The 72,089-nt window shown below is 44.3% G+C and overlaps 1 pseudogene; it reads right to left on the minus strand.

Annotated features, from left to right (window-relative positions):
* Positions 1-14,475: 14,475 nt before the first annotated feature.
* LOC109251793 (THAP domain-containing protein 2-like) lies at positions 14,476-44,250 on the minus strand (annotated as a pseudogene).
* Positions 44,251-72,089: the final 27,839 nt, after the last annotated feature.

Genomic DNA, 72,089 nt, shown 5'->3' on the forward strand with positions numbered 1-72,089 from the left:
CTCAGGAGGGCTTCCCAGAGGAAGCAACATTTGACAATAATTATTCTTCCAATCCATGAGCACGGAATGTGTTTCCATTTCTTTGTATCTTCTTCAATTTCCTTCACAAGCTTTCTATAGTTTTCAGCATACAGATCTTTAGCTAAGTCTGCCCCTCCCGCCCCTGTGCACCCTGCGGATCCACCCCGTCTAATACACCCTTGGCCAGATCCCATCAAAGCAGCACCACAAGCCTGGCAGTGTGCAAGCAGCCCAGACAGGGGCCACACCACTCCACAGGAAGGAATATTTGAGCTGTGACCTGAAGGATGAGTGGAAATGAGTCAGGAAGATCAGTGGAATGGGGTCTTTGGGGGTGGGGTATCAGACCTTTTCAGGCTGACTGAATGACATGCATGGAGTTGTCTTTACATGGTGTTAATGTGTTTGATTACAGTCAAGCTAAGAACTACTTGATAGAAGGGTGAGGGAAAAGAGCACTGCAGAGCAAAAGTAAGATGCCTTCTGCCTTCTGAAAGTCAGGGGGAAATGGGGATGACCAGAGGAGTAAAGGGAATTCATCTCACACATGTGATTACTGCAGGGCATCTAATGCTCCAAGAGGTCCTCTCCATGTGTTTGCAAAGTGGTCTCCGTGTGGTTCCTTCAGCACTGCCCATCTGCACCTTGCCCAGGAATCAGGCAGCCATAGTGGGTGCACATCAGCAAAGGAATCCTTACCCTGTGGGACAGTGCAGGAGACATCGGGGCAAATAGACACACTATTTTTTAACCAGGCCTCCCACAGCCCAAATCCTGGTCCATTTCCCTCTATGATGAGCTAGGCTGGACAGAGCCACCTTCACCCACTCCCTGAAAGCCTCCTGCCACCGGAGCCAGCTCTCAGCAGCCAGCTTCCTGCTGTCTTTTCCTTGGTCCCCATGTGGTCCCCTCAACTCCCCAAGGTCCAAGGTAATGCTAGAAGCAAAATGTGCATCCCCACATCTATTCCAGAAAGGGGAAGGAAAAAAAAGAAAAGAACCCAATTCCAAACATTATTCCACCTGTCTTCTAGATCATCATTCCTGCATCCTTCTCACCAGCGGCCCCAATTCTCCATCCTCAGTCTTAAGGTTCCTAGAAAGAACATCTGATGGATGGAGCACCTCGTGGATTGACCACATCCTGCCTTGCTCCAGGCCAGAGCACAGCCCCATCACCTCTAGAGTTGGTCATCTCCAGAGTGGCCCCTCCTCACTGCATCCTTTGCATGGCCTTGCTGCCCACTGGATTGTTCTTTGAGGAGGCTGGGGAAGGAGACAGGAAGGAGTAGGGCAGAACACCCACCATATTATGCCCTTCTGCTTAGCCTTTTAAAAATTCTGCCTTCATTTTCTTGAAGCCTAGCAGGGTGCAGATAAAAAAATCACTGTGCAGGACACCTGGTGTCACTGCCAGCTATCGTTCTTTCTCTGAAGCATTTTCTTCTTTCCTAGAAGCTTGCTTGCTTTCTTCTGGGAACTATTGCTTTCCCAGCCCCTCCTCCAACCACAGGAGTTGTGCGCTTCTTCAATGTGACCCTAGCCACAGGTGATTGGTCCAGCGGTGGTCACCTGACCGGAACTGGGCCAATCAGAGCCCTTCAAAGGTGGTTTCTGCCCTGAGAAAAGCAACTCACTCTTCCCAGGTAGCCAGAACTGAGGACGCGATAACTCAGGGCTGCTAGTAGCCACAACCTGATTAGCAAAAAAATGTCATTTGACAGTGAAAAATAAAAATGAAGAAAACATAAAGAGAAGTAGAAGGCAAGAGTCAGAGAGAGGAAAATGTCTGGTTTCTTCATGGTAATCCAACTCCCAATGCTGGTTGATCTTTGCAGGCATCTCCACCCTTCAATTCTCCTAGATGCTTCAGTTATCCTTTTAGTAACTGTCTCCCAACGTCTTTTTCCCCTCTTCAGGCTGCCCAGAACCAGTTTCTGTTATTTTCAACCAAAGGAGAACTAGCTAATTACAACCAGTGTTCATAGGCCCAGCTCTGAACGACCCTGACTTGCCCATTCACAACTGTTTCTATTGCTTTCCTCTCCCTAATGAACCTCACTCATCTCTCTGTCCCTCATGCCTCGTCCCTTTCATTATGGGATCTGACCGCTCACGCCTGCCTCTGGCTATTTAGTTCCAGTCTCCTGACTTCTCCATTACCAGTAGTACTTTGACAAATAGTTATACCAATAAGCACACTCTCCTTTGACAGGCCCCCTTGACTTCTCCTGGTTAATGGCATCTTGAGGCAGGCCACCCAGGACACATCCGCCACCGGGGACAGACTCTGATTCTGCTTTTCTTCAGATGCACTTAGTCTTAACCTCGCTGGCCCCATCAGGCTTTCAGAAGTCCTCCCTTGCCATCTGATTGTAGGCAATTACATGCAATCAACACTCCCCTGGGTCCTGTGCATTCACACACCAGGACCTGAACTCACAGGGCAGGCAGAAAATGAACAGGGATCATAGCTCATTCTGTAGTAATTCACCTGCAGACACCAAAGTGGGGGAGAAGATGTGGCCTTTATCTCCTGGACCTGGAGACTGGCAACCTCCCCCACTGAGAAGGTCTGCCAGATTACAGATGGCTTCGGCACTGCAGTCGGAAATCCACATGGAGAATTCTAATCTTTCTAATTTGGCCAAGTGCCTGAAAGGAGTTGTTTTCTTGCTGTAGCCACAGAGGCTGGGAATCCCAGGCTCTGAGTTACAACTCAAGCTTACAATTATTAATAAACTCTCACCTAAAATTCAGTTTCATGTCAACCATTGAAATTACCCTTGCTCGTGTAATAGGGTTTACCAGGTTCAGGCTCTTGAAGGGAAAAGAAATAATTCATAAGATTAAGCCTCAAATGCTTGTCCTTCTCAACAGCGACATCCTTGGGAAGAAAAGTGGCCTATGGACTGTTCCTTTGCAGCATGTCTATGACACAAGGGGGTTTGTTTTCTTAGAGTCCTCTTGTCCTGTCTTTCTCTCTTCTATAATACAAATGGTCTCCTGATCCCTCTTCAAGTCAGGGAAAGTGCCTAAGAAAATACTACATCACATACTTCACATGAAAATACATAAGGCAAGTGCGCCTGGGTGGCTCAGTCGGTTAAGCATCCGACTTCGGCTCAGGTCATGATCTCATAGCTTGTGAGTTTGAGCCCCACATTGAGCTCTAAGAGTTCTGCATGGGTCTCTATGCTGACAGCTCAGAATCTGGAGCCTGCTTTGGATTCTGTGTCTCTCTTTCTTTGCCCTTCCCACACCCCCCACTCGCGTATTCTCTCTCTCTCAAAATAAATAAACATTAAAAAAGGTTTTTTTCAAGTACATAAGGCAGCATTCAGTCCACAGGAAGAATGGATCCAAACAGGGGATTTAGAAGGTCAAAGTGAGTGTTCTGTAAACGTCAAAACAAACAGCATATATATGGTGCTACATGGTTTGCAACATACTTTCTCATACAGTAGTATTGTTTGAACAACAACCCCAAATGATGGAAAGAGTCCTCTGATTTCCTATTTTCAGGGGGTCAATGCCAAGAGAGAGCCAATGCTTGCCCTGGGGGTCACTGCTGATATGTAACATAGCCCAGACTTAACATCCTATCTTCTGATTGTATGCATGAAGCTCTATCCACATTATCATGCCTCACGGAGGTAATCCACTGCAATTTTAATTTAAAAGAAGAGTGGCAAGCTTTTTTTCTGTAAAGGGCCATATACTAAATATGTTATTATACCTGTAGGCCATGCAGCCTCTGTCATAATTATCCAATGCTGATCATTAGTGCAAAAGCAGCCATAGATATGGAGACAATGGGTGTAGCCAAGTACCAATAAAACTTTATTTACAAAAACAGATGGCAAGCCATATGCAGCCTGCATGCTATAATCTGCCCACCTCTGGTTTAAAAGTATCAGGACCAGGGGGCCCTGGGTGGCTCAGTTGGTTAGGTCATGATCTCATGGTTTATGGGTCAAGCCCCATGTGGGGCTCTGTGTTGACAGTGTGGATCCTGCTTGGGATTCTCTCTCTCCCTCTCTTTCTGCCCCTCTCCTATCAGGACCAAATCTTTATGTGAAAGGTAGAACTAAGGTCGAAGTCAGCAACTCCAGCCCACCTAACTGATGCTGATATGCAGGCCATTTCCATTTCCCAGTGGCACACAATTTGCTGCCACCCTACCTTCCTCATCATATGGTCAACACATTCCCATCCCTACCCTAACACCTACCCACTCCCCAGAGGACTGGAAGTTCCAGTCAGGGAGCCTGGGAGAAACACTCATGAAAACAGTGGCTATTAGCTTGGGCATTAAGGGTAGGAAAGATAGGCTTTTTGAATTCCATATTTTCCAATAGACCATGAATTCAGTTCTTGCCTCCACCTCTGTGTCCCTGTCCCATTCACTCCTTACTCTCTCTCATCACCTCCTGACCTCTCTCCACTTCTCAGTCTCTCCAGTGCCCCAACTCACATCTTCCCTGGCATCATTTCTATTTCTGACTTTAAAAAAAGAAAAAGCTTATACTGTTTGGCTCCCTAATGCCCAACAGCACCTTCAAAACAAGGAGAGGCTTAGCTGACAGGTCGCACACCCAGCCTTTTAAAAGACTAAAGAACTTCCAGCTGTAGAGGAGTGAAGAAGTCGACACATCGTCTCTGCAAAAAACAAACTATAAAACTCGGCAAAATTGTCAAAAACAACCATTTTCAAGTCTCTGGAAATTGGCCAAAGACAAACAACACATTTGGAAACTTTGAAACTTCAGGTATGAACAGCAGGAGTCTAGGGCATGCTTGCTGGCCATAAAAACTGTCAGCTTCCCTGCCAGAGGGCACTGACTTGATGGAGAGTGGAAGGGAGAGTCTGTGCCAGCTATGAATGGGGAAACTACAGCTCTCCTAGCCTCAGGTGGCGATCCCAGGCAAGGTGAACTGCAGACCTGAGGACTAGCCGGAAGTTTAACAGAGAGATCTTGGAAATAAGAGACTACAGGGGTCTTGATAAGCTCTCCACACATCCGTACGTGACCTGGCTATTCAAACACCAGGGACCTGCGAGTGCCTGGTGGAAAGTAAAAACCATGGCAAAGCTGAAAATTGCATGACCTTTAAATGCACTCCCCAGCCCTCAAACAGATCCACCTACAAAAGGTGGAGGCCCTATTGGCTAGAGGAGTTTGAGAACAAACTCTGCCCATTCTTGGATGACCGCTAAGCTAGGTGGAAACAAAGACCATAGGATGGCAAGCTAAAATAAAATGAGAAATCTTTAAGAAACTGAGCAGAGACATAAGCAGCTGCACAGCAAATGGCAAAAAATTCCACAGTTTAAGTCCAGGCAAATGGGCACAGATTACCAAAACTGATTCAAAAAGGAATGCAAAATGTGAATAGGACTCTAACAAGCAAAGGAATTGAATTAATAATTAAAAATCTTCCACACGCATAAAAAGCTCAGCCCCAGATGGCTTCACTGTTGAATTCTTTCACATTTTTAAATAGGGAATAATACCAAACCTCCATAAACTCATTCAGGGGATAGAGGAGTGGCAAACACTTCCCAACTCACTAGATAACATTAGTACTACCCTACTACCAAAGACAGACAAAGGCATCACAAAAAAGAAGATCGACAGATCAATATTCCTTATAAACATACATGCAAAATGTCTTAAATATTAACAAACTGAATTAACATATTAAAAAGATTATATATATTATGACCAAGTGGGATTTGTCCCAGGAATGCAAGATTGGCTTTAACATATGAAAATCAATTCATGTAATATGCCATGTGAGTAGAATAAAGACCAAAAAACACATAATCACAATAGGTGCAAAAATCATTTCACAAAATCTAGCATTCATTCATGATCAAACTTTTTCAACAAAGTAAGAATAGTAAGGAACTTCTTCACTGGATAAAGGATACCTATGAAAACCCTACAGTTTACATAATATTTAATAATGAAAGACTGAATGTTTCCACTTGAAGATTAGGAAGGAAGCAAGCATATTGACTCTCATTACTCCTCTTCAGCATTATGTTGAAGGTTCTAACCAGTGTAATAAGGCAAGAAAAGTAAATTAACAGCACACAGACAGGAAAAGAAAAAGTAAAACTTTCTATTCTGATACAGCATGATCCTATATGTAGAAAAATATGAAATCTATCAAATCTATCAAAAAATCTATGAAATCTATCAAAAAAAAAAAAAACCCACGGCTAGAACTAATGAACAAATTTTGCAAAGGTGCAGGATACATGGTAATTTTTCAAAATCAGGTGCATATCTATATGATAGCAATGAAAAATCCAAAACTATAACTATGAAAATAATCTTATTCACAATGGCATCAGAAAGGGTAAAATACTTAAAAATAAATTTAACAAAAGAAATGCAAACCCTGATCACTGAAAACTAAAATGCTGAGAGAAAATTTTAAATACCTAAGTAAATAGAGAGAGAGTCCAAGTTCATGGATTAGAGGACTCAGTATTCTCTCCAAATTGACCTACAGATTCAACTCAAACCAGTAAAGTTATCAAAGTTCTTTTTTAGGAAATTGACAAGCTGGTTATAAAATTTATATAGAAATGCAAAAGATGTCAAATGAACAGAACTATTTTGTGAAAGTACAGATTTGGAGGATTTAACTACCCAATTTCAAATCTTACTATAAATCTACAGAAATTAAGGAAGTTTGATACTATGCCATACTAAGAATAGACTTAGAGATCAATGGAGCAGAAATGAAAGTCCCAAAATAAATTCTTTTATTGATGGTAAATTAATTTTTGACAAAGGTGCCAAGTCAATTCAGTGGAGCAAGGATGGTCTTTTCAACGAATGATGCTGGGACCATAGGATATTAATATACAAAAAATAACAAATTTGTACCCTTACATCATATCATACACACAAAAAGTAGCTCAAAATGGATGCACTATAAAGCTTTTTATAGGAGAAAATCTTTATGACTTTGTATTAGGCAAAGACTTCATAGATACAACACCAAAAGTATAGTCCATAAAAGAAACAATTTGACAAATTAGATTTCATCTAAATAAGCATTCTTAAAAAGGCACTATTAAGAAAATGAACAAAATAAGCCACAGAATAGGAGAGAATATTTGTAAGTAATATAAATATTACAAGTAACATAAATATTGGCAAGTGATATAAAGGAGTTATATTAAGAATATGTAAAGAACTGTTACAACTCCATTATAAAAGGCAAACAATTCATTCTTTTAAATGGGCAGAAGAAGGGCTCCTGGCTGCCTCAGTCAGTGGAGCATTTAACTCCTGATCTCAGGGTTGTGAGTTCGAGTCCCATATTGAGCATAGAGATTGCTTTTAAAAAAGTAGGGGCACCTGGGTAGCTCATCAGTTAAACATCTAACTCTTGATTTCAGCTCAGGTCATGATCTCACAGTTCATGGGTTTGAGCCTCACATCAGGCTCTGTGCTAACAGTGATGAGACTTCTTGGGATTCTCTCTCTCTCTCCCTCTCTCGGCCCCTCCACCACCTCAAAATAAATACATAAAGTAAATGGGCAGAAGACTTGGATAGACACTATACCAAAGAAACAACATGAATATTAATAAGCTCATGAAAAGGTACTGCATGCCATAGCCATTAGGGAAAGGCAAATTGAAACCACAATAAGATACCACTACATACCTGGTAAAATAATTCTAATCAAAAATACCAACAATAGTTGATCTCAGTGACTATGTAAAGAAACTGGAGCCCTCATTCATTGCTGGTGGAAATATAAAGTACAGCCACTTTAAAAAACAATTTGGCAAGGGCACCTGGGTGGCTCAGTCAGTTGAGAGTCTGACTTAGGCTCAGGTCATGATCTCACGGTTTGTGGGTTCGAGCCCCGTGTCTTCGTGCTATCAGCACAGAGCTTGGAGCCTGCTTTGGATTCTGTGTCTCCCTCTCTCTCTGCCCCTCCCTTGTTCACACCGTGTCTCTCTCTGTCTTTCAAAAATGAATAAATGTCAAAAAAAATTTTAAAAAAACAATTTGGCAATTCTACGAAAGGTTAAAGATACAGTTACCATGTGATCCAGCAATTAGGTATCTACCCAAGAGAAATGAAAACATGAAGACTTGTATCCAAATGTTTAGAGTGGCCTTACTCATCATAGCTAAAATGTGGAAGCAATCCAGTTGTTTATTAACTGTTGAATGGGTCAACAAAATGTGATACACATGCAATAGAGTATTATCCAGCAATAAAACAGAGCAAACTGCTAAGACATGCTGTGTAAAAGAAGAACCTCAAAATCATGATGCTAAGTGAAAGAAGCCATATCCAAGACTGCATCTTATATGATTCTGTTTGTATGGGATTTCCAGAAAAGGCAGATTTATAGAGGCAGAGGTAGATCAGCATTTGCTTAGGGCCAGGAATGGGAATGTGGACTGGCAGTAAAAGGGCACAAAAGAAATCTAAAGCTGGTTCATGATGATGGTTGCACAACTCAAAAGTCATTGACTTGCATTTCTACAAGGCGTGAGTTTTATGGTATGTAAATTATACCTGGAAATATCTAATTAAAAATGAAAGGACTAAAACCCATTAGAATCCAATTGCCCTGCTTTGTATCTTCTTTCCCCAGTTGTGTATAGCCTCATTTCTTGTCTTCAAGAAATGTCTCCACATGCCCGTGTCTCAAGTTCGTTGTCTTCTTCACTGGAAGGAGCAGTAATGCTTCCTCCACTACTCCTAAGTAGATCCTGAGGCCACCCAGGATCTTGTAACCTCTTGAACCCTCTCATCACTCTGTAGCATTCCCTCCTGAAAATTTTTGAAAACATCCAAAGGACTTAAATTCTCCTGTGCTCCTCTGGCTCTTTATTCTAGACACTTATGGAGCTGAGGAAGAGGGAAGTAATTTATACTAGAGCACTTAAAGCAACTTTACATGGAACATTAGATTTTCTTAACATCCTCTTAAGCCATTTCAGGGAATATTCACAGGTCCTTCACCTTATCTTGTTTCAACTCCCTACCCTCTCTTCTTCTTTCTGTCCTTCTCTCCACTCCTTCTTCAATACCCCCAAATATATATATTCCTCTTTCTCATAAAGATCAGTTTATCTGCCTTCTGTGAGGTCTTATCATCTTTCATGCCAAGTGACTTATCATAGCATTGCCTCAAACCATGTTATCAGCCAGATTTCTAAATTGAAAGTTACAAAAAAAAAAAAAGATTCCAGATGATTTAAATAGAGAAGACCTTTGTTGAAAGATATTGGGGTGCTCAAAGAATTGCCAGGAAGACTGTAGATTAGAATAATCCTCGGAAAATAAGCAGGAACACAGGTAGACTGTGCAATATAGCCCACACCCTAGAATGAGACCAGTGAAAAACACTGCTTCTGCCACCATGGAACCCAAAACACTGAAGTTCGCACAAATGAGTCAGCCACCCCGTCCGTAGAAACAGGATGCCACTGCACCCCTCACTACTGCTTCCAGAATTCGCTGCCATCATTGTTTCTTGGCCACAAAGTCTGGAGTGAATGTTTGTGATTGGCTGAACTCAAGTCACGTGCCTGCCTTCTAGCCACAGAGGAGACAGGGAAGATGAGTAATTGGCCTTTTCGGCTGTTACAGTGAAAGATAGTCTCTTCTTCTCACTAAAATTCATACCACAGAGAAGTCTCCAAACATAGGAAGGGAACTCAGATGCTCAAGAGCCCCAAAATAGCAAAAACAGCCTTTATGACTAATTTGAACAATTAGAAATGTGCTTAACAAAATGATTCAGAAATCCTGAACGCACTGATTTTCTTAGCAGAGTAGTTCTGTCCTACTGTGTGAAGACCCAAGCTAATGAAGGAGAAAAGTTGGGGGTTTGTCCTGAGTAGGAATGAAGGACATTCCCTAATTCTTTGCATTGTTATATACATCTTGGCCCTCCCAACCATGGGTCCCCTCTGTGTAAAGGCCTTGTTTTGTCACGAGCTGGCACAATTATTGAACAGCCTGTACCTCCCTCCACACTGTTAAGCAATTACGGTTCTGTAAACAAATGCATACCTTGTCCTGCCAGCTGCCATTTAAAGGAATCTTGAAGCCAAACCCATCTTTAAAGGGAAGAATCCTGATTGTGATGGAAATATACATTGTGATGGAAATATCACAATTACCATGAAATTTTGCATATTGGATGTTAAGGTAGAATTCACCTAACAATATTGAGCCACCATTATAAATATACATTTCTCATGACATTTTCTGGAACTGTCCCTGAGAGCTCCTGGTTAGAATAAAGTAAAAATGTCAAATGCAAGGAGCCCTCTACTTTGAGCCAAGTTTTATTTTATTATTCAGATCATTCTTGGCTGCCTAATAAAAGCCCATAGTAAGTTTACTCTCGTGACTTCTACGTGTTCTCTGGATAATCTCTTTAAATGTCTAAAAGGCAGGGGAATATGAAGTTGGGGATCCATGTTAGAACCAGTACCCAGTGTCCTCCCAGGCAGAATTGGAATAAGGAGGTCTTAGGGACCAAAGGGGTCCAGTAGATATGTTACCTTTGTCCTACATACTTATGTAAATTAAGGGGCACCTGGGTGGTTCAGTGGGTTAAGCTTCCAACTTCCACTCAGGTCATGATCTTGCGGTTTGTGAGTTGGAGTCCCACCTCGGGCTCTGTGCTGACAGCTCAGAGCCTGGAGCCTGCTTCCGAATTTCATGTCTTTCTCTCCCTCTCTGTTCGTCCCCCACTGGCTCTCTGCCTCTCTCTCTCTCAAAAATAAAGAAACGTTTAAAAAATTTTAAAAAACTGATATGTAAATTAAAGCGCAAACCTTTTGGGGGAGCCTGGGTGGCTCAGTCAATTAAGCGTCCACTCTTGGTTTCAGCTCAGGTCATGATCTCACAGTTTCATGGGATCGAGCCCGCATCAGGCTCTGCACTGATAGGGCAGAGCCTGCTCGGGGTACTCCGTCTCCCTCTCTCCCTGCACCTCCCCCCACTCCTGCTGTCTCTGTCTCTCTCAAAATAAATAAATACACTTTAAAACAAAACCAAAAAAAAACCCCATCCTTTTTATTTAAAATAAAACTAATACAAAAAAACACACAAAATAAATTTATAGCTTGAAGAAAATATTACAATATTGTGATAAGACCCTCATAACCATCACGCAGGTGAAGAAATAGCACTTCACCAGTGACCCCAGCAGTCCCTTCCACGTGTCTCTTTCCAGTCACCAACCTCTCCCCTCCACCCCAAAGGAATTATACTCTGACTTTTATAGCAAACCATCCTTTATGTTTTCCCTATAGTTTTATCCCCCAAGTGACCAGAGTGACCAGAGTCACTAGTGACCAGAGTCTAGTCTTGCCTGTTTAAGGCACTACAGGTTGCTCTCCAACCCTTCATGGTTCACACAATGTATCCTGTCTAGGGTTTGCCCACTGCTCACTCGTGAGACAGTTCAACCCGCTCCACTGTCCCCTGCATTTCCTGCAAAAGGGTAACTGGGTCCAGAGGCCCAACCACACTCAGGTTTGACCCCTTTGGCCAGACCACAAGTGGTACGTCAGGAGGCAACGGATGTCTTTTTTCCTTTCATGATGCTTCCAGCCACTGGTACTCAATGCTTAAAGTTCATCATTTGTTAGAGTTTACAATGACATTCTAATGTAATCACTTCTTTTCCATTTATTATTTCAAAGACTTCTATAAAGAGACACTTTCCCTATAAGAAAAGCAGAATAAATGCTTGATCCATTCTCTTTCTTTTTTTGTTAATGTTCATTCACTTATTTTTGAAAGAGAAGGGGATGGTAGAGGGCAGAGAGAGAATCCCAAGTAGGCTCCAAGCTGTTGGCACAGACCCCAACACAGGGCTCAAACCCTCAAACCATGAGATCTTGATCTGAGCTGAAACCAAGGGTTGGACACTTAATAGACTGAGCCACCCAGGAGCCCCCGTTCTCTTTCTTCACCCGATTTCAAGATAATGAACTGTTCCCTATTATCTTCCCAAGCTGACCAATTATATATATATATATATAAACAACTCCCACTGACCAAAGATGAGTCTATCTGAACCTCAGTAAGCATATTGAAATGGATTAAAACCTATCATATATATTTAAATATTTGTGTTCATAATCATGCTTACACATTTATAAATAAATAAATAAATTTATAAATAAATTTAAATGTCTAAAAGGCAGGGGAATATGAAGTTGGGGATCCATGTTAGAACCAGTACCCAGTGTCCTCCCAGGCAGAATTGGAATAAGGAGGTCTTAGGGACCAAAGGGGTCCAGTAGATATGTTACCTTTGTCCTATATACTTATGTAAATTAAGGGGCACCTTAAAAATTTATAAATAAAGTGTATATATTTGCATCTGTATCTCCTTTCTGCCAAACTGAGCCTCCTGGTTTCTTGAGGATGCAGGACATAATAAGGTTAGAATGATTAATTGTGATTCAATGATTAATTGTGATTCATTGTTTGCTTTACCTCATATTACCCACTCAACAGTCTTGGAAAAACAATACAAATGCTACTGTCCAAATATGATTACTGAAAACAATTAGAAAAAACATATGCATTGTCCCCCTCCTTGTCTCCTGAACTTGTGTAATTGTGTTGTACCTGTATTTTCAAATCATATAGCCTTGCAGACTATACCCTCTGCCTTTTGGCCCTCCTTCAAACCTACTTTTATATTAGCGTATCATATATATCAATGTCTCTTTGATTGTTTTGCTTATGTGAAGCTTATTATCTAGTAAATCCCTCGGAAAGTGCTCTTAGGAATAAAATTCCTTAGTTCTTACATGCAGATAATAGTTACCTGTGCCCTTTGTACACAAAAGCCAGTTTTTCTGGATATAAAACTCCTGAATTATATTTGCTTTCCTTAGGTACCATAAAAACGTCACTTCATTTTCTTCTAACATAAAGCATTATTGTCAGAAAGTCTGATAACCTGATTTTTCTTTCCCTTATAAGCCATTTCCTGGCTTTTGGCTAGATGCCTGAATAATTTTCTTCTGCCTTTTTTTATTTTCTTCTTCACGTGAAGCGATTTTACCAAGACATCTTGCTGTCAATCATTCGGCCTCAGTTTTTCATGTACACTGTGTGCATGTGTTCTTTCAATGTGTAGGGTCAGATCTTTAATTATTGTTATTATTTTGGGAAAGTTTCCTTAAATTATCATTTCTAGTATTTGCTCTATCCCCCTTGCTTTGGTTTTCTTTTTCCGGGACCACAGTTGCCACATACAAAATATTCCAGGCATCTTTTAGTATTTTCATTTTCTCTCAAATTCCTTTTATCTTCTCTTTTTTTCCGCCTTCTTTTGAGTCTTATGAATTTCTTCCTATTTACTTTCTGTTATCTATAAGGCATTATTTATTATATCTATTCACTCTCACGTTCCCTCTACTTTGGGTCTTCCTTTCTGAAACAACTTTGTTCTTCCAATTCCTTTCTGTGATTTGTCAGGTAATCTCTGAGGTTATGATTATTATTATTCTCATTCATGTGGGTGATGATGTCATTTCCTTAATGTCTTTTAGCTCATTTTGAAGTAATAGGTTACAGTTTTGATTTATTTTGTAGGTACCTCTCTCTGGCACACTTTCACCGTCTATAAAGATGTTATTCTCTTCCTTAGTCTCTTTGTTCTAATAATAATTCTGTGTGGGTTTCACCCTTGACATTTTTATGTTTGCTTTTTATGTAAATGCAATGTTCCTGAACCTTGTGAAGGAGGCCCTCGTTCAGGGTAGCCTTCTAACTCCACAAGGCTCCCTCTTTGGTTGTGTTTGTGTAGTATTTAAAAACATGGCAGCTCGCCTTCTGAGCTGTCCTGGCTCTACGGCCCCACCCCATTTTTATATGGACTCTTTCTTTTTATACTATTATCGCCATTCCACTCAATTCTGATCCCATACCCAGCAGTTTCTCATCAGTATGAGCATTGGGGATCCCTGGCCAGTCAGTTTTGAACAGTCATAGAGTCTAGAATGCTCCATCCCTTCAGACCTTGTCACAGACCCCTTGCATTCGCCCACTAGTCGACTGGGCAGACCTTCTAGTTTCTTTTCTTTCTTTAACTCATATTTAATGTTAGTTAACTCCTACTTATCATAGAATGTACTCTCCCAACATTTGTACAAAAAAAATTTTAATGTAAATGAAACACGTTGTCATAGTCCTTTAAAAGCATTTTTTAATGTTTATTTATTTTTAAGAGAGAAAGAGAGAGAGAGAGAGAGAGAGAGAGAAACAGACAGACAGAATCTGAAGCAGACACCAGACTCTGAGCTGTCAGCACAGAGATTGACACGGGGCTCGAAGTCACTGACCTTGAGATCATGACCTGAGCCGAAGTCGGACGCTCAACCAACTGAGCCACACAGGTGCCCCTATGTAGGCTAATTTTAAATGAAGGTCCTCTTGGTCTGTTTTACAGAATTGGTAATGTTTGGTAATTATCTTATTGATCTTGTCCAGGAATCTCGAAATCTTCCAGAGGAAAACCACTTAAGGCAGTTGGTAAAATGCATTCTGCTATGTCCTGGGCTAATTCGTTCTTTGCTTCCAGAGTCTCCATCAAGCACGTGACTTTGATCCGTCTTCGTGTTGCTCTGCGTTCTTTTTGTAAGCAAGTTTTCGTCGTCTTTCTTAAGCTTGTTATTTCTTTTTCCAGTGTAATTATCCTTTTTTTTTTTTTTTTTTGCCTTCAAAAGATTTCTAAAAGCATAACTGCGTTCAAGTAGTACTTGCTGACTTCTAATGTTTGATCTTAAACAAGGAGGTCCTGTTGGAGCACAAGTGTTGTTTTCCTTCAAAAGACTCCTTGATTTGAGTTTCACAGACTTTCAGTGGGTACACCAATCAAAAACGGTTGGAACGGCATCCATTTTAAGTGGCCAAGTTTGTCCTGTTAAGTCTAAACAGGAGGCTTCAAAGTGCTTTGAACAAAGAAAGGTGTGTTTTCCTGGCACAAAATTGTTGCACCTAAGTGGGAGAACCCATTCTTTCCTTCTTTTAGGATCCAGGGGAAACTTGTGGAGGCTGATGTTAAGGTGCCTGTCATGGGGAGTAGCACAGCCGGCTGCTATACAATTGGCTGGCTTTCCTTTCCCCTCTGTTCCAAGGCACTGGCTGCCCCACTTCCTTTTGGCAAAGGCTGGGCAAGCGAGGCAGGGCAAGGGCCCACCGAGAGGAGTCGTGGGAGCCGGGTGGGAAGGACGTGAGTGTGTATTAGGGATGGTGGTGCCAACCTTCCCTGTCTCTTTATTAATATGGCAGACTTGAGCCAGCACAGCAGATAGTCCTGGAACTCCGGTGGGACACAAGTCACCTCCTCCCAGACCCTAAAAGGGAGTGGGATTACTGGACCTCTTTGGCAGCCATCCTTGCAGCAATTAAAAAGGTGTCTCTCCCCCTTCCTCCCCATCACTATGAAACTCTCCTGCCTCCATAGAACTTTCCAGTGAGTCTCAGTTGGCCATTTGCGTATTGTTCTTTTCTCAGGTCCAGCAAACACCTGACCACTCCTTCTGCTTCCTGCTACATAGATGCTGAGACCTTGCAGGGCTTAGGGTTGTTAATGATTTGTCCCCACCTGCTCGTGTGTTAGGCTTCTTGGGGGTACCTCATCACCTGCTTTGCTGTCAACGTCTGTAGCTTTGGAGGGTTTGGTCTCTAATGGCCCATCTTTCTGTGGGGGAATTGCTGAAATTCGAAAACCATGCTGCCTTCTTTTCTATGTACAGGTGTTTTTTGTTTGCTTTTATTTGAATTAACGGCCTACTATTTTCCATTAAAATCCATATTTGGGGTTTATCTTGAGAAATTCCTGTGCCTAGTTACACTGCACCTGCATTCCCATATGGAATGGGGAACAGCGGAACTAAGTAGCAGCATCCCCCATTAGGTGGGTGTGGGCTCTCCTGTTTGCTATGCCCCAGCACCCTCCATTGTTTCACTGACCAGGTGACCTATTTACACAATCTTCCTAGCTCTATATCCACAGAACATGCCTACACTGTGACTCCTGTTCTAGGGCCAATGACAGGAAGTAGGAAATACCCAGGACCCCCTTACCTTCTTACCCAGGGTTTTCCTTCCACGTGTGTTTCCTGGAATCCCCTCAGGCATTTGGGTTTCTCCCTTCCCAGGCCTCCCCTGTCCAGCTCCTGGTTCCAGGAAGAACACTTACAAATTCTAAGCTGCCTATGGACACAGCTCTTAAGAGAAGGCACTGAGTTCCATCTGAGAGTCAGAAAGGTTGATCACATGGAAGCCAATTTCAACAAGATGTAGGCAGGAGACAGGAGGAAAACACAGGCCAGTAGCCAGGGGTTTGGTGTATCAGGCAACAGAGGACAAAGCAGATCAAAGTGCTGGTTCTGCAGGTGGGGCTGAAACAAACATTTGGCCGGGGCAGTGAAGGGGAGGGTCATCCATGGTTGATGAAAAGCAAGAGTAGGATCTGGGAATGTAGCAGGGTGGGGTGATGGGAAATGGTGAATTCTGCCTGCTGGATGCCTTCTATATACAGCCTGGTACTCAGCCTAAAGAAGTGCTGCTTGCCAGCTGCCTTTGGGCTGCCCCCCTAAGCTGTAGGTGCCAGGAAAGCATTTAGACCTGCAAGGAGATGCTTGCAATTCCCTGAAGAGCCTCAAGCTCCCACACCTGTACGTTGTACCTGCCATTCCTCTTGTACTGACTTCCCACCATCTTTACCCAGGCAATAAAACACCTAAGATCTGACCTCCTCCAGAGACTTCTTGGGCCAAGTGAATTGCCTCCTCTGGGCTTCCACAGGTCCCTGAGAGTGGTACTCATCACATTCTATTATCTCTTCCCTTATTTGTTTCTGCCAAGCTAAGATCTCCTTAAAAAGAAGAAAAGGATCTTACTACGTTCTGTATCTCCTACACCTACCATGCTCCAGGTGCTCAAAAAATCTATCAGTACTTCTGAGCATCTGAGGTATCACAGGGATGCAGCTGGTACCAGTGCCCATTCTTAGGAGAATCACAGGAGAGTAACCCAGTCACCCCTGGTGTGCAGTGTTGAGATAGCTGGGTGAGCTCACAGCATCTGACTGTCTCATCAGCATCTTTCATCTCCTAGGGCTCCCTTTACAATCATTTTAATTACTTTATTGCAAGTTTCATCAGGCAAGTAACACGAAGGAGAGCAAAGAGACCATCGGGCCCCCTGACTTATTATTCAGAGACGGGAACAATGTCCCGTTAACCATGGAAACTTGAAGATGCACAAAGGTTTTCAGAGTCAGCTGTCATCATTGCTCATAAAGTTTTCAAAGAGCATATTCAGAGGCAGGAACAGGGTCTGGGCAGAAAACACAATGGCAGGTGGGAGGAATCAGGAGAGCTGTCCATCACTGGAACACTGAGCATCCTGTACACCTTCATCCTGAAGGTGTAGGACTGCATAGAGGGTTTATGGGTCAAAGCTGTGGTCTGTAGAAGGTGGATTTATCTGCCTGGTGCTGGACTTCTCTTCTCCCTTCAGCTAAATCCACTAATTTCCTTTCTATAAGCCTGTATCCTCAGGGAAATTTAGGTATCCTCTGGTCAGAAGCCGTGGACACTAAGGCAACCTGACCGTAAGTGCACAATGACCCAGGGCTGTAATCCACAAACTGGGCTTTTTCCTTCTCCCAGGATAGAACGCTCAACATAAACTGAGTTCTAGCTCTGGAAATTGAGGCAATACCATGCTTAAGCTTTCTTGGTTGACCTACCCACTACACTCATCAGTGGTTCTCAATCTTGGTTGTACATTAGAGTCATCTGAGGGCTTTTAGACACACCAATGCCTGGAATTTACCCTAGATCAAAAGAATCAGAATCTCTGGGGTTGGGGCTTGAGCATCAATATTTTTTAAAGCTCCCTAAGAACACCGATTGCCTAATGCTACACAGCAGATCACTTTATGACTTAAAGCAATAGATAGGCATCCTCTTATACCTTCTGTGTGTCAGGAATCTAGGAGTGGCTTAGTGGTTCTGGCTTAGGGTCCTTCATGAGGTTATAGTCAAGATATTAGATGGGGCTGGAGGGCCTGATTCCAAGATGGCTCTTCTACATGGCTATTGACTGGAGGCCTCAGTAACCTGCCACATGGATCTCTCTATAGGGTTGTTTGGTCATCCTTACCACAGGCAGCTGGCTTTCCCCAGAGCAAGGGATGTAAGAAGGTGGGAGCAAGACAGAAGCCACCATGTCTTTTGTCTTGGCCTGGCCTTGGAATTCACACTCCATTGTATCCACATACCCTCTTGGGTTACATTGAACAGGATAGTCCTATTTGTTGTGGGAGGGTCTACCTAGGGACATGTATACCAGGAGAGTAAGGCTTTTGCGGGGGGGGTGCGTTTTGGAAGCTGGCTATCATAGCAGGTGTCTCTAAAGTACAGCCAAGGTTGAGAATCATTGCTTCTGGTCCCACTGGGGCTGAGGCCCTGCCTCTGTCTTTCTTAGCTCAAAGCAAACACAAGAGACTTATTAGTGCTTATTCTCTTCACACAACAGCCAGAGTGGTTTTGGTCTTTTTAACTATAATGAATATTTTTGTACATAATTCTTTGTTCTGCTAGTAGATTATTCCCATGGGGGTAAATGCTATAACATGAAAATACTTGTTCAAATCTCTTTTTCCCCTGCAGGGAGGTCCAAGTATTTTGTGGTTTTGTTGGTTTTTTTCCATCTCTGATTGTTTATTTTATTTTTAGCATGTGAATCTAATCATCACACTCCTGTTCAGATTTGAGCAGTGACCTCCCAACAATCATGGGGTGAAGTCCGCAATCTTTCTCATGGTTGAAGGGCTCCTGTGTGATCGGCCTGTCTCTTGCCCTCCACCCCCAGCCTCATGTCATTCTGCTTTGCCCCTTGCTCACTGCAATCGGGCCACACAGGTTTAACTTCAGCTCCTAAAACATATTACTATGTTCTGCTCCTCAGGGCCTTTGCACAAGCTCTTCCTCCAAGTCTGACTCGGATAACTTGTACTTACCCTTCAGGTATCAGTTCCTAGGCCAACCCAGTGGGTTCTCCCATGGGACCCACACTACCTTTGCCTCAGAGAATTTATTGTGATGCATTATAATGCACTTATTTGTGTGACTACTTGTTTATTTCCACTAAACTGGGAGTGCCATGGGGGCAGAGATCATTTACTTTTCTCTGCTGTCTGCTCCCCAGTACCTAACACTGCACTTCGCATACAGTAGGTGCTCCCAAGGTGCTTGCTGAATGAATGTTTGTAAGTATAAAAGTCAAGGCCCAGAAACATTTAGAGACATGCCCAAGTCCACCCGGGATACCTGCCTGGGCTTGATGGCAGATATGCTAAATTCAGAATCCCTGCTTCGTATCTAGTGTCACTAGAATCCTCCACCCATGTCCCTTGAATCCCATCCCGTGGAGAATTATCTACACCACCTGCTCTAAAGCTGGAATCAAGGGCTCCCCGTCAATGGAAGAGCCAGGCTTCTGTGGCCATCAAGGGATGACTTCTCCACCCAAAAGTGACAGCTGTCTTTGGCTGGGCTCTTGTCTTGTGCTGGGGAGGGCTCTCATCAAGGTAACCCTGAGTCTCTCCGCCTCAGCTTTTCTCATTTTGAGCATCCATTCCTCTTGAAACAGCCCTGGGAGTTTCCATTTGGCCTTTGGGGATGCTGCCAGGCCTGTCCACATAGGTGAAGGGCACTGGCTACCATTATTTAATGATTCCCCCAAATCAACTGTTTGTTCCTGTGACCTGTGTTCCTATCACTCTCAGAGAATGTCTGGCAGAAGCGAGGGACAGCTCAATAATAGCCTTGAGAAGCCTTCACTGCCCCTCGGCCCTAGGCCAGCCTGTCTATGCTGGTGGCAGGTTGCAGGATAGTGGGGACAGATGAAGAAAAGTGAAGTCAGAGCCCTTATCCCTGACTAGCTCCCTCCAGCTCCCAAGTCCCTGTGCTACACCCTCTTACCCCCAAAACCACCATTGTGGTGCCATACCTGACCCTGTCTCCTAGGGGCAGGCTAGGGCCTAAGTCCTCTACCCACCAGAATATGCCCATCCTGGGAGTCATTCCATACCGTTTCTGCTGGTTGCAGAACCCAAATTCAGATCTCTGTGAATGCCCAGACAGAGGTTAATGGCAGACCTGTACATGACAGATCCACCAAAGAAACAGACAAATTTCCACTTGCATCTAATGGCACCTAAGCTCAGGCAAAAGTACCAACCACCCCCGTGGCATATACATGCGTATACACATGCACACATGTACTCACAGACTCAGGCTCACTCAGCCTGGGCTGCCTTAGCCCTGGCCACCTCTCCCTCACCCATGGCATTGCCAGATTAGTCCCAGGCACCTCACCAGGACACCATGAAGCTCAGGTTCCAATCCGGTGGTTCCCAGATGCACTGACCATGGGTCTATCTCTTCCTTGATAGGCTACTCATGATTCTTCCTCATCTCTTCTGTCTGATGAGCCTACCTGCCATTCATCTCTCAATGTCCAAATCCCACTCATCCTTCAAGGCACAAATTCAGCCTCCTCCATGAAGTCCCCCATTCCTGTAGCTGGAAGTCATACCTCCCTCTCTTCCGACTACCCATAGCATTTTAGCTCCACCTCCTCTATGACTCTTGAAACCAACTTTCTGCTTCCTAATCATGTTGTTTTTATGCACCTTTTAGCAACGCCTTTCCCTCAACTGTTTTATACATTTTAACTTGTTTCTACCTGCCTGCCTGTGCTCTCCAGAGACAATGTGTCATGATGGAAAGGTTGTTGGCTCTGGTGAGTGACAGAATGGAGTTGCTACCCTCCTTCCCCCTTCCCTCCCTTCCTTTCCTCCTTTTGTAAATATTTCTCCAGTTCTATCTGTGCCAGGTACCTTTGCAGCAGCACCACAGCAAGACAATACACAAAAGATATTGTCTGCAGCCTAATGGAGTTCTAGTCCCCAGCCCTTTCATTACTGGCTATGTGACCCGGGCAAGTTGTTTAATCTCAACAAGCCTCAGTTTCTTCATCTACAATATCAGTCTTTATAATAGTTATCTTCTGGGTGGAGTAATAATTAAATGGAGTAATATACATAAAATACCTAGCACTTAATGCATACTCCACAAGTATGTATATATTCCTCTTTGTTAGAGAGAACTCTCAAACGTCATAGAGATTCAAGAGTATGTGTTGAAAGAGAGGAAGGAGGGACCAAAAAAAGGGAGGGGAAGAGGGAAGTGATCACGAAAGTTCATCTGAGAACTGTCTCTGAATTGCCAGCACCCACCCTGCCCTCTACTTTCCCACCTGGATTGTAAAAGGGGATACTGATTGCAGCCTGGGAGAGACAGCTCTTCACAAGGACCCCGGTTTGCCCAGTCCTTTTCAGGTTATCCCTTATGCACATGCAGTCACGGAGCCAGGGCTAAGAGCCCTTCCATGGACTAATCACATATTAAAAATAAATAAATCCCTTCAGTGGTTTTCAGGGTGCCTAAAAGCTGTTGCCCCCCAGGCTCCCCACTGAACTTCTGCCTTCGTATTTATAACCCACTAGCTTCTCTCCTTCCTGGCTTCCCAGACAGTGGTGCAGACAAAAGGACCGTTTATAACAGCTTTTCTGACAGCTGGACATTATTTAATTAAAACTTCTGGCACCCACATAGTGTGCTGGAGGCTATTTAAAGTTCTCGGTGGCAGGAGGAGAAATGGGGAAACTTACAACCCTTGGGGGGCGGGGCTGAAGGGATCTCGGGTGGGCAGCAGCCAGAACAGACTCTCAGGTCCCTTACAGCACAGTGGCATCTCTCAGAGCCCTGACTTTGACATTGGAGTCTGTGGGAAAAGGCAGGCATGATATCAGCCCCCAAGGCATCTTGCTTGGGGTGGGGAGGGTGGATGTTTGGAGAACCAGCAGCACCAAACTGAGCGGAGTGTTAAGTTTTCTGGATCAGCTACTCCTATTTTTCAGAGCAAGAAACTGAGACACGGAGAGGAAAAAGGAACTTGTTCAAAGCCACATAGTAACTGGTGCAATTCTGGGGATATCATTTGAGTATCCCTGGGCCTCATTGCTGCCCTTAGGTATGAGTAACACCCGTCTTGCTTACTTTTCCACACAGCAGGCACATGGTCTTGAAGGGCTGAACTGCTGCACGTGTTATTCTAGGCGTAAGCAGAAATGCAACCGTGGATGCCAACGTTTGATCATCTGGTCAACCCCAGCAGAGGCAGTGGGTTTCCACTTAGCTGCTGTAGCTACAGTGTGCTGGACTGCAAATAGCTACAACTGGGATAAGGAGACAGATCTCCCCCATAATAGGGCAAGAGCTAAGAAAGTCTACCCTAAGGTGCTGTACCCTGGAGGAGGAGTATAAGGCCAAGTGTGGACACAAATTGTGATAACAGTGATCATGAGAATAGCCCCACTGATCGAAGGTTACCATCACCATCATTGCAATTACTATTAGCATATTTCCCCATCAACATTTCTATAAAATATATGATTTACAGGATTTTACAGATGAAAAAATGGAAGCTCAGAAAATTAGCTACATGATAAAGTTCCCCAACCACCAGTAAGACCAGGATTCAAACCCTGCTCTGTCTGATATAAGAGTGTATCATCTTTCTACCATATTGGTAGTTCTCAACAAGAGCCACACACTAGAAACTGACTCTTTACAACAGGCAAGGGCTTATGCCTTACTGTAGGTTAACGAAGCCTTGAGAATCTCTCAAATTCTAGACCTGGAATCAGTATTTTTGAAGGGAGTCGAAGGTGTAGCCACGGTTGAGAGCACCCTGTGAGACAGAAGCACCCTGAGAGCTCCTGCCAGTGTGATATCAGAAGTGTGACCCACTCCCACTGCCACATTCTTGGTTCTGCTAAAGTCCCAGACTACCATGGTGGGTCACTGCTTACGGACCAAGGCTAAGCACCACTCTGATGACCTCGGTTGACCCCAGTCCTTACTGTGGCTCCCCTGGTCGCTCTGATGGAGTCACCATTCTGTTTGTAATATCAGTTCCTGCCCCTGTCCCAAGAGATCATCACCCAGACCTACCAACTCTGACCACTCTGCTAATCTCAACAGCCCCCAGCAGCAGGCTGATACTACCCACTAGGATAAGTTCCTCAGGAAGCACACTCCAGGTTGGAGGTGGGCATGCAAGAAGTTTAATGGGGCATGCTCTGGAGAGCAGCATCCACGGAAGGCGAAGGAAGGTGGGTGGAGTGAATCCCTCAGTGCTGAAAGAGGATCTGGGGACATGCCACAACATCCACTCTGGCTCTTAGCAGTGGCATGGGGTTTCATGGGAGCTGAGGAAGGATCTTCCCCTCCAGAGAGAATGACGTTATTGGAGCCCAGCATGGAGCTGCCTTGAACAAGGCTTTCATTAACCTTGCTCTACAGTATCTTTACAACCCTCTTGCCCACCCCTCTGGGAGCTTCACTTAATTTCCCCTTAGGGGCTAAAAACAATTGGAGGGACTGGGTAGATTAGCACTCCCATCTGGTTTTCAGCAAAAGTCTTTGCATCTGGTTGGCCCACTGGACTCTGTCTCCATTGGTGGCGCTCTAGGGCGGGTTACAGGACGAGCTTTATTCCCCTTCTCTCTTCTTGGCTTTATCAGCATTTGGGAGTCAGTCACCAGCTCCAACAGTTGTCATTGTTTCAACCTCAGGAGCCAAGACAGGAGTTCCCTGCCCTCCTGAGCTCACAGTGAAGTAGGAGAGATAAACACAGAAACTTGAATGCAATGCATTAAAATGGCATTCACACAGAATGGATGCCAGACAGGGAAGGGAGTGATTGTCTCTCTCTGGAGGCAGGGCTGCCACGTAAAAAAGAATTAAGGAAGACACTGGAATGCTGGCACAAGATTTCAAAGAAGGAGTAGATGTCTGCCCAGCAAATGTGATGGGGAGAACATTCCAGGAGGGGTTCTGTGCAAAGGCTGAGGACCAAACTGCAGCACATTAGCTAGCAGTAGGTGCTCCTGGAGCACCGCCTGGGCAATTCAGGGGGGTAGACTGGGGGACTCAGGAGAGGAGACTGAAAAGATAAGCAAGGGAATAAAATGGATCTCCCTATACCCATGCAAAGGAATTTGGACCTCACCTTGAAAGTAATGAGTCCCCACTGAAGAGCTTTCAGGACGGGCTGTCCTGTCGTTTTAAAGTATGACATGATCAAGAGGAACCTCCGTCTTGTTTTTCCCTAATATATCTTCTCCTCCCTGGACCTGCCATAAACTCAAAAACAAACCTCACTTTTGCCTCCTATTGCTTCTGATTTCTGTCTGTCCAGAATGGGTGTAAGTAACTAAACCCAGCAGGCTCTACCAGCTCTTCCCCCCACTTCTTACATTATGGTTGTTGGGACTTCTTCGCTGAGTGACTGATTCACAGGCTCAGAGACTGGCACACTGGAAGGCTCCTGGGAAACCATCTCCTAACCCCCACTTCCTGACCCCTCTTAAAGGAGGAAGACTCTGACCCCTGCAGAGGGGAAATAACTTGCCCACATGCACATAGATCCTAAGGCCATGGATGGGACTTGCCCACTTTTTCTTTTCCGTACACCAGGTCAGCATATTACGTTCCTGTCCCAGGAAGAAAAGTCAGTCCCGAACAAAACTGTTCCATTGGGGATTTTGTCTTCCAAGCCTTCCCCCCAAAATCTCTTCTGGCTCTGACCCTTCTTCCCAGCAATAGTCTTTGCATATAACCCCCAGCACACAGACCCCTCCTGTTGACCAAAACACATGCCAGAACACTACCCACTTCTGATCTCTAGGAGAAATTTCTCTGCCTTTCGTTATACACTCTTGTTCCCTCAAAACAGCACAGTTCCACGCTCCATCTATTGTATTAGTGATTCCCAAGGAGAAGTAGAAATTTCACTAAACTAAAAGGTAGAAGATAATGTCCCAACTCTGCTACCTCCCCTGACATTGTGCAAACACCTTCATTTTCCCATGTGTGGCTAAGGTTCATTTAAAATTTTTCTCCAGCAATGCCTGCAAACTTATTTAAAAGGGCGGGAAGTGCCCGGGTGGCTCAGTCAGTTAAGGGTCCGACTCTTGATTTTGGCTCAGGTCATAATCGCACCATTTGTGGGTTTGAGCCCCATGTGGGACACTGACAAGATGGAGTCTGCTTGGGATTCTCTCTCTCTCCCTCCCTCTCTCTCTGCCCCTCCACCCCCCTCTCTCAAAATAAATGAATAAACTTAAAAAAAATTCCTCAGGGGCTCAGGTGGCTCAGTCAGTTAAGCCTCCAACTCTTGATTTTGGCTCAAATCATAATCTCTCCGTTTGTGGGATCAAGCCCCGAGTGGGACTCTGGAGGCTGCTTGGGATTCCCGCTCTCCCTCTCTCTCTGCCCCTCCCCCACTTGTGCACACATGTACACATGCTGTCTCTCTTTCTCTCTCAAAATAAACTTTAAAAATGTATACATAGATAGATAAATAAATAAATAAATAAAATAATTTCTTCGATGTCCTTTTTAGCTCTGATATACTTTTTGTGAGACAGAGAGAGATCGAGTATGGGTGGGGGAGGGGCAGAGAGAGACAGAGAGAGAATCCAAAGCAGGCCCCGGACTCTGAGCTGTCAGTACAGAGCCCCACACGGGGCTCACACCCACGGACTATGAGATCATGACCCCAGCCGAAGTCAGACGCTTAACAGGCTGAGCCACCCAGGTGCCCCTGATACTGTGGGATCCTAACGTCTCCAGTGACTTGTTGGCGCGAGCTCTGTCAAACTTAAAAAGAATGGATTATGTGTGTCTCTTCCTAACTTCCATATTGTATGGGTAGCTTGAAGGCAGCCATGGTGGGAAGAGTTACACCACGGAAATTGGCGAATGCTACAAATCCAGTCATTTTGGTGGGGAGGGGTAGGAGCTGGTTTATTGGTATTCCCACTAAATCTATTCTCTTATACCTCAATCAAAAGCAAGTGTCTGCATTCTCACAAAGACTCCTGAAAACAAATGATACCATAACCCCAAAGAAAGGATGTCTGATGGTAAAGCAAACAGACAAGCAGGCACAACATGGTCGTCCGTTTCCTGTTCTGTATCTTTTGCTCCTGCTGCTCTCTCGGCCGTGTCCCGTTCGTCCATCTTCAGGTCTCAAAATTTTACTACCAATACCTTACACACCAGCTCTACACAATCTTCTCCAGCTCCCTGGAGAAGATTAAATTTTCCCTCTGACTTGTACCATAAGTACGTCAACACATTTTGCTTCCCACCTGGACAGTACGTTCTCCGAAAGCATCGTTTCCACTTCCTCCCTGAATTGGGCTAGCGCAGTGTGCTGCAAACAATGTGTGTTCAATAAATATCTGGGGCAATGAGAGGCTCAGCATTTGGCAGATGTGCAGAAGGCATATGCTTCCTTTTTATTATACACTCTTTTTGTTGAGAATAGAGTACAAGCTTATGATAATGAATTTAAATGAATGCAAAATTGTATACAAAGAAAACCAAGCCTCCTTCCTTCTCCATTCTTTATTCCCTCACCACAATTCCCAACCCAAAGTAAAGCAGTATTACCATTCTTTTTTTTTTTTACAATTCTTTTTTTTTAATGTTTGTTTTTGAGAGAGTGAGACAGAGACAGAGCATGAGTGGGAGAGGGGAAGAGAGAGGGAGACACAGAATCTGAAGCAGCCTCCAGGCTGTGAGCTGTCAGCACAGAGCCCGACCCAGGGCTCGAACTCACAAACCATGAGATCGTGATCTGAGCCAAAGTCAGATGCTTAACCGACTGAGCCACCCAGGTGCCCCTCAGTATTACCATTCTTATATATACCCTTCCAGAAATAGTTTAAACATATACAAGCATATATGTCTGTGAATAGACCTTTGTAGTTTGCACAAATGGAAGCACACTGTTCTGTAAGGTTTCTTTCTTAATATGTCCCAAAGATAGTTTCATATCACCACAATTAGATCAGCTTCATTCTTTTTCAAGGCTCTGTGATAGTCTTTCATAAAGACAGATTATGTTGTGTAACTAGTCCCCCATTGATGTATAGGTAAGTTCCTTCTTTTCTTGCATATTGCCAAGAATTAATGTCCATGTTCATGTATCTTTACTTACCTGTACCAGTATATCTGTAGGAAAAAAAAACTAAAAATGGAATTTATGGATCAAAAAGTAGACATGTCTTTAATTTTGATAGATGTTGCTACATTTTCTTCCAATAAAGAATGTAGAGACTTGGATGCCATTATTTCTCTAGTGGTCTTCATCTGCTTTTTCATTCTTACTCATTGCTCACTTCCACCTTTTCTGGCATTAGAAACTGCTGTCATTATTTTAACGATCGTTCCACCAAGCACCCGAAGGAGACCGAGCCAACCACCTTTTGTGGTGCCATAGCATGAGGTTGGACAAATCATTCGTCCCTCAGATGAACAAAACCCCAGCCTCAGTGGACGTACTTCTTGACATTACTTCTTTTGAGCACACCCAGTTCAATCTCTCTGAGCTGCTTTTCATCATTACCCATAGACCAAGAGCCAAGATAGGGAGGAGACCCAGTACACATTTATCACCCATCTTTGCCCTTCCCCTGCAGGGCAAGGAGGAGAGAGACCGACAGATACAGCAATGCTACCCCATCCCCCTCTGGCAGGCAAGGCATAAGTGCCTCATGGCCATCTTTTTTACATTTTTATTTTCTAAGGTAGATATTCAGTTTAGGTCTGGATGTCACAGACCTTTCTGTATAAGAAAACCAAAGATTAACCTGAAGTTTGGTACTATCCATATGGTGTGAAGCCAGAGGCTTGGGAATTCCTGAGTTGTACCCTCCTGAGAGTCCCTCAACTAGGGAGTTACTGCAAAACAAGAATAACAAGATAAGCAAGGAAGCTGAGCAAGTCTGTAATTCCCTTGGCATAGGAGGGAATCCCTTGACATAGGATTTCTCGTTAGTCAAATGGTCCCCACAATACACACACACACACACACACACACACACACAGACATGCCAGTAACTTCTGATTCTAAGAGGGTGGAGTCAACAAAGTAGGCCTGACCTGGTTGTAAGCACAGAAGAGGCAGAACAGAGAAAGTATGGTTGAGTCTATCCTGAGTAGTCCAGCCCTGCCTGGCCTCCTTACTTCCTGGGGACCAGGCTGCAAAGGGGAGATGACACTTGCATTTATGGTATGAACTCTTCACCCACAGTGGCCTTACCCACAAGTCAAACAGGGCCCAATGAGCATCCTGAATCCTGAACTGCCAACCCTCTCTTCTTGGGGGTGAGTTAGGAAGGAAATGAGCAGAGGGGTGGAAATGTTGGAATAACCAGCCATGCGCGGGCTCCCTCCTCAAATGCCAGCATGGTAAAGGGATTTGAAAGTGTGTCCTTTGAGGTACCTGTCCTCAGTCTCACTAGACTTATTTCTCTGTGTATCCCCAGCACCCAGCATGAAAGAGCCCTCTGAGGAGACAGCCTGGAGGAAAGAAGTCTCAAAGAGAATGTGGTTACTTTCTTTCTGCTGAAGGCTGTTAAAAAAATTCAACCAGTAAATCTGAAGATCTAATTGACTTTGTTAAGTGATTCATGAATCAGATAGCATCCTACCTAGGAAGCAAAGGAGCGCTTCAGAGCTTCGCAAAATGGAAGGTTTTTATAAGAAGGGGGATGGGCAAGGAGCTATTAACAAAAGAAAAGAAAAGGTTGTTTAGGGCAAGGTCACCTTCCCTTACTGGGAAAGGCAGTGGGGGTCTTACCTTGCTGATTACCTCATCTTCCTTTGGGTGGGGGGAAATGGAGAAAGCCCGTGTCTGATTACCTCATTCATACTGATGAGAAAATTCAGATTGGCTGGCTGAAAACTCCCCTCCTAGAGTAGTTACAACTGCAGTTAAGTCTTGGTTTGCTGTCCTGGGGGCAAGTGACTCCACCTTGACCTGTGGTTTTCTTTTTACCAGAGCCATTAAGGAGAGGGAGTGGATGTGGTCTGTGTGCTTCCTAAACTAATCTTGATCCAGTGGGTAGAACTTGCAGAGAGAGACAGATGTCAATTCAGCATTAAAAAAAAAAAAATGCTTTCAACAGACAGATTATTCCAAACAGGGCATCATCTGCTTTGAGAAGTCGTGATTTCGCCATAGCCGTTAAGCATTCCAATATAAGGAGAAATGTTCTAGCGGGGATTCAAGGATTAGAGGTTTGGACTGGGTTTAGGATTTCACAACTCCTGGGAATTCAAGATTCCATGAAGTGTCCCTCCTGCCTAAGAAAATGGTGCTTTATTTCCCTCAAACACCCTGTTCCTTTGGCTCCCTGCTCTAGCCCAAGTGTGTTGTAGGACTATCTGAGGCAGCCACAGGAAATGCATACCTCCATAGAGATCTATCTCCATCCAATGAATACCCAGTCTCCAGAGGACTGGAATCTTCTTGTTTTCCATTCGTTCCTCCCTTTGGCAAAGCGAGGACCCGGGTTGAGCCATTAAGCTGCCTCCTCGTTTCGGAGCTCGTTCGCTGTCTAGCACAGGCAGGGAGGCCGCTGTGGCATATTGGTTAGCTCCCAAATAAATATTTTATTTCTGGCCTCAGCAGCGGTGGAGAAATGGGCCTTTCAGAGATGAGCGGGCGATGGGGCTTCCTATTGGCCACACCATCTATTTAGAAGAGAAGGGGGACCTGTCATTCACTCGGGTCATCAATCTTGAAGCCTGAAACCACTCCAAACCCAGGTCCCCTAGAGTCAGAATTTGACAAATGGCAAAATAAACTCAGCATGTGCAGATGAATGAGGGGGGCCCCCAGCTATTAAAAAGCCATCGCCATCTTCCTGCAACTGCACAGCTGCGCCGTCTTCAGCTGCCTGTGTGGGCAGGGCACCCGAGGGGGGCGCACAGACGGGCACCTGCAGTAATGAGCAGCTCGTCCCAGGCACCGAAGGCTGGCTGGCTTCCCAGCCCCCATCACCCCTGTGGGAGGCTGTCCTCCAGGAGTCACGAGACCCTCAAAATTAAAACAGAATAATCACACAGCAAAGATGAAGGCCCCTGGGAGAAGACAGAGATTGGTGATGCCAAGATCTAGTTATTCACTGGCAAGGACCCCGGAGTGCAAATGGAAAACAGAGTAAGTGAGAATGTCGACTGGTATGACAAATGGTCCAAGCTTGGTCCATTTGTGCAGTGAGGGGAGGACAATGAAGAAATTAATGAATTGTGCGTCTGTTAAGACTTCCAAGTCCTGCCTTGATTTTGGCCTCAGAAAATGGGTTTGTTGAGTCACCTCCAGAGCAATGACATCTCAAAACGCATGCGTGAGTCAGAGCAGGGGGCTGTGTTCCGCGGACTCTCAGCTGCTAGCAGCAAGTGCAAAGCAGAAGGCGTCGTGTCCAGGGACAAACGGTGTTGCTCCCTGCCATACACACTAAGTAGAGGCGGACTCACGTCACTATGGAAATGATTTTCCTTATGGAATTGATATGCCCCGACTCGAGAGACCCCCCAAAAACAAACCACCAGAGTCCAGAGTCAAAGCCAAGCAGCAAGGGTCGTTTATTGCAGGTTCGAACCCGGTCCTCCGCGCACTCGTTTCCGGTGACGCTAAGAGGCCCTGAGTAAGGATCTTACAGCTTCTTTTATAGACAGGCACAAACAAGTTAGGGATTTTTTTTAGAGGTTACAGAGCTGTTGTTGGTTGACATTTAAATTTTTTTTTTAATTTTTTTTTAACGTTTATTTATTTTTGAGACAGAGAGAGACAGCATGAATGGGGGAGGGCAGAGAGAGAGGGAGACACAGAATCGGAAGCAGGCTCCAGGCTCTGAGCCATCAGCCCAGAGCCCGACGTGGGGCTCGAACTCACGGACCCTGAGATCATGACCTGAGTTGAAGTCGGACGCTCAACCGACTGAGCCACCCAGGCGCCCCAGTTGACATTTAAATTTGAACACTCAGCAGAACTTGATTGGTTCCCGCGTTTATTTCAAACCACTCAGCAGAACTTGATTGGTTCCCGCCTTTATGTCAGACTACAACCAGGCACGCCCTGGCTGGTTTCGGGAAGGTGGGGGGGGGGGGGGAGGTCTTTTCTTTGCAGTTGTGAGTACACCTGGTAATTTTTCTCTTAGTCTCTCAGAATGCACCTCACCCCACAGGACCCACACAAGTTCCTTCAAATATCCTGGGAAGGAGAACAGGCTTCTCTTCTATCCTGGGCTTTCAGAAGTCCCAAAATGAGGCGCAGCGTTAGTGTCTTGGGGACAAAATGTGATCAGACTCTTTTCTCTTTCACCCACGTCCCTCTCTCTGCTCTATTATTCCTTACCTAAGTATCTCTCTCTGCCTCTCCCTCTTTCGGTCTCTTTTTTCTCAATCCCTGTCTCTGTATTTCCCTCCAGGATGTAGCTGCTATAGTTTCCACCACACTGGCTCCTGCAGGCATGAGGTCGGTGGGCAGGGAGGGGGACTTGGGCCCCCTTGAACTGAAGGACTTCTCTACCATCTGTCTCTGTCTCTGTCTCCCTCTCCCAGACGAATCCAAGGGCACTCAAATGAAAGTCCTGAAAGTCTGTCTTACTTCCTAATCCAAGCCCGCTCTGTTTTCGCTGAGTGCCAGAGAGGGTAAATGACTTGCCCAAAGTCAGAGAGTAAATCAGTGCAGGTAAGGGGAAGGTTGGGATTCTACTGGACCCCAAGTCCCCTGAGGGCGGTGTAAGGGGGAAAGGAGGGGGGGTAGTGGAGAGGGACCAGAGGACAGAAAGGAAGACTTTGAAATCTGTTTGATCTCAGGACATATCTGGGACATTCAAGACAGTGGGGACTATTGTGATAGTCATGGAACCAAATTAAAATGTAAAAGAGAAACGTGTTTGGCATCCTCAGTGTAAATGGACCTTGACAAGTCCTGGGAAGTCCCTGCCTTCAGATCCACCATGGCCTCAGAGGGGGAGACGTGAGGCCCAGAGCTAACAGAGGAAGGGAAGAGCTCCCCATGGCAGATTCTCCCTCCCCAGGGAGAGGCCTCCCAGTGCAGGGCGCCTACACTGCAACCTCTGAGGTGGGAGCAGGTAGGAACCATCATAGTGGACATCCTCCACACCTCCTCCCCTCCCCATGGGCACTGCTAGCAGGCCAGCCTAGAAACATCCCCTTCTCCCTCCTCCCCATCCAAACTGGCCCCACGTCCTCTCTGCTCTACCCACCAGATTCTCCCACAGCTGCTGCCTCCAGTCTCCTGGCTGCCACTGATGGCTTAAACCTCTCCAGTTCCCTCCTCCCCTCAGGCACAGCTCCCAACAAGCTCCCGTCCTTGCATCTTCCTGCCTCCAATGTATTAGTTCCACAAGCACGCGGAGTCTCAGGCAGGGGGTTGGAGAACCAAGCAGGGATGGGACTGGGTTAGGTGAGAAATGGCGGGTGAGCAGGGAGCTTGGACCGGAGTGGCAGCTGTAGAGGGAGAGATAAGTGGGCAGCTGGGAGAGATGCTTAAGAGGTATAATCGATGTATTCATGCCGCAATGAGGACCAAATTGGGGGCATTTACAAAAGCTTGTTGATTGATCTGTGGTTACTCATTGGTGCTAATGGTTTTAATCAAGGGAAGAGATCTCAATAAAAACAAATGATTACTCTTTATAATAGAAGTGTCAATGGGCACTTAATGAATGAATTTGGTAATTCCTCTTCCTGCTGAGACATTCAGTCTTGGGTGAGAATATTTAGGACCTTAACCCTGACTGCTTTTTGGGCTGTGCCCCACTTTGCTTGACCTTGGGAACCTTGGAAATGCACCCCCAGGGACACAGCAGAGTGCTCCCCAATCACCTGCTTCCTGTGTCCCCATTTCTGGAGAATCTGCCTATCGACCCTTGTCTCGCAGAAGCCAAGAGCCTTTCAGGCATAGGAACAGAAGCATTTCACCAGGAATGAGAAAGAATAAATAGCAGCCTGCCCGTAGCACCTTGCCTGATACTGAAGGCAGGACACTGGCCTCACCTCCACCGGCCCTTAGCTGACTCTCAGCACCCTTTCACACCCTGGTCCCTCTCAGAGCCCCAGTCTTTGACCTGCTACTGACCACAGAGAGCCCATTCTTCTCATCCAAATTCATGGTCCCTTTCATCTCTCTATGGACCTATCACAGGGCACCAACTTCTCTCTCCTCTCACTCCCAGAAGCAGCAAAGATGATCCAGGCAACCTTGCCCTAAGCCTGTACTAACCTAACCCATCCCCAAAGATATGGCCCATATCCAGCCCAGAGACCACAGGAAAAACAGAACTGTCGCCCCCTCTAACAGATATTTCATGGCTCTGACCTCTCCAAGACCAAGATTTTAATTCTGCCTCTGCCTCTGCCTCCCTGTCTGACCTTGGGGAAAATGGTCTGACCTCTCCGGGCCTGCAGTTCTGCAAAGGAAGATCAACGTTGAGTTCAAGGACTTTCGTGGTAGGGAAATGCCTAGCAAGGTGCCTGGCCCATAGGAGCTGGGAGAGATACTTTGCTCTGTTCAGTGAATTTTCCTCTCTCCCTTTCTCTCTGCAGTACCACAAACTGTGGGAAGGCAGATAAGGAACATCACCCATAACAGCCAGGTTATCAACGGCATTCCAAGAACCACAGAGGCTGTGGGGCCCCCACTGTCAGACATGTGGGCTAGGCAGCTGCACATTGAACCCTCCAGCCCCTGCCCCTTTGTTTTCAGCCCCGTAGATAGCAGTTTTCAGCAAGGAGAGCTGAAAAGTGGCCCAACCAAGGTTTGAGCTGAACAAATCAAAAGCACCAAGCAAGAGGAGCCCGTGCCTAATGCAGCTTAGAGTTACAAATGGTAACAATCTTACAATCCAAACTTGAAACAATAGGGTGGAAAATTGCTATCCTAATGAAGATTCTGAGGAGAATTGCAAGAGAATGGTGTGCACTAGCCCAGGCCAGGTTGGCCGTGCCAGAAAAGCAGCCTCGGTTCACTGCAGCATTGACTGAACTGTGGTCATCCATGCATCATTTATTCATTATTTCATTCTATCATTTGCTCACATATTGTTTCACCTATTCAAATTGCTATCCATGCTTCCATTTCTTACGCATTCATTGACTTATCCTCCGTTCATTTATTTGCTCTTTTGTTCTTTCATTTATTCACTCACACATCGGTTCAACAATATCTTATGAACATCTTTGTGCCAGACACAAGTGCCTGTAAGTATCCGCTCATATCCACTTCAATCCTAGACATCACTGCCTGGATACAAAGGAAACTTTTGCCCTTGCAGAGTTTTGGAAACCACCGTCAGCCCAAGAAGAGCTTGGAAGGGAAATGTGCTATGCTGGATGCCCTTCCCCTGCTCCTCAAAGATGATACAGTATTATAGGCACAGAGCCAGGGAAGGACATCAGAAAGCAACCCAATCAGGGAAGGGCCTTGACAAAGCCCAGGGTCTAAGAAAAGGGAATGAGTAAATGCAGGAATGAGCAGACATTAAGCCCCGTGATGAAGACAGGCACTGTGAACACAGCCTGATCTGATGGGCAGGGGCTAGGAGACTGAAGAAGGTAAGGCACAGGGAGGGGCTGGCGCTCACTCAGGGATCTTGAGTCCCAGGTGAGGGTATCCCTCGAAACCAGTAGTTCTCAAACCCTGACCTGCAGAAGAATGTGTTACTGAGCTAACCTGGCTTATTAATTTTTTCTCAACCCAGGGGAGAAAATAAGCTAATAGATACATTGTTCTCCATTAATATTTTCCTCCTCTCACATATGGTTCCAAACTGTTAGTGCCTCTTATTTATCTAGACCAGGGTCTACTTGGAGAGGATATCCAATCAAGCACAAAATTATGTATCTGTTATTTCAAGTTGCCTGGTCCAGAACTCCGTGGCTTCTGGATGCATGCTGTGGCCCCTCATCACATTTGCCTACAAAAGCATTGTAATTCTGATGGAGAGAGGAGATGAAAAGCAGCTGGTTATTGTTAAGCCTGTGTTGTCAGGCATTTAATTCACACGAATAATTACTTAAATAGAGTTTTCTACTCTACCATTTTTTCATGTATGACTTGAACTGGGAAGTTGATGTCTAACACACATTTTAAGATGAGCAAACTGAGAATCATATAGCAAGTACCAGAGCCATATTCAGAACTTGATCTGGCTTCTTTTCTTTACACTACACCAGAATATCTTGCCCTCCCGCCACCCATCACCTACAGCCACAACCCAAAGATGGACCCAGAGCTGCCTGTTGCCTGGTGTTCCCTCCACTGTATCACATTGCCATGACATTTGTTGGGGAATGAAAATTAGTCAAAACAGAAAATGAAAGCTACAAATGAAACAAAAGTTAGTTACTGAATTAAGCTGTTTTCTCTTTTTTAACATAATTCACTCAAATCAATTTATGTGCATAGGCCCAGCAGGTGCCCTCTGAGTATTCAACTCTGTCCAGTATCTGAACAAAAAAAGGAAGCTCATCAGAAGCGATTTATTGGGGCTGCCATTGCACGTGTCACCGTTCTTACAAAGGATGGGAGTCACAGTCATGAACAGGAAGGATTTGAAAGTGACATCATCATGCTGACATCTGATGACATTAAGGACCTTCTGACAGCTGAGCTGCCAACTAACTCCCTCCTTGCCTTAGCCTGGCATTTGATCCAATACCTAAATTGACCTGGCTGTGGACTGTATGGTTGCTATCAGGCCAAGTCAGTCCCAGCTTGGCTCCCAGAATTCCTTGGACTTTTCAGATCTGGTGTTATTGTATTAAATCCATTAGGAGTAAATCATTTATCCAACCTAATGTTCTTCATCTGCAAAGACCTGCAGTTCTAATTGTGTCTGTAATCAGACTGTTTCATTACTAACTTTATTGAATTAATTTTTTAATTAATGTGCCTAGGACCCAAGAGGACTTTTCCTTATTTCCTTATCACTTGAAAAAAAATAATAAAGTTGAGAATTTTAGGATAATTTGGTATATACATGCCAAGAACAACACATCATGGGCATATCACTAGGCTGGGGATGAGAAAAAAATAAAATGCTTGGAAGGAGTCTTAAATGATCCATGGCTATTAACCCAGTAGATCAAGGATATTAATAATAACAACTATTGTCATTATTTGAAGATCTAATGGCTTCAGCACAGCTCTGAGAGATTTAGCATAAAATAACAGTTATTAGAACAGTCACTGGGTTCAAATCCCAGCTCAGCCGCTTTTTGCTGAGTGACTTAGGACACTGAGTTACTAAACTTTCTCTAAGCCAGTTTCCTCACAAGATTCACAGTCCAGTGCCCAACACGTATCAAGTGCTCAGTGAATGTCAGCTATTATTATTATTATTATTTATTTCTCTCCCATCTTCTCAAGTTTTGTACACATTGTATGAGTGAGGAAACTAAAACTCAGAGAAATTAACTAACTAGATTACATGGCTAGGAAACAGCAGAGCCAGGAAGTCAGTTTGTCCAGATTTTGAACCCAGGTCCGTCACTTTCTCTTGTCCCTTTTCTATCTGAGAGTGATTAAAGGCCAAAATATTAGTCTGCTATCACCTTAAACATGTCTGTTCATCATCTCATGCAAATACGGTTTCACGAGCAGCCCTTTGACCTCCCAGAATGCTCTAAGCTTCCATTACACTTGTAAACTCTTTAGGGGTAGGAACATACCTTCCACATCTTTACAGATTCCAAAATCTTCCCCATAGCAGGATTCAGAAAGTAATTTAGCAAATGCTTGCATAGTCCTTACTCTGTGTTAGTCACTGTTCTAAGTGCTACACAAATATTTATCCTTGTAATCTTCATAGCCACTCTCCGAGGGGGCTACTGGTATTATTTCCACTTAGGGATGAGGAAACTAAAGCGCAGAAAGGTTAAGAACTTGAAAAAGGACACAATAAGAGATAAAGTCAAGATTCAAAGTCTACACTGTGTTATGGTCTATGTTTGATAGAACAAAAGAAACAACAGTCAGAACCAGACCTTGCGGAAAATTCAATCGTATATAGGTAAGACTTGGCCCAGACATGATTATTTATAATTTATGCCTCGTCTCCATTGCAAAAGGAATGTTAACAGACTGGCTTTAAAAAACCGAAAGTACGCACCAGACATAGCACCCTAAAGGCCCTGTCTCACCGAGTCTCACCACACACAGAGTGGGCCAAGGCAAAAGCTAGTTTTACTTCTGGAATACCCTTCCACCTGGAAGATTCACAGTCGCCCATCAAGCTTTACCTACCTGTATCAATTGTACCCACAAGATTTTAATTTATGGAGGTGACGGAATAATGATGTGGAGAGGCTGATGACACCGAAAGACAATTTTTTATTATATTTCCTGAGAGAAGGGAACACCAGTCTGGTCAGGAGACAGAGGGGGTGAGGACAAAGCATGGCCTAGTGCCTTTATTGCATTTTCTTTTTTTTTTTTTTAACGTTTATTTATTTTTGAGACAGAGAGAGACAGAGCATGAATGGGGGAGGGGCAGAGAGAGAGGGAGACACAGAATCGGAAGCAGGCTCCAGGCTCCCAGCTGTCAGCACAGAGCCCGACGTGGGGCTCGAACTCACGGAGTGCGAGATCGTGACCTGAGCCGAAGTCGGCCGCTCAACCGACTGAGCCACCCAGGCGCCCCCCTTTATTGCATTTTCTATGGGAAAGGCAAGTCAGAACAGTAGGAGTAGCTGAGGACTGACTAGTTTGTGTAATGCTGGTAGGTCTGGACTCCAGGGGTGGTCTCTGATTGTCTAGACCTGGCTCTAGGATGATATAGGGCAGAAGATTATTGATTGCCTCCTGGAATATAATAGCCAGAGAGAGGAAGGGGTTCAGAGTTTGGGTTCTGGATTGGTTAGTTTACATATGAAAGGTGGAGCCCTAAGAATAGGCTGGCCCTGGGAGAGAGAGTCACTCCCCACTCAGTGAAGTCACAAATGCCAGAGCATCAAGAATACAGAAAACAAGGAAATATAATTAATACACTATCCTGGAAAGTTGTCCCCTATTTCTCTATTCCTACTGTTTCCTCCTTTCTCTACTGCCATAGTATATGGAGCAGGCCCCTCTTACGGAATTCTATTTGCACTTATTCCCATGACTCCTTCTGTATTTTATCCATCATTTCAACCCCAGTGCCTAGAATGGTCCATGCTGTGTGCTTGGAGAGACCTTTGATGATTGAATAAATGTGAGAGAAGGACCAAAAGTGGACCAGAGAGCAGAGAAAAAGTTAAATCAGAGATGACACTATATATTTCACTCTGCTCTAACTGGCGTGGAGTGTCCTGGCAGTCTAGACAAGAAGGAGGAGAAGAAAGTGGAGGAATAGAGGAAGAAGGAGAAGGAAAAGGAGTAGGGGGAGGGGGATGAGAAGGAGAAGGAGAAGGAGAAGGAGAAGGAGGAGGAGAAGGAGAAGGAGAAGGAGAAGGAAAAGGAGAAGGAGAAGGAAAAAGAAAAGGAGAAGCAGCCACAATGGGCTCAGTGCTCCCACTGCTTATCAAATAAGTCATTCACCTTTTTGTCAGGTACTAAATTCTATGGGGTACTTGCTAAATTAGGTCTCATGGGAAGAACGTTGAGTAGTTTATACAATGGCCAGCAGTACCTGTATAGTCTTCATGTGGTCATTTTATTCATTGAACTTGGATAAAATAGAAAGAATAGTGTTGTAACAACTGAAAAAAGCATTTCATGGGTATCTAGGCTACTGAAGTACAAGCATCCTGCTTTCTGGGAATCTAACAGGACATCCATAGCCCAGAGGATTGTATGGCTAGCACAATACATATGTTGTCTTTCTTAAATGTCACCCAATTCAATATGTATTTTACAGAAGCCGAAGAGCTGTCAGATCAAGACTGAGCTCTGAGAAAAGGGTCTGGAGTGTGATTAATTGGAACTTGAGCCATCTGCTTCAGACGTTGCCCATGGGTCCTGGGGGTAGACGGCCATCAAAAGCCTAAACACAAACCAATGTGGAGACCCAGGATGTATGGTTGACCTCTGCTCTCGTCCTGAAAGTATTGTCTGAGCCCTCACTCTGGGTCACCTTTCTTTCTTTCTTTCTTTCTTTCTTTCTTTCTTTCTTTCTTTTTCTTTCTTTCTACTTTTTAAAAAATACCTTTATTAAGGTATAATTGACATGCCACAAAATGTATTCATTTTAAATGTACAATTGAACAAATGTTAGTAAATTTACAGAATTTAGTAATTTAGTAAATTTGCAACTACCACCGCAATCAAGTTCAAGAACATTTCTATCACCCCAGAAAGAAACCTCATGCCCATTTACAGTCACTCTTAGTTCCCATCTCTGGTTATAGGCAAACACTAAGCACCCTCATCTTTTCCTTTTATCATTTAAACCCTTCCCCACCCAAACGTGACAACCTCAGGCTCTTGAGGTCTTCTAAGCAAGAGCATCTCTTTGCTTTTTACGGAAGTCAGTGTAAAAGAATGAAACTTGTTTTCACTTAGCAGGGAGACTTGGCAAAATTGTAGCTTTGCACGAAGCTAGAAATACCAATAGCCAAAAATAATAAGCAACTCTCCGTAAGTTCTGGTTATCCAGAGAAAGCCGTCTTTCTGACTGCCCAGCCACCGTCCCATTTTGGCGTTCACATAAGTCGCTTCCTCTCTTTGAGGTTTGGCTTCTTCACCCTGTTGATTGCCAAGGTTCACTCAAGCTCTAGGTTTACAAGAGCCTTTAATGGAAGTGAAAAGGGGACAGCAAATGATGATGGTTGTTTTCTCCCTCAACACTAACTCTTTCTTTTCAAAGGTCAGCAAATCCCACACCTGCCTGAGAGATCATTTTCACCTACTCAGGTGCTTGTAGCCAGTTCCACCAGATGAGGCTTTTCACAGAAGGATAAAATACCTTTAAACATATTTTAGTTCCTTTCCTTGTTTAAAATACAGTGGGCTTTTTTTCTGTGCAAGAGAGATAGGCAGCCTTAGTTTAACTAAAGCAGCATGTGGCAGCCACACATAAGTAGATTCCTGTTGAATGCAAAGATAAGATCGACCCAACCAGACAACTGATGGGGGGAGAAGTGTGAGAGTGTGACCTTCTTAAATGGAAATGGAAATGTGGTCCCTTCTGATTGGAACAAAGAGTTCTAGAGAGTGGGAAACCGTGTGCCTGCCTTCTTTCTCTTCCAAATCTTCACCTTCTATATAGTGCATCTATTAATATGATGAGACAACTGTATTCTGTTAATACTAAGAATAGTAACCAGATAACTTTCTCATAGGCTTTACCTCAGTCTGCTCATGAACGCTGGGTAAGCCCTGCGTAGTCATTGACAATGGGCTCTACAGTCAGGGCCCATGCTGGACTTTCTGAGCCTGTTAACCTACAGCAGGTAGAAGTGGCAGAACCAGGGGAAGATCTAAATCTTGGTAGAAGTGAAAACACTTGGCCGTAGAAAGTCATGGTCAAAAAGTATCTAAGGGTAAGGCAAGACCATAAAATGGAAGAAAGAATTGAGGCTAAAAATAAGTCTATGCATGAAGCCCACCATGCAGTGTGGTTGCCCAGAATTAACCCCCCAAACCCCAGCCTTCCATCAGCTTTCCCAGTGAACTTGGGGCTTATAAGAAGGTTGGTCCAGAAGGAGTCACACATGGACCCCAAGAGGGAGGATTGCAAAGATCCCCAAAAACATTCCTGGACAACAGCTTTCTTGCTCTGTGAAATAGAGGGCTCTGGAGGAAATTAGAGTCAGGTAAGAGAATCAATTCTCTCAGAATCTTTTGGGTCAGGCATCAGTTGAAGATATCTGAAGCTCCCAGAAAGGTCACTCTAAGGAAAGGGACCTCCCATAACTTAATTTCCTTTTGTTACTTTGTGAGCTTTATTTTCTCCCACTCTCACCTCCCCTCTATCTCTTTCCCAGGCCTGCCAAGTCCTGTTTATTAAAAGTGTTGTGTCCAATTTACCCAGCTTTTAATTAAGCTGTCAAGTTGAAATGGGATTGTCTCCTGGGAAGCGAACAAAAATTTTATGGTCATTTAATTTTTGCTTAAGATTAAAAATCCTACTTCTGGCATGCTTAAAATTATTAATGAGATCCAGGAATTCTTGCCCATTTGTGTCCATTACAAGACATAAATCATTAAGCTCAATTAGGGGCAAGGGAAACGTGTGAAGTTACAGCTGGAGGTTGTGTTTAGTCACGTCTATTCAAAGCAGCCAAGTGATGTAGATATGACCATCAGGGGGGCAGGTGGGGAACAGAAGGACAGAAGGGGGAGATAGCAGATGGCCGAGTTAGGGATAAAGGAATGGACACAAAGGGAGGAATGGAAAAAGAGAACATTAGAATAGCCAAGGGGTCAAGGAATGAAGTTCCTATAGAAGATCAGGGTGAACAGAAGGAGGGAAAGGAATAGGGAGGTGAATTACAGGAGGTAAGGGACATATTTGTAGTTCTCACCAATAGTTGTGATTCTCCTCTTCTTCCAAACACAAGGGAAGATTATACATCCCTGGCCCCATGAAATTAGGCATGATTATGTGACTTCCTTTGGCCATTCAACTGAGAGCAGAAGTGATATGTGTGAGCATATCATAAGTGAAAGCACTTAAAAGCACTAATTCCCCTTGTTTCCTTCTCTGCTAGAGTGTTGAGACTGTGATGTCATTCACCTAATTTACTCTCTGTCAGTCTGGACTCCTGAGTGACTAGGACGGTCAGAACCCTCCAGTGACTTACTTTAAGTATACAATATGGCTGAGAAATAAACCTGTATTGTTTTAGGCCACTAAGATAACAGAAGTGTTTGTTCCTTCATCATAATTCAACTATTGAGACTGACACAGGTGGGTTGAAAGCAGAGATGCTGACCTGTAATAGGGAGAGGCTGTGGGCAGGCCAGGTAGAACCAGAAAGCATTAAGAGTGAGGACATGTGAGAGACAAAATCTGAGCAAAATCTGAATTCTCAGTCCCGGGACAATGTTTTGCATAGAATGGATATGTAGAATGGAATCAAATGGACATGAATCAAAGTTCTTTCTATATTTCTAATCATATGCTGTTTGCATGGTAGATGATAGATCTTTCTCAGCTCTCAGTATAAAGTTTCCAGTCTCTCCCCAAAGAGAGACTTCTGGATAACAAATCTCCCCATTATCAGGCCCACCTTTGGAGGAAGTAGGGTTGGAGAGATCCACAATGCTCACAACCTCATCTGCTCCAGCCAATATTCACCTTCTGTGCTTCTACCTTATATCCCTCCCCTTGAGACCTCTCCTATGTTCCTCTAAGCTTACTTCCTCTTGCTTGGTCTTCCCAAGACCAAAATTGGTCCCAAGATTGCCCACATACTTGAAACTTTAGGTCCTGACAGACCCCTGGGGCAGTGTTATTTCCTTGCAATGAAACTTCAACCAGACCGTATAGATAGAGCAAGGAACATAATGATTGGCACACGTTGACAACTGTTAGCTCCCACCTTCCCTCTGGAAGATGCTTCTCAGGAACTTTCCAGATATCCTAATCTAGCAATCCCTTGTCAAGATGGCTTTGCAGCTCAAGGAGAAAAGAGAGAGAAGTTGATGGGAAGGTTCAGCTTCAACCCAGACCAGGCTCCTTATGATCAACAGAGAAATTAATAATGTATGGTCCAGAATGGACTTCTGACCCAGACACAAGTAGACAGATCTCTAAATAGCTCAGGTCTGCATATTTTGTCCCATGCTCACACAAAATTTTGGGGAGGTAAACTAGTGAGGTAGATAGGGTCCCAGGCTTATCTGAAAAAGGCTCATTTTTCTATTTCCCAAAGACACAAGTTATCAAGTGTAGGATGGGGCAGAGTGATGGCCACACTGAACAGAGGTCACTTTTTGGCACTGCCTACTACTATCATGGACACACACACACACACACACAAACACACACACAAACACACACACACACACACACACCCCTCAGGAAAGCCCAATCATGGGCTTTCTACCCATGCCTGTCTCTCTAATAGAAATTCCTGAAAGCTGGGGAAGGGACACATATCATGGGATGTAGCAAAAATGTAATCACACTGAAGACAGAAGCTGCTTCTCAGTCACCTTGGGGCTCCAGCACTGTCCCTGCACATGATGGCCAGCATGAACTGGAGAAACAGGTCAGACCATGATCTAGATGGGAATTTTAAAATCTAACTCCACCTAAGGATGGAGAGTGGGTTTTCTGGGTCAGAAGAGAGTGTAGACAAAAGGGGTGGAGTGGGATTGGGGTTGTAATCACTCAGGAGTGCAAGGTCAAGCCTTTCACCTTATGGCCTCCCTCCTCACACTCCAGTGTGTCTCTGCTTGACCTCAAGTGTGGGGGTCTCAGATGCATGATTTCCTGAAGACTGTGCAAACAGGCTGCCAGAGATGCTTGAAGAGGACAGATTCCTAGTAGTGCCAGATTAGACAGAGTGGGTTTTATTATACAGATCCCAACACCAGTAGATAGAGACGGGGCTCATGAAGGACAAGACCTTGGGCCCAGAAAGCCATCAGGAACTATGGTGCCCATGACCCCACCTTATCTTCCCTGGACCCACCTGATCTCTCATCTCTGCCCATCTCTGTGTATCTGTTTTCTACTTTCTCCCTCAAGCCTTGCAATCACTGCTTCCCTGGGTAAACAGTGGAAGGTGGCCACCATAAAATGGCACTATCACTCTTTGAACCTGCATCACCGGCAAGTGAGGCATCTGCAGTGAAATGTTTAAGTCTTTGATTCCCAAATCCCCAGGGGAGAGGAATGTAGAGCCCTAAATTCTGGCACATAGGAGGAGATCAGTAAATGGTGACATAATATGGATGACAGTAAGACTTGAGCTGCAGTCTTTGTTCTGCCTCTGATGGCTGTGCAGTCCTGGACAAGTCACTTCATTACTGAAATCTCTGAAAATGGTGGCAATAGTGTTGGCCTCTGCTACCTCTCAAGGATGTTGTGAGCATCCGAGTTAAAAGGATACAAAAGTGTTCGATAAACTCTGAAGTTCCATGGATGTGAAGGAGTTTATGCCCTCTTTATTATGATCATCACCATTGTCATCATCACCACCATCACTTATCACCACCACCACGACGACCACCACTACCATCATCACCACTATCATAAACATCACCACCACCATCATCATCACCACCACCATCATCACTATGACTACCACCACCACCAATAAGGCCAATGCCATCTTGGTTTCCACAGGCTTCCAGAAGTCATGAGCCTGAAACTTTGTTTGTAAGCTAGGCTCCCTCTTTTCACTCAGAGTGGCTTCCAAATCTTGGATTGCATTAACCTGCACTATTTCTAATTTATTCAATTATACACTCAACAAATATTCATTGAGAACCTGCTATATTCCAGGCTCTGTTCCAGATGTTGGAGATGTATCAGTGAATAAAATAGACAACTATTCCTAATCTCATGTATTTTACATTCTACTGTGGGAGGGGGAGAGAAATAATGAATAAGAGGCATGATATATAAGTAAATTACATGATATGTTAGAAGGTGGTCAAGCCATGGAAAAACAAAAACATAAAGTAATATCAGGTGCCCAAGGAGAGAGAGCAGACAGAGGTGTCTCCCTGTGCCTTCTCTACAGCCTATACTGCCCCCCACCATTGTGGAAAACTTCCTAGCCTAAGATTTCTTTTTTCACTGTGATCTTCATTGAGAAGGTCATTATTTAGCAAATATAAATCACTGTGACCAAAAAAAAAAAAAAAAAAAAAATCCGATTAAAAAGAGATCTAAAAATAAGGTACAATGAATTAGTAAATTATTCACAATAAAGCTGGGATCTCAATCAATATGAAGAGTACAATGAAAAAGTTATAGAGCCAGAGAAATGCCCTAACGGGGCTCCTCTAGCAAGACCTTGAGCTGTGCCTCGAGCTTTCTCACTCACCAACCAGATACCAACAGGGCAATGGGAGGATCATTGCCTTTTTACCTCAGGGGCCCAAAGGCCTTCCCCTGGCTTTGGCCTATCCCAGACCCCAGGGCCATCTCCAGTCAAAACAGAAAGTAAGTCCAATGTGTTCTTGTAGCCCCATATCCCTTACCTCACTTTCCTCTGGTTGTCTTTCCTCTAGTTTCTTTGCCCTCCCTCCAACCTTGTTATCTCTTATCTTTAGTCTGTCTCCTATTTCCACTTACACTCCACTAACATTTATTGAGCACCTACTATGTACCAGCCCCCATTTTAGCCACAGGGAATACACAGCTGACAGAAGGAGCTCACATCCTAAGATGGACAAGTAAATAGACCCTCACAAATAGCCAAGATTAGTGCTTTGACAGGGACCATGCAAAATGTGAGGTGAGAAATATGAGGGGAGAAGGTATATCCCAGAGAAATTTGGTAACAGATGCAGTCCCTGACCCAGCCCTCTCTGGAAGTGGGTGCATCCTCTAAACAGCCCTGTGTTTGTATCTGTCATCATCTTTTCCACTCTACATTGTAATTGTGTATTTTCTCATCCGCCCCCCAGACAGTGAGCAGTCTAGGCAGGACCTGTGCTGCCTTAATAGTCCTTGTAGCCCAAGCCCATAGCACAGAGTGATGACTCAGAATGTTATAAGTTCCTGTGCTCAATGACATTTGTGCTGAGCTTTGAAAGATGAGTCAGAGTTCAACAGGTGGGGGAGGGAAGAAAGAATACATTCATTCATACTAAGCTCCAGGATTTACAGTGCCTTCGTCCCCACTCCCAGCTATGGGGATGAGAGCCACAAATTAACAGAAGGAAGAAACCACTAATGGTGGACTGGAGCAGGCAGTGGGGGAGGGTAGGTGAATTTCCCAATAATGGCCCCCTCATTCAAGTTGCCACTGATATGTTTTCAGTATGTGTGAAAGATTGCTAGAAAGATGGTCTAATTGTGTCCCCATGATGAGAAATGCTACCAGTCCTCCATCTTACCCTTGATATGTGATCCAGGGCCAGCCCTACACCCACAAATGTCTGTAAATTACTTGGGGAAGTTTCTGTCAGTGAAACAATGAGGTAAAGCACAGAAAGTGTGAGCTTAGTAGTCACAAAGACCTGGATCCAATCCCAACACCACCACTTCCCAGCTTTGGGTCCCTGGGAAAGTCACTTAGTCTTTTTGAGCGTCAGTTTCCCACATCTATAAAACAATGAAAATAATCATAATACCTAGTTCATGGACTTTTATAAAGCTTGAATGAGACAGCATGCATATATGTGCCTAGTACATTTCAGGTGCTCAAGAAATGTGAAATGTCACCCCTGGTTCCTGTTGTATCACTTTGAATTTCAGAGCCATAACTGTTAAAATATTTCATTTTCTATTCAGCAGAAATGAGAGGGGTTTTGGGGTGCAGCAATGAAAGCTTTGACTCAGTATCCTGAGTTCTTCTAACCCTGTGGGTCAGTTACTTGCTGTACAGCCTTGGGCAAGGCATTTCCCCACTCTGGGGATTCTATCTTCATTTGTAAAATGAGAGATGCCACTTACATTCCTTCCCATTTCAAGTTCTAACTTTCTCTAGTTGTGAAGGGATCCACATAGGTAGGGAAATTACATAATATGTTAGAATTCCAGTTGAATTCTACTGTTCTCCTCCAGTTGAGGACAAAGTGAAAACAAAAGCTTGAAAGTAATTCAAAAGTCCTACAGATTGCATTCCCAACCTCTCTGCCCTTTGTTATGAACACTTACCATGAGCCAGGCCTCACATGGTCATTTGCTTACTTAACCATCATCACAACCTAATGTTCCCATTTTCTAACTTCTGAAACTGCACTTTGAGGTGAAGATTGGTCAAGATTTCACAGCTACTAAGTGTTAAAATCTGGGTTTTTTCTCCATATTACCAGACCCCTGATGGGAAATTCCTACACATTATTACCTTCACTCACATCGACACTCATCTAGCCTGTCCAGCTCCAGACCCTACTTCCCCTGGTCTTCCTCTTCATAAGTTAATATCAGAGGTAGAACTCCCAACATATGCCCAAAGAGGCAGCTAACAGATTGGGACAATTAGAGTGAATGACAAGAGAGTGGAGGTCTAGCTAGGCATTTGTGCATAATAGACCTTCAATATATCTTTACTTAATGAATAAGTGAGTGAATGGGAGATGGATGGATGGATGGATGGACGGATGGATAGATAGATGAGAAGATAGGTGGGTGGATGGATGGGAGTACTATGAAAGTAAGAATTTAGACTTTTATCCTTTTGTATATCTGCTTCAAAAAAAAACATAACTCACCTATACAAGCATGAAAGGAAAACTTAAGATATTGCTCTAAGCCTCTAGCATGTTTCCAGGCAGGACTGGCTCTAAGGTGAGGCAAGGGAGGTGCCTAAGATACAAAATATAAGGAGACACTCTCCTCCATAAATTTTGCCTCCCTAGATACATTCCTTGCCTCACCCTAGTCCCGGTCCTGTCTTCAAGATTATTTCCCTTCAGGTCTATTCTACTCCCTAACTTCTCCCCTCCTGTCCTGGTTTGCATTATTCTGACCTTCACCTCTGTCTCTCTAGCATAGTGTTTGTCAGCCCTGGCTGCACCATAGAATCATCTGAGAGGCTTTTAAAAAAAATACACTTTTGGGAGCCCAGGCAAACTAACTGAAGCAGAAACTCCAGTGGTAGGGACCAGGTATCCAGGCATCAGCATTTGTTGAAAGCCACCAGCTCCACCCTGCAGCCAGAGCTGAGAGCCACTGCTCTAACCTCCTGATGGGCGACCCAATTTGGGGCTGTTTTTTGCATCATTGTTCTCACCTGTGCTACTCTCTGTAACAGATGCTATGGAGCAGGTTTCCCTCTGCTCCTACCGAGCTCTTCCAAGGATGATTAGTGAAACATCTCTTCCATTTTTACTCACAGTCCTTCACTCTGGGATGAAGACAAGTCCACAGAGACCAGACTCAAGAGTAATAATATAAAACATAATACCATTTATTAAAGGCTTATAGTCTGCCAGAGGCTTGCTAAACTCTTAACAGGTATTTTACTTATCATCACATTAACCTTATGAAATAGGTTCCATTTTGGAAATGAGGAAAGACAGACACAGAACGATAAAGGAACTTACCCAAGATTACACAGCAAAGAAATGAGAAAGTTGGAATTCAAATTCAAGAGCAAGATCCCCAGACCCTTCACTGCTGTGTGCTTTGTCTATGTCACCAAGGTATTATCTCAGTCAAGCCTGATCACATGGAGTCTTAGAGACCATGGGTGTATTCTTTGTCTTGGTACAGAGTGGCAAGTTGAGCCTACTTTATGGACATTCCAGGTGGGCCTGGCTACCTCTGAATCCTAAACTGGTCTGCTTAGGTCACCCGTTGGAACCCTTTTTCAGCACATACATTCTCTCATTTTATTCTCTCCACAATCCCAAGACACAGGTATTGCGATCTCCCATTTTTTTAGTTTAACTTACCCAAGGCCACAAACTAGTCAGTAGTTGAAATTCTGAGTCATATCTCTCAGATAGGAAAGTTCAAGATTTTCCCTCTACAGCAAATTAGAAAAGTTGCTATGGGTCAACGGTCAGAGAAGGCTCTTGGAGGAGGTGAGAATTAAGCTGGGATGTGCAGACACAGTAGAGTTCGAATATGTGGAGGGAAGAAGGGAGGGCTTTCTAAGCAGGAGGAACAATGAGCAATGGCATGGAAGTGGGACTCAGTGGAACATTAAAGATGTGGTGAATAGCATGCTTTGGCTTGCACAGGTAATTTATATAATGCTGCAGTGGAATTGGAGCATGCACTGAGGCATATTGGGAAGGTTATTGAAAGCCAGGTGAAGGAGCTTGGGCTTTATTATGTAGGCATCAGGGAGTCACTGAGTAGGCAAGCAATGGGTACAAAGCAGTGTTAATAGAGTAGAAATCATCAGGATGAACTGGACAGGGGAGAAAGGAGTGAACCAGGAGTTGAGTTTAGAGGTGATCACAATAGGCCACATAAGAGATTAGGAGACACGAACTTGGGATGGTGGCTGGGAAAATGGAAAATGAGGAAGCGATATGAGAAATCTAACAAAGAGAATTCTTCAGGGTTCATCTACTGATTAGCTGTGGGGAATAAAGTAATGAGATACATTGAAGATAACTCATTAACCATCGAGTGTCTGCTGCAGGAACAAGAGCTGCAAAGGTAGCATTCACAGTCCCTGCTCCTATAAATTTTCTCATGCAGAAGGAGATACCCATAGGTTAAAAAAAAGTCATTATAGCTCAGGTGATAGTTACTATTGTAGAGGCATCCAAAGGCACAACTTTAGATTGGGGTGCCTTGGCTCCTGTATCAAAGATGCAGCCAATGAGGACAACTTCAAGCTCGCTGTGGCTCAGCCCTGTGACATCAAGGAAGAAGTGATGACCTCAGCAGTGGGCTGACTTGGAGGAGATGGATTGATCATAGTGATGATTAGGGGAAGGGCCTTCCAAGAAGAGAGAACAGCACGTACAAAGGCATAGAGGTGTTCTGTGGTGTGACATGTTTTAAACTCTTAGATTTTGATGCTGAATAAATTGGAAAAGAGCAGAACAGAAATGGGGAAGTCCAGAGGGAACAGTTTTAAGGAAAAGATCATGAGCATAGTAGTTTAAACCTCAGATTTTGGAATCAAAAGGACATAGATCTCTTTCTAGTCATGGAATATCAGATTAGTCACTCTCCCTCTCTGCGCCTAGTTTTCTCATCTCTGAAATGTGAACTGTATTACTTACAGCACAGTGTTCTTGAGAGAATTAATAAGAAATATAAATAGAGCACCTAGCATAAGAACTGGCACATATATTAGCTCACTAAATTATAGTTGTGGTTGTTCTTATCATCATTGAATTTAAATGGCAATCACATGTCAATGAGAATGCTCATCGGGCAGTTAGATATGGGGGAACTAGTCAACTCAAGGTCAAAGCTTTAAAGACGCGGCGAATAGCATGCTTTAGCTTGCACAGGTAATTTATATAATGCTGCAGATAGATTGGAGGGAATATGATCCTCCAAGCCCCAAGAACCATTTCATTAAAGAGCCTGGATGGCAGGAGAAGGGCAGAGACAAAGAACTGAGTATCTGGGATATTGTAAATGTTTTGCTTGGTTCCGAAGGAGGACTAAGAGCTGGCCGCTGAAAGAGAAGGTGGGACCAAATCTCTGTAGTTTCATGCATACCAAAGGAGGTGACAATTCAGGTAGGTCAGGATCAAATACGTAACCAAGAAGTTTCTAGATAAAATTTGGGAGAATAATTTCTATGCAATGACTAGTCCTGATAAAGTTGTAGGAGATCAGAATCAGAGTAGGCAGAAGAGAGTAGATGGAGGAAACCAATTTGAGAAAAGCAGGTGACCTGAGTTCTAGGACCCACTCTGCAAATGATAGCATTCTTTTGGGAAGATCAGACACTCCTTCTATTCCTTTTTCCTCATCAATAAAATGAAGATGGTAGACAATATTACCTCTAAATTCCTTTCCACCTCTCAGATTCTAAGCAGCAGATCAGGATGTGGGTCACTATGGAAAGAAATTGGGAAAATGTGCTAGAGATGTTGCTGTAGAGAGATGTGTAGAGACATCTCAGATGTCTCAGCAACATCTCTAGAACATTTCCTCTTCCTTCTCTACCTGGCCACTGCTACTTTTTTGGAGGAAGTAACATGTGGTAGGCAACCTCTAAGTTGGTCCCAAATGATCTCTGCCTCCTGTAATCATGCCCCTGTGTAATCCCTTTCTCTTGAGTGTGATGGACTAGCCTCCAAGTTACTTGCTTCTAATGAATAAAAATATGGTAAAAGTTATAGATGTCACTTCAGAGATTACAAAGAGACTCAAAGGGTCTGTGAGTTACAAATAGACTATGGCTTTCACTTTGCATGGTCTTACATGCTTTCTCACTCACTCTGAGGAAAGCCAGCTACCATGTGCCCTGTGCAGATGGCTTTGTGGCAAATAACTGAGGGAGGCCCCTTGTCAATACTGAGTGAGGAATTTAACAGTCATGAGAAACTGAGTCCTGCTAACAACCACAGAAGTCCCCCTCAACTTAGCTTTCAGATGAGACCACAGCCCTGTCTGATAATTTGCAGTTTTCCAGAGACCTTGAGGCAGAAACACCCAACTAAGCTGGTCTTAGTTTCCTGGATTCCACAGAAACCATGAGATAATAAATATTTGAGTTCTCAAGCCACTAAATTTTAGGGGTGATTTGTACACCACAATACATAATTACAAACTATGTGACTACAAACAGAACAACTGAGCGATGTTTTTAAAGAAAAGGAGGCATTAGCTAGAGAAAGAAAAGAGACATATGAAGAGAGCATTTGAGGAAGAAGCAATGGCATGAATGAATCTCAGGCTTGGGTCATGATTCTCAAACTCCCACACAAGGCCCAACACAGAGTTGTTTCTTCATATTCATTTGATGAAGTTTATTGTGGTTAACTCACATCGTCACTTGCCCACAATCCTTCAAAAATGTTACTGTGTTCAACTGTCATTTCCCCAAACTCATCATATAATTCCTGTTTATAAATAGTTTGCCATGTCTTGTAGGGTTTTCAGAATGTATGTCAGTAGGGGCACCTAGGTGGCTCAGTCAGTTAAGTGTCCAACTTTGGCTTAGGTCATGATCTCACAGTTTGCAGGTTTGAGCCCTGCGTTGGGCTCTGTGCTGACAGCCCAGAGCCTGGAGACTGTTTTGGATTCTGTGTCTCCCTCTCTCTCTGCCTCTACCCACTTGTTCTCTCTCTCTCTCTCTCAAAAATAAATAAAATGTAAAAAAAAAAAAAAGAATGTATGTCAGGGCTACTGATTTGCATGCATGAAGACATATGAGAATCTTTTTGTCAGAGGCTATTATGATATGTACTTTCTAAACTTCTTCTTTGATATTGTTCTACAGACAGATATAACTAATGGGCTAGGTGTCTTAGTCCTTGAAGAGCTCTCATTAATTTCTTACCTAGCTTCATTTATAAAAACTAGCCTCATATTGCCTTTGTACTGCTGACATATTTGTTGAAACTCTGCCCAGAAATTTTTCACATATGATGGGATTTCCACTTGAGCCTAGAATGTACTAGCAGAACTAGGGTGATCTCCCTCTAGTATATATTAGTAAATCTCACCATATCCATTGTCTTCTTTGTCTGATGTTTACCTGCAGACTCTTCCATCTCCTTTGCAGTTGAGTTGGGACCCAGGTAACTAGTTCTAGACCATGAGCTGTAAACAGGAGAGATTTGTTGTCCCATCTGTTTGAGGGTAGATAAGAGTGGGAGTGGATTCTTCTCGACCTCTATTCCTCTTCTGCAATGTCCATTGAGTAGATGAGTTGAGATGGGTGTATTGTAAGATGGAAGCAGCCGAGATTGCTGAGTGACCACATGGAGAACAAACCACCCTCACCTGGACTTTGAATTGGTAAGAAATAAACATTTTCCATGTTAAGTCATTGAAATTTGAGTTTATCTATTACCACAACAGAGCCTTGCTTATACTGAGGGACTGCTGAGCTCACTGAGGTAGCCCTTTCCATGTGGTGAACTAGCCAAAAGCCATAAATGGCAGCTCTAGCTAAAAATTCCTGGAAATGTGGTCTAAGCCATCACTGTTGAATGAGTGATCATTGCTGATGAAGGTCTACATCTTTAATAAAGGTGAAAATACCATCAGATGAATAATAATACATGGCTATTGGGGGCAGGGTAGTAAATAGTTATCTTCAGGAATGGCTGGAACTAGTCACCCCAATACCAAGAAGACTCTCTGTCCACCTTCATTCTCTGCTTCTCTCTGGTATGGGCATCATTCATCCAGACTGACATTTCTGAAAAACTAAAACATGCTGCTGGAAGCCTGGGGCCCATTCTCTGTGTTAATGAGTGACTGAGAATAGCAGATATTTATTCTTTTACAGTCCTGGAGGCCAGAAGTGTCACTAAGCTGAAATCAAGATGTTGGCAGGGCCATGCTCCTCCAAGAGGCTCTAGGGGAGAATCTGTTTCTTGATTCTTCTGGCTTCTGGTGGCTACCATCATTCCTTGGTTCATGGTCCCATTCCTCCAATCTCTGCCTCAGTGATTGCATTGTCTTCTCTTCTTCTGTCTGTAGTCAAACTTTCATCTGCCTTCCTCTTACAAAGATGCTTGAGACTGTATTTAGGGCCCACCTGGGTAGTCCAGGATACTATCTCCCTCAAGATCCTTAAATTAATCACATCTGCAGAGTCTTTGCCTTATAAAGTAATACATACACTTTCTGATACATTTGGGATGGAGCATCATTCTACCTACTATACCTGGCTAGGAGGAAAAGGTCTGTCTACTGCCAGAACAATGAGGAAGAGGTTGTACAATGATAAAAATGATAAGGTTCTATGAAAGGAGCTGTGATACACTCCAGTTAGTGTTTGACTGCTTAGCATAGTGCCTGTTACATGCTAGCCACTTGGAGGTCTTTATGGACATGCCAAGGTGAAGGCCCTAATGGGAGTAGCCCAATGTGTTGGGCAGCCACCATGATCCAGAAGGGCCTGACTTGGGAAGGTTTCCAGACAGCTGAAGGCTGCTACTGAACTGTGTGGGAGCGCCTGGGCCTAGCCTTCCAGACTCCTGAAGCATACTGCCAGCAGGGGGTATTCCGTTCACTGGCCTACATGTGGCCCCTGAACATCTGGGCCATGCAGCTGGCCCTGCAGCAGCAGCAGCATAAAAAGGCCTCCAGGCCAATAGCCTAACAGGGCACAGGACTAAGCACAGGGTCTAAACTTGGACCAAAGGAAGCCATGGCAAACCCAGGGTGAGCTCTCTGAAATGTCGGAGAGAGACTCTAATAGCCCAGCCTCCAGCCTGGCCTTTCCTCTTCACCCCTCACCCCACCAATCTCCTGCATCCCTGAGTCACCAAGACAATCATGCCCCTACCCAATCTGCCAGTTAAGAGGGGTTGAGGGTGACCCAGGAGTCAGAATCACTTATTTATTTCATCCTTCACCCAATCCCCTCACTGCATGAAATGATTGAGGAAGTCAGTTGACTCCCCCAGGCCCACTCATGGGGTGGCAGACATACATGGGTACAAATAAAAGACCCAGAAAGCCAAAAAAAAAACTGAACTGAAATAAGGGTTGTGTCAGGAAATCTAACACACACACACACACACACACACACACACAACTAAATGAGACCAGAGAGATGAGAAGGGCCTGCTCTTGTGAGGGACCCATGGACCACGTTAAGGATGGTGATGGGATGGCTTAAAGGGCATAAAGCAGGGAGAGCATAATCAGAGAGCACCCTTTCTCCTGGTTGGAGCATAGTCTGGTGATGGGTGTAAGTTAGACGCCAAGGTGAGGGATGGCTGTATCTTGGACGAAGCGGGTGGCAGAGTTGATGGAGAGAAGTGCATGGATCTAAACTCTGCTGACTAGGCAAAATGAGCAAAACTTAGGGATTGGTTAGCTCACCGCTAAGATGGAAAGATGTCAAGGCCTTCCAGGTTGTCAACTGAATATGCAGCAGTGTTAGTGGCGTCATTGACCAGAATATAATACATGCAAAGTACAAGGTGTGACAAGAGCGGGGGTGGGGGTGGGGGCAGGGGAAGGCGGTGAATCCAGCATTAGACATTTGAAGTAGAAAGCGAGTGTGAGGCAGCCACATGGAGAAGAAAAGTGAGTATTTGGAGACCCAGGTAGATCTCAAGAAGTGGGGGTGGAGATAGAAGTTTCTGTCATCAGCTTAGAGATGGCTGTCGAAGATGCATGGCTATGGCAGAAAGCACTTCAGGGAAAACAGAGGGGAAAAATAATTCATTTTAGCTGAGCAAACACCTTCCTTGTTCCAGGTCCAGCTTGATACCAGGAATACAGAGATGAATAAGACACAGCGCCTTGGGTCTGTTAGATAATTAAATATAATGTGATAGATGTAGGAACAGGCACCCACCAAGGGAGAGGTAGTGTGATCATCTCTGCCAGTCAGTTAGAGGCAGGTGGGATCCATGACCAACAGGTCAGTGGCCTGTTACCACTGTGGGAGCCCTTCTCTCACCACGCAGTGTCTTCCTTTATGAAGCCCTTGTCATCCCTCCTCACAGTCATCAACAGGCCATGAGATGGGGATTTTTCTGCCCTTCCCACCCAGCCTTTGCCAACACAGACTCTATTTTTTTTGCATCCTGTGGATCTTTCCCTGCAATAGAAATCCCCTTCCCAGCTCCCTCAGCAATGCTCCTCACCAAAACTTTGCAGAGTTGCAAAACTTGTGACTCCAGCAGGCCTCGTTAGAAAAGTGAAACTAATGAACCCGCTGTATTACGCAGCTGTCTCCATTAGTAATGAAATCCTTTTATTACAAGGGATTAGTTTAAAACATGTTATTAAACAGATCAAAATGAGCAATAGCAATGAAAGTCGTTAGAATGCAAGGCATATGAGAGAACAGCTTTCCCTCTGAAATAAGAGAAATCTGGCAGTTACGATTGGAACGATTTTGTTCGGGGGGGTGATGAGAGGGACGTGCACGAGGAATCATGGGATGCAGGGACCACAGCTACAGCTTAGAGCAGTGGGGCTCACCTGTGATGAGGCAGGGATGCTGGAAAGAGCAGCCCCTGGTTCAACCCAAAGGCAAGGGCACAGGGGTTAGGGAGAGAGGGATGCACAGGCCACCAAAAACCCAGCAGAAGACAAGTTGTTCCATTTTGTATTCATAGTACAGTAACAGTGGCTACTATATGTTGAGTGCTTACTGTGGGTTATCATTTTGCTAAGTTCTGCATATACATATGTATATACATATATATGTATACCTATATATATATATATATATATACACATATACATATGTGTATATATGTATATGTGTGTGTGTGTGTGTGTGTGTATTTATTTATTTTGAGAGAGAAAAAAGAAACACTTGAGCAGGGGAGGGGCAGAGAGAGAAAGGGAGAGAGAGAATCCCAAGCAGGCTCCACACTACCAGCACAGAGCCCAGTGCAGGGCTTGAACTCACAAACGATGAGATCATGACCTGAGCCAAAGTCAGATGTTTAACCGACTGAGCCACCCAGGCACCCCTTGCACATCTTATTTAAATCCTTACAACAACATATGCAAAGGGTAATGTTATCACCCCCATTTCACAGACAAGAAAACTGACCCTCAAGAGGTTCACATCTTGCCTATCTCGCATAACTAGTAAAGTCTAAGAGTGGGATTTGGGATTGAATCCTTATCTGTGTAATTTCAGAGGATGCACTCCTAACCATTCTGCTATGAAGAAAGAGCTTAATGTAACACACGTATGGCCCTGTCCTCCAGGGGTTTACCAACGACATTGGGAGTATGAGTGAAATGTATAGATTTACAATGCAAACAACTCAGTTAGTTATCAAGAGTATGGGTCTGAGCTCAGGCTCAATATTCCAAGGATTCAGCTTTAGTTGGGCATGCCTCAGGACTAAGTCTATGTGCATGAGAAAATAAGAAGCCTTACAGTAAGGAGCTTACCCTGAGCACAGAGAGAACATGACCTTCATTCAAGGTCAATGATCTGCCCTTGGCACGACGGATGCAACATGGCATGCCTCTCTGTTAAGGCCACTTGCCCACTGTCCTCCCCCAATTCCCCAGAATGAGACAGCTTGGGGAAACTCAGATTATTAAAGTAACATGAAAACAAATGTAATTTGGAATTTTAGCCTCTCGAGTGTTGATGGCACTGGAAGTTGACACATCCCTCCAACACTGAAATCCCTCCCTTAAATTCCTGACAAATAGTGCAAGTAAAGGAGAGCCCCAGCATCACAGGGCAGCTCATTCTCCTGGTGAGTAGCACTGACTTATTAGAACATTTTTTCTTACACAGAGCAGAAATATGCCTGGCTGACACTTTTACCAATTAACATTAATTCTGTCCATTAGCCTTACAAAATGACTTTTCAATGTGACAAAATTGGACACTTGCAAAGGGTGGTCATGTTCCTTCTTCAGCCTCAATCCTACAGGGTAACATTCTCCCAGTTTCTCGGACTTCAGTGCCCTCAGTATCAGATCACTTCTCTGGGGTACATGGACCACTTTGTCAATGCCTCACTTAAAGTATGGGGGCCAGAAGTGAGCATCAGCATCCACATGCTATCAGGTCCGACGCTAGTCCAGTGGGATCATCACCTCCTTCCTTTTGGAACCTCTACTTTTAAAAATACACACTCGGCTTCCACTCCTAATGGCCACACCACTCTCTGGCTTGTGTCTAACTCACTCCTAAGTAAACAAGCCTTTGTCCCCACATGCTTCTGCTAAGTCACTCCACCCTCCTCCAATCCCTGTGCACTTGGTTTCTGGCCCAATATTAATCTCTGCTAAATGAGTTGACCCTTTGTTCCAGCTTATTGTGATCATTTTGGATCCTGATTCTGTCATCTGACATAATCACCATCTCTGCCACTGTCTTGTCATCTGCAAATTTGATGAGCAAAAGCTCATTGTATTTCTCTGAGTCATTGACAGAAACAGGGGATTTGTCAGGCCAAGAATGGGGCCTAGGGTGGGGCCCTGATGCTGTCTAAAACTGACTGTCTCCCAACGTCTAGACATTGAGACATGGAAAAATTGATCCACTGTGTCAAACTCACAAAAGGGCAGACTATGAGTCAAAAGGTCAGTGTGCTATTGATATTGGGATGACTTTTTGCCATGAAGCCTGCAGTTGCCGGTCATTCCGAGACAACGTCTTGTACATCCATTCCCTTATATCAGCAACCTGGAAAGTATGCTGTGCTCTTAGGAGGTAGGGGCTGAACATGCTGTTTTTAAATGAAAAAGAAGTAAATACACTTATATTTCCATGAACACAAGTTAGCATGCATGGTTTCCCATTCTTATATGGACATCCTGGATGCAAACACAATTCCCACATGGCCAAACCCTCAAGCTCTCTAATGAAAGAAAAAAATATGCAATCGAGTCATTGTAATCTATGTGATAAATGCTCTCCTGGAGGGGTGGACAAATTGCTGTGGGACCCTGCCAGGGGAATCCGAGACTCAGAGAATTTACAGAACGTGCGAAATGCCATTCAACTAGTGTATGGAGAAGGTAGGATTTGAGCCCAGGCCTGTCTTTGCCATGACCTATGCTTTCATATCCTTCGTGGTCACGGAAATAGCTACCAGATTTTGAACACCTACTATGTGCCAGGCCCTGGGCTCAGCTCTTCCCACTTCCTCAGAATGAACTTCCCAGGTGGTGTTATCATCACTAACCTTACCTTACCACTGAGGAGCAGGGGAGGGACCGAGGGTTTTGGTGCCTCACTCTGGGGCATGTACCAGTAGTGGCTGAGTTGAGTTGGGGCTATCTGACTCCAGAGCCAGAGCTTTCCCCCATCTGCCTGGACAAGAGGACACAAGAGCAGAGAGTCTGATGAGGGAGGCTTGTGGCCACGTGGGACCTGCAGAGGGCAAAAGCAGCCATGGTTTGTCCTGCAACTGCCTTGGACAGCATAATCACTGGCTTCTGGGCTGTCCCCTTGATCTGTCATCCAGGGTTCAAACCGTCCCCAAACAGCCCCTGTATTTCAGGAGGCCTGAATATGGCCTGCACTGAAGAAGGGTGAAGGGGTCCAGCTGTGGGATTCAGAGGTAGTAGCCGCTGATACATGCAGGGTCCCACCCACCATGCCACAGCCCAGGGAGACTGTGACCCAACCTGCCCCAAGCAAGTCAGTTTGCCCTCCGTTTCATAAAAAAGAATTCCTAACATGGCATTTCCAGAAAAAAAATACATGTCAAGTTTTGGCTTCAGAGCTAATAAATCCTCTCTGAACAACCCTCATGCCCGCTAGAGATGAATAACAATTCTTTGTTCTTAATGGACAAAGAAGGTACAGTCACCCACTAAGTGTTGATACAAGCCGCCTGCTGGGAAAAGCCAGGGGTCTCCCTCTCCAAGGCCCCAATCCCTGCCATCTAGAACGGTGAGCAGTGATTCCAGCTCTTCTGTAAAATACAAACCTGCCTCCATTGGCCTATCTTCACTGATTTTCCTCACTGGAGAAATTCTTGGTGAGTGTGCACTCTGGGTGCTCAGCAGTAAAAGCAAACACAAAAGGCATGATTTGGGGCATGTTAACCACCCTGGTGGCCCACCATCTATTTGCCAGGGAGGGCTGGACCTTGCAGAGACCACAGAGATGCCCAGGGCTGGCAATATGCAGAACTGCAGCTATTAAGAGGCACTCATGAAGAACCCCTTTACGCATTCTTCTATGCTGACCCATAGTCAGGCCTCCTGCAGTGCAAGGACTTTGCAGGGGGCGGGGGGAGGCAAGTGTTCGTCCCCTTGCTGCGGGATCAAGGGGACAGCCTCACAGCCTGTGACTATGCTCTCCAAGCCTGCAGAAGAACCAGCCTTTGAAACACTGATGATTACCTTCCGGTGTAGGACGCCCGCCACTCCCAGAATTTGAAACTAAGAGCTTGGCTGAGACCCTGGAGGCAAGAATATGAGTTCTGCATATAGAAGCATCTGGACACAGATAGGTCTCTGTTATGGCCAGCTGTGCGATGGTGGGCATGCCACTTAACCTCCCTGAGCCTGTTATTTTTCTCCTGTAGAAGATGAAGGTGCTGGGGCACCCTGGGTGGCTCAATTGGTTAAGCATCCGACCTCGGCTCGGGTCGTGATCTCATGGTTGATGAGTTCAGGCCCCGTGTTGGGCTCCGGGCTGACAGCTTGGAGCCTGGGTCCTGCTTCAGATTCTGTGTATCCCTCTTTCTCTGTGCCCCTCCCCCACTCACACTCTTCACACTCTGTGTGTCTCTCTCTCAAAAATAAATGAACGTTAAAAAAAAAAAAGAAGAAGAAGGCACTTTCTACCTCAGAGATGGAATTTACATAGCAGGCACCTGGAGTGCCTAGCATAGAGTAGGTACCTAATCAGTGTTTATAGCATTATCACCATCATCATGTTTGTGATGAAAATCAGCGTGACCAATTCTTAATGGAGTCTTATTATGGACCTACTCTGTGCAAGACATTCAATGCCTACTATGTGCAGAGCGCCAAAGCCACGTATTGATGATGATTGGAAAGATGTTTGTGGAGTCGGTTGAACTTGGTCTGTTGTCTTCAAGCCCCATCTTCAGCTTATGAGCCACGTGGTCCCTTTCCCTAGTCGCTTTCCCACTGCCAATGCCCTCTAGTAGCCGTAGCAAAGGTCATAGTAGCTGTAACTGATTGGCGTGCTACAGCTGATCATCTAAAAGCTGTTTGTTGTAGATTACCTTGATGGTCCTCACAATATTCCTGGGAAGAAAAATCAAGCAAGTCTGATTGCCTACATTTCATAAGAGGCCTTAAAGGAACAACACAAGGTGCAAGATGGAGACAAAGGAGCAAGGGTGTGAGGTTTAGAATATGTAACGGGAGCCTCCAGATGGTGTCTGAGCATCCACAGGAATTATCACCTCCTGATCTGTTTCCAGGTACCAGAGTCCTGTGGAATCTGGGTATTTGGGAGACGAGTTGTGGATATGGTGTTGGAACCAGTTTCCTGACTGCTGACAAAGGAGAAACATTTACTGTGTGTGCCCCAGGCACTGTATTCAGTGCTTTACTTGCTGGACTTACCTAACCCTTACAGCCACTGAGGTGTCGTAAATTATCATCAGCCCCATTTTGCAGATGAGAAAACTGAGACTTGAGAAAGGTGTGCAACTTGATTGATCTCTGACCCAGCAAGTGAGTGGCAGAGCAAGGATGTGAAGGCAGGTCTGCTCACTCTGAAGTGTGGCTGGTATGAGGTCCCACCCCACTGCCTCCTGAAACAACCACTACCACTATGGAAGACAGCCTGGTTATGGGTCCTTTGCTCTGGGTCCAGTCACCGGCTGAGTGTTTTACATACATTATCTCATCTAATGCTCTTAATAACCATCAAATGCTAGTATCCATAGAGATTTTTTTTTATGGTTACAGAGTACCGTTTCCCAGTTATCGGTTAACTGTTAGTTATTAGTTGATTATCATACCAACCCTGGAAATGATAGGAAAATGAGACCCAGAGAGGTTAGGTAATTGCCCAAAATCATATGCAAGGATGTGTGCCTCCAAATCCTGCATTAATTCTACCATGTCAGACTGCCCCTCCAGCTTCCTCCTTTGTTCTTCCCTCCCAGATCCAAAGAAGGTCAATGCCATTCCTCAAGTGGGCAAATTAAGGCTCAAGAAGCAAAGTTGTTGCACCAACCCAGGAAGTGGAAACATCCACTAATACGAAGAATTCCCAGGACCCAGCATTTTTCCAAAACTAGTCTTCCCGCCAGTTCATTTCCTATCATTGGTAATTTAAAATCATCCCCTGCCAACAGCCTGCTCCATAATTCCATTTGCAATGTGTTTTGTCAGTTTAGCTGCCCTTCCTCTTGAGGGGGCTCTATCCACATGCTTGAGAGACTAGACAGTGACGAGGAAAGAACATGAACCACCTAGAATGGAGCCAGAAGGGAGGAGGGTAAGGTGGAAGGAAGGAAGTCCCAGTCACTTTCCTGGACCCGCAGACAAACCCGTCATTCATGGCAGGACTGTGCAGCTGCCAGCCCTCAAAGCCAGCTGAGGCAGCTTCTGGGGTTCAGAGGCCAGATGCTCTCTGTCCAGGAATTCACTAAAGGGGCTTCCCTTAACTTTACTACCTAAGCCTTCCTTTCAAACAAAGCTAGTGATCACCACATGTAGCCAACAGGGAGGAAAAATGGGAGAAATATGCACAGCACATCTTTATGCCATGCTCATGATAAGATTGCAACAATCTCTGGTGAAGCCGTTATGACTGAAAAGTTAGAAAGGGAGGAGGAAACTGAGGCCATGGGATTAGACATGCCCAAAGATCACATAGATACATGTGGGCTTAAATCCCAGATCTACTGGCTCCAAAGCCTCTGTTCCATGCTCAGTAGGAAAAAGTGCCATCCAACCCTACCTCGTGCTCACTGTGGGGCATCAGCATCCCCTGCAGAGTAGGAGTAATAGGAGTCCTGCTATGCAAGGCTCTACCCATTTGGCTGCTGCACTGGTATTGCTCAGGGACCCTATGGATCTCCAATGGGTCCTAATCTTGTATTTTGAGTAAATGACATGGAATGATCCCTGGGTTCTTTCATATTCTTGCAATGAGGGGGCCAGTGACTTGCCCAGAGTGACAGCCTCTGGATTGTCTGAATCATAGGCATTCCAAGACTGAAAACAAGTCCCAGGAGGTGAGGGTCAGAAGAGTCAGAGGTTGAAAGGACATAAGCAGTCTTCATGGAGAAAGGATTTTTTAGACTAAACCTAGAAGAATAGCATAATGCTTTTAGATTGCAGATTGTCTGTGGAAGGACTAGGGATCTGGAAGAGAAAAGAAAATTGACAAATTACAGAAGATGAGAATCAGAGAGATTTGAGAAATCCCGAGTATTCCTGTTTGCCTGGAAGATAAGGTAGGGAGAAGGGACAGTGCAGGGTGAATGTGGTGGGGTCAAAGCCACTGTGAAATTGGACATTAGCGGTTGGCATGAGAGGTTAGTGAAAGTTAGTATGTAAGAGAAATTCACAAGAGGTTATCACAACCATTTTATACAGCCTGTAGTTTGTAAAAGTATCCTCTAGCTAGACTGACCCAAATAGGGAAAAACTTTCCACCCTTTGGAACATATCAGATCCAGATTTGAATGCTTAGCTTCCCTTTTCAAAGGTTGTAGGACCTGGATAAATGACTTGGCCTATCTACTCTCTGATATCTTCATCAATAAAATGGAGATCCTCAAACCTCTCTTCTGAGGTGATGGTGAGGATTGAAAATAATTAGGCAAAACACATTGGAGAGTGCTAGGGCTATCATCAGTGACCAATAATTGCTACCTAGGATTACAATGATGATAAATTATTCAGGTAAGTCACCTGAAGAATTCTGTTTATAGAGGCAGTGTACTGTAATGATCCAGACCATGGACCCTGGAGCTGTGTAAACTTCAGCAATAACTTCACTTCTCTTGTTTCAATGTCCTTGCTTTTAAAGTGAGGGCAGTAATAGTACCTGCTTCAAGAGCTACTGTGAATATTAAATGGGCTAATATGTGTAGAACAACACAACAGTACTCAGCACAGAAAAAGTTCTCAATAGATATAAGCTATTCCCACATGCTCATTGAAGAGCAGCTTGAAATGGACAGTTTTGGACTGACTTATGCAATTTGATGGGGGAAAAATGTGATTCAAACGAGCACACCCTCATTAACTCATCCCTCACCTAGCTCTGTTTTCCTTTATTTCATATTTTGTCGTATCTTATTTTCTTTATACTGCCTGTATCATACTGACATTATATTTTATATATATTTACTAATCTATTTTCTGAATCCCCCACTAAAATGTAGGTCTGGGAGGGCAGAGACTTTAGAAGTTTGCCCCATTCCTATATTAATAGTGTTTACAATTGTGACTGGCACATACAAGGCACTCAGAAAATATTTTGTTTAGGGGGCACCGGGGTGGCTCAGTCAGTTAAGTGTCCAACTTCAGCTCAGATCATGATCTCACGTTTCTTGAGTTCAAGCCCTGCGTCAGGCTGTGTGCTGACAGCTCAGAGCCTGACGCCTTCTTTGGAGTCTGTGTCTCCCCCTCTGTCTCTGCCCCTCCTCCACTCACGCTGTCTCTCTCTTTCTCAAAAATAAATAAACATTAAAAAACTTATTTTAAATATTTTGTTTAGAATTCAATTACGATGTGTTTAGGTATGGTTTCTATTATGTTTATTTTGCTTGGAACTAGCTGAACTCACTGATTCTGTAAATGTGTATCTTTACCAAATTTAAGAATATTTTGATCATGAATTCTTCAAATAGTTTTTTTTTTTTTTTTCTGTCCTGTTTTCTGTTACTTCTTTCTGGGATTTCAATTACATCTATGTTGGAACTTTTGACATTGTCCTGAAGGTCACTGAAACTCTATTCCTTTTTTCTTCTTTATTTTTTCCTCTCTGTTCTTTAGATTAGATAATTTCTATTAATCTCTTAATTTCATGATTCTTATATAGTTTCTAATTTGTTATTACAATCATACAGCAAAAGACTTATTTGTGTTATTTTTTTTAGTTCTAGATTTTCCATTCGGTTCTCCTTTGTGTCTCTACTGAGATGTGTTATTCTTTTACCTTTTTTGTTCACTAGAAGTGTATTTTCCTTTATGTCCTTGAGCAAATTATGATAGCGTCTTTAAAATCAATGTCTGCTAATTTCAACATCTGGGTCATCTCAAGCCCAGTTTTTTTTTCTGTTTCTTCAAATATCTGGTAATTTTGAACTATATCTTAGACATTGTGGTTGATATATTGGGGAGATTCTAAATTCTGTTATGATCCTTTAAGTAGTATTACTTTTTCTTTCAGAAAGCACTTAATTGAGATGAACTCAGACTTCAAACTTTGTCTCTCCTGTGATGGGTAGCAGCTGAAATCTCCATTCAGTTTTGTTTTGTTTTGTTTTTTCCCTTAGCTGGGTTGCTTGAATCTGTTCTGCATATGTGTAGTTCAGGGGTCACTCAGAAAAAGAATTGGGGAAAATATATACACCAAGTTTAAGGCTTCCCCTCTATGGATCTCTCCTTCCTGGTATCTTCCTCCTTCCATTTTCTAGATGCTCTGCTCATCCCAAATGTTGTCTTCTGATTTTTCAAGCTGGTAAAACTAAGGATTTTCTATGAGTTTCAGTTACCTGATGTAGCACTGCAAACTGAGTTCTACTATTAAGTACAAAATAAAATGCGAAATTCAGCTAGTTTCATTCCTTTTTTTTCCAAATTTGGACTTCTCTTCAAGTTCTCCCTGCTTTCAGTTGCTCTCTAGTACCTTCAAGTTTTTTTTAAAATATTTTATCCAGAGTCATTAGATGTTGTTGGTGGGAAAATCGGTCCAACAAGAGCTACTCCTCCATTATCAGATGCAGAACTTACATAAATGTTTTTGGCTAAAAAAAAAATTTTTTTTACATGCACTGAAACTGCATAGAATCAGATTTGAGAACTCAATCACCACTATTTCATGACAATAACTCTTTGACCTCTATATTTTTAAACACAACAGCTAAGATTTAGGTCTCAACATTGACCATCAAAAGCATATGACATAGTTGATTGCTTATATCAAATGCTTTTGAAACATCTTCTTTGCTTGGCTTTTGAAACATTATTCTCTCTTGTCTCTCCTTTTACTCACTGTCTACTCTTTCTCAGTCTTATATGTTAATTTTCTTCATCTCTCCAACCTCTAAGCACTGGAATATCCTAAGGTGCACACATATTTTCTTAATCTCTAGAATATCCCATCCAATCTCATGGCTTTACATACCACCCATATACTTACATTTCCCAAATTAATATCTTCAACCCAGACATCACCATGTCCTAGACTCACAAATCTGACTGCCTATTCAATATCTCCATTTAGATATCTAGTAGACATGTTAAACTCAGTATGTCCATAGTCAAGATCTTATCCCAACTCCAAAACTACTTATCTTTCATTATTTTCCATCTCAGTAAATTGCTACCTAACACTTTCAATTACTCGGACCAAAACTTTGGACCCATCCCTCATTGCTCTCCTTTTTCATAACTTGCATTCAGTCCATTAGCATCTCACTACCCCTAGGATTCCTGCCACTGTTATTACTTCAGAGCTTATTTCAGGGCCTCCTAACTGGTCTCCTCATTTCTTTCCTTGCACTTCTTTAGTCCACTTTTTAGACAGAAACCAAATAGAATGATCTTTTATTTTTCTTTTTTTTAATGTTTATTTATTTTTGAGAGAGAGAGAGAGTAGGGGAAAGGCAGAGAGAGGGAGGCACAGAATCTGAAGCTGGAATAGAGCCGTCAGCATAGATCCTGACTCGGAGCTTGAACTCATGGACCACAAGATCATAACCTGAGCTGGTTGGATACTCAACTGACTGAGCCACCCAGGTGCCCCTAAAATAGAATTATCTTTTAAAATACAAGACATTCTGTGGAACTTAGCTGTGACAATCTTTTAATGGTTCCCCATCTCATTCATGGTGAAAATTGAACTCTTTTCACAAAGGCCTGAAAAGTCCCACATGGTCTGCCGGTTACCTCATCGACCTCATCTCCTACTACTCTCCATCTCCCTCTGTCTACTCTGGGTACACAGGCCAACTTGTTTCTCTTTGAACATATTGGCACAATCCTGCCTCAGGGGCTTTTCATGTGCAGCTTCCTCTACTGGAAGACTCCTCCCTCAGAGTCACATGGCTCACTCCCTTGTTTCCCTCAGGTCCCCATTCAAATGTTACCTTATCAGTGGGGCCTTACCTGACCAACATTGTTAAAACAGTAAACATCCCCACCACAGCACTCTGGCCCTTTAACCTGCCTTGTTTTTCAATATAACATTTATTATCAACTGACATACTATGTATATATTTCTTTCTTTCTTCATTATTTGTTTTCCTCAGTGGAGCATAAACTCCACAAGGACTATTTTGTTCACCGTTTTGTATCTACAATCTCAATAGTGTCTAGAACATGATAGGCACTCAAAAGTATCTGTTAAATAAATGAATGAATAAATAAGTAATTATGGTTTTCGTTCAGAATTGCCTAAGGAGTATTTTAAAAACACAGATTTCTGGGGCGCCTGGGTGGCTCAGTTGGTTAAGCATCCGACTTCAGCTCAGGTCACGATCTCGCGATCTTGCAGTCCGTGAGTTCGAGCCCCGGGTTGGGCTCTGGGCTGATGGCTCAGAGCCTGGAGCCTGCTTCCAATTCTGTGTCTCCCTCTCTCTCTGCTCCTCCCCCATTAATGCTCTGTCTCTCTCTCTGTCTCAAAAATAAATAAACGTTAAAAAAATTTTTTTTTAAATACAGATTTCTTAGAATATAGATTCTTAGGCCCATCTTAAAGATGTAATTGAGGGCATAATCTATGAGAGTCCCAACCTCTCTGGACTTCATTTTCTTCATTTATAAAATAGAGATAAATCCTCATACCATTCAGGGCTATGGTTCAAACTAAGATGATCTCTGTCTAAAAGTGCTTAGTGCCCTGTTCAGGACATAGAAGGTGCTTAAGTATTGGAAGACCCTTCCTCTATCAGTAAAAGATTGACTCAAGGTCCCATGGGGTCCAAATGGGATGTTGGGACTAGACCTCTGTTCCCTGGACTCCTGGCTTGTGACTCCACCCACAGATCCATATAATCACACACTCACACCTTCTGCCCTTCTGTGTCTGCCACTATGCTGAGGGAGAGCCCATTCAACAGCCACATTCCTTTTTTCCTAGTATCTGAAATATTATTCCTCTGTCTTTCTGGACAAATATACCCAAAATCCTCTGGACCCCATTACAAATCAGTGGTTTAGCATCTAGGGGCATATTGTTCTTTTCCCCAAGTGCCCTTTTTGGCAAGGACCAGATTTGCTCACAGTCAGTGCTCCTTAGCTCTGCCACTGAAGGTTCAGAACCACTCGCCCTTGCTCACTGATCCTGACCCCCACTCTCACCCTACCCCTGCCCAAGGTCACCAGTGTCCCAAGAGCACTGCTGATGGAGACGGCCCCTAGACCCCTACCTGAGTAAGATGTGAGCTTCCAAGAAAAGTGCAGAGAGAGAAGAGGGGGATGTCTCCTGCAGTGGGAAACAGAGTCAGAAGCCCCATCATGCTTCTGCCCTAACACCAGCTGCCCAGTGCTCTCCACACCCATATGACTTGTTATGGCCACCCATAGCTGCCTGATCCCACCACACACTCAGCCCTGCTATGGTTCTCTGAAAAATGGATACTCCAGCCAGAAAGTATGTGAGCTGGCTCAGCCACTATACTATCCCGTCTTGTTTGGCTCCAGCATCAAGAGGTGGAGAGGGTCAGCCTGAGGAGAGGAGCAGATTTCTTCCCATGAGTGTTCTTTCTGGCCCTATTTCTCCTGGGCTCAAGCTATTACCTGGGTCCTCCACTCTCCCAGTGGTATGACCACCTCCCCACTCACCTCCACCAGGGAGAATGCAGAGATCTCCTCGCAAGTCCCCAACATCTGCTCTCATGCCCCACTCAAATAAACACACACAATTGCTTTAGCTTTCTCTTTTCAATTTCCAATTCATTTCAGAGGCTGTGGAACCAATCTTCTCAGAGCCTTAAAGCACAATCTCTGAGGATTAGAGTCCCTCCAGACGTCATTCCCATGAAGAGGAAACACATGCTGCTTTGAAATTTGCTTTTCTCTACCATTTATGTTCACCCTCTTCCCACCAAAAACAAATCCCAAAGTGTATTTATAGTTTGCAAGTGCTTTTCATACACATCTTGTCATTTGATTCCCTCCCTTTGCCCTGATGAACGTAAGATGATCCCATTTTACAGGTGAAGAAACGGGAGTACGGGGAAAGTAAGCAACACAACTAGGTCACAGGGATAAGTAAGTGGCAAAGTCAAGATATGGAAACCAAGTCTTGGGGGAAGGGAAGGGAAGGTTTTAATAAGATTGACACTGAAAAAAAAAGCCAGCTAGCTTTTTGTTGTGTTTTTTTAGTTGTTTCCTGTGCAATTTATGGTGTGGTAACTTCCCATGAACCCCTTGTATTTAACAATGCTTTCTTCCTGCTCATACGTGTACATGAACACACGTACACACACACACACACACACACAGAGCCAGGAACTCACCCAAGTGGCAATAAATAATAGAAGGCTCTCTTAGTCAGAAGGCTTTTCTTCTCTACCATGCTTTACTCAAGAGAGGATCCCAGTAGGGATTCTTCAAATCAGCTACTTCCTGGAGACAGATTTCCCAACAATAATCAATGATCTGCTTTGTACTTTCTGAGTTTAATTTCACATGGGAGACATGGAATCCCTCGTACACACCCCTCCAACCTGCTTTCAGAGATGGGCCAGGGTCTTTGAGTAACATTGCTCTGCCATGGTTTGGATTACTAAGGAGCCATAACTACCTCCTTCTAGCCTCCACCCAGCAGGAGAGCTATCCTTGATGAAAGCCTTGCACCTGTATTTCCATTTCTCCTTACATTGATGCTCCGTGGTCAGAATCCACATGTTCTAGGCTAATTCATTGGAAAGCAGAGTGTGGCATGCATGCTTAGCTGTCTATTTTGCCAATGTGGCTAGGCTGCCTGTTTAGGGATGCTGTACTTGGGACAGAAAAGGCAATTATGGAGCATTTTGGGTTGGAGAGTATGCTGAAATTTTGCTCACTCCAGTCCAGGAAGGTTGTTCAGGCTTGCATTGTGGGCTCCCTTTTTTTGCCCCCTCAGCTACAGGCACTGAGCTTCACATCAGTTATCCCCAGGGTGGATGTCCTGGGGGATGCAGTCTCACCTCACCTATGCCATCAGAGGGCCTGGAAATAGTCCTCCTCTTCTCATCAACCTCACTGAGGGCTTCATTTCTGGTTCTATGTTCCCCCAGGACCTTGATATTAGGAATTGAGACCTCCTTGGGAGATAGCACTACAGAAATCTGATTAATTTAGTTGGAATGTGGTTCATGGGGTTGAGAATAAGGGAAGTTGGGGACAACCAGGTACTTTCTCATGATGCAAGCACCACCATGTGCCTTACACTAAGAATATACTCCCAAGATGGGTCTTACAAGAGGCATACAATCAACAAAAACAATAGCAGTAATCATGGTCTAATAGAAAGAACATTGTCTTCAGCACCAGGTACATCTGAGCTGGAATGTCAGCTCCACCTCTTACTAGCTGGGTGACCTTGGGTGAGTTGTGTGGCCCCTCTGTCTTCTGTTTCCTCAGCTGTAACACAGGGTAATGAGTCCTACTTTGCAGGATTATTATGAGGAATAAGAGTTATAACACCAGTAGAGTGCCCAACACACAGCATGGTATGTGTTAAGTGTTCAGCTAAAGCATCTTCCTGTGTATTATGTCATTTGATCCTCAGAACAGCGCTGGGAAGAGACAAACAGGCTAGAGTTACTCCCATTTACAGAAAGAAAAGGAAGGCTCAAGGAAGTAAAGTGACTTGTCTGCAGTCACATGGAGCAAGCAACAGAAGACAAGGACTTGACATTGTCTAATTCCTACCTCTGGATTCTTTCCAATTAGGTGACTCAAGCTCATCCATCTCCTTTCCAAAGCATCTAGCTCATTCTCAGAGTGGATTCAGATACCAGAGACATCGTCTGCTATAAACTCCTCTTGGCTCTTCATGTGTCAGGCCCATCACTCCTGGAAAAGGCGGGTCTGTGACAGGCTTTTGCTTGACTCCCCTGGAAACCTTCTCAGCAATGGGCATTTGCTTGGGACACTTGATATTTTGGTTCCTGGGTTCTCTTTGCATTTGCTCCCAGGGTTTTACTCACGATGGTCTTCACTGAAAAACAGAGGGACCTTTTCGTCTGTACCTCCAGTCTCCTTTCTCTATCCTAAAGAGCAGGAAGGTTGTGAGGTTGTGTCTGGATAGTTTCAGTTTTGGTGAGTATTGCCTGAGAAGATGAGGTTCACAAGTATTATGGACTAAATGTTTGTGTCTCCCAAAATTCATATGTTGAAGCCCTAACATGATAGTATTTGGAGGTGGGGACTTTAGGAAGTATTGAATTTAGGAAGTCATGAATGTGGAGCTTGTAAAATGGGATTAGAATTCTTATTAAGAAGAGGGAGAGACCAGAGCTTGCTTGCTCTCTGTCATGTTAAGACATAGAAAGGAGGCAGCTGACTGCAAGCCATAAAAAGAGATCTCACCAGGAACTGAATCAGTTGACACTTCGATCTTGGACTTGCCAACCTCCAGAATTTAAGCCACCCAGTCTATGGTATTCTGTTATAGCGGCCTGAGCTAAGATAACCAAAGAGGACATTGCCTTCCATACTGTCCAGTGCCTGGTATCCAGGCCCCTCTCCAGGGCCTCCTGTGAGAAGTCTGTGACATGGTGGAAAATCCTGAGCTAAGATGGTGGAAAGAGAGAGCAGAGGAGGAAAGCCAGCAAAAGCAGAAGCTTCATCACCAGTGGGGACTATAAAGATGGTGACCAGAAAAAGCCACATCCAAAGAGACAAGATGAGAGCAGAAGGGAGTCTCCGGAGTCAAGCGCAGACTAGAGGCCCACGGAAGAGGGTAGGAAGGGCGGCGAGGCGGTGCGCGCTCCACGGACTGGCGGGAGGGAGCCGGGGCGGAGGGGCGGCTCGCCGGCCAAGCAGAGCCCCCGAGTCTGGCTGGCAAAAGCGGAGGGGCCGGACGGACTGTGTTCCGACAGCAAGCGCGACTTAGCGTCTGGGAGGTCATAAGTTAACAGCTCTGCTCGGAAAGCGGGAAGGCTGGAGGACAAAGGGAGGGAGAGCTGCTGAGCCCCCGGACGGCAGAGCTCAGCTTGGCGGGGAACAAAGGCGCCAGCGCCATCTCCCCCGCCCATCCCCCAGCCAAAATCCCAAAGGGAACCAGTTCCTGCCAGGGAACTTGCTCACTCGGCGCAAACACCCAACTCTGTGCTTCTGCGGAGCCAAACCTCCGGCAGCGGATCTGACTCCCTCCCGCTGCCACAGGGCTCCTCCTGAAGTGGATCACCTAAGGAGAAGCGAGCTAAGCCTGCCCCTCCAGCCCCCGTGCACCTTGCCTACCCACCCCAGCTAATACGCCAGATCCCCAGCAACACAAGCCTGGCAGTGTGCAAGTAGCCCAGACGGGCCACGCCACCCCACAGTGAATCCCGCCCCTAGGAGAGGGGAAGAGAAGGCACACACCAGTCTGACTGTGGCCCCAGCAGTGGGCTGGGGGCAGACATCGGGTCGGACTGCGGCCCCGCCCACTAACTCCAGTTATACACCACAGCACAGGGGAAGTGCACTGCAGGTCCTCACCACGCCAGGGACTCTCCAAAATGACCAAACGGAAGAATTCCCCTCAGAAGAATCTCCAGGAAATAACAACAGCTA

The sequence above is a fragment of the Panthera pardus genome, unplaced genomic scaffold (assembly GCF_024362965.1).
Source record: "Panthera pardus isolate Hobbes unplaced genomic scaffold, ASM2436296v1 HiC_scaffold_3, whole genome shotgun sequence".
In the NCBI taxonomy this organism is placed as follows: Eukaryota; Metazoa; Chordata; class Mammalia; order Carnivora; family Felidae; genus Panthera; species Panthera pardus.